A 72,089-nucleotide genomic window follows, 5' to 3' on the forward strand; every position below is an offset into this window, starting at 1 on the left:
CTGTGGTACATATACACAATGGAATATTATACAGCTGTCAGGAGAGATGAAGTCATGAAATTTTCCTATACATGGATGTACACGGAATCTATTATGCTGAGTGAAATAAGCCAGAGAGAGAGAGAAAAACACAGAATGGTCTCACTCATCTATGGGTTTTAAGAAAAATGAAAGACATTCTTGCAATAATAATTTTTAGACACAAAAGAGAAAAGAGCTGGAAGTTCCAGCTCACCACAGGAAGCTCACCACAAAGAGTGATGAGTTTAACTAGAGAAATAACTACATTCTGAACTTTCCTAATAATGAGAATGTATGAGGGAAATGGAGAGCCTGTTTAAAGTACAGGCAGGGGTTAGGTGGGGAGGAGGGAGACTTGGGACATTGGTGGTGGGAATGTTGCACTGGTGATGGGTGGCGTTCTTTATATGACTGAAACCCAAACACAATCATGTATGTAATCAAGGTGTTTAAATAAAATTAAAAAAAATATCTACTCTAATATCTGAAAATTTCATCCAACATTTTATTTTCTAGACAGAAATCTGGCAACCTAAAAAGTATATTATTCCCACTGTATACTGTTATTATATTCCACATCCATATTTTTTAAAGCAGAGTTTCTTAGAATGTCAAGGTGCCCTTCAGTAATTGTGGGACCACCTCTGAAAGCTATCATTATGAAGATTAATTATTTGCTTAATGCTGATGGATCTGGCACTGTACCAGGCATAAAGAATATGTGCACAGGACTCAAGAGGCACACAATCTAAATTAGAAAGATAAATAGATATTCTAAGAGCTCAGTGGGCGATTAAAACCTTGACGTGTAAGTCACCATGTTCACATTTATAATATAATACTACTCTCCCTTTTCAGTGCAGTAACATCTCATAAATACCACTGATGTGGAGAGGATGACAATAAGGACATTTGTAAAACTGTGTGAAATCACTCTAGAATATTATTTATTTCAATGACTTTATTACTGGACAGCTGTTTACAAATTTAGGAGCAGATTGGTCCATGGATGAATGAATTTTGGTTGAAGAAACAAAAGCATGAGGGACCTTTGAGGTCTCACTGATAAAATTCCTAGAAACCAATGTTCCATCATTTCTATAGGGAGTAGCTGAATTTTTTTACTCTAATTGATTAGTAGTAAATATTGTCTGTATTATACTGACAATGCATAAGATATAAAACATATCTTTAGGGACATTGAAAATCCAGAAGTTCATATAGAGCCAGGAAGGAAAAAAAGCTCTCAGATTTTAGTGTTGAAATACAGTGAGGTTTAAAATTTCTGCAACCTATTGTCTACTTGTCATCAAACAAATTATATTCTTCTGGCCTATGTGAGAGCCAAAAAATGTTCCCAGAAAATGTATTTATTAAAATGGTTAAAAATCTATATTTTTAATAATCAGAACTGATTTCAAAACCTAGCTGTGTCTCTTTTCTGTATAACTTGGACTAGTTGCTTAAATGTGATGTGGTTCAGTGGTCTATTATAGGAAGTAGGGATGATAATACTAGTATGTTTGAGTTATTTAAGGATGAGAGAAGATTCTTGTTGAAAAATAGCTATCTGTTTGATACAACATAAATACAATATTTTTATTACCATTATGTTTCTCATATATTTTAATCATTGCAGAGATGTTCTCAACCAATGGAGTTAAAACTACTGTTCTTTGTAATTTCTCACAAAGAAAAAATTAATTGCTCAGACAGACTTATGACTAAAAAAACATTGATTTTTCAAAAAGTTTAATTTATTAGGCTTCACATTTTCACTGTAAAGAAAAGACAAGCAATAAAATATAACTAAAATAGTAGTTGTAAAAATTATATGAATTTTATATGTGAATAAATATGGACTGTGATATACACCAAAAATTACTTTAAATGTACATATCTTTGTCTTAATAGAATAAGTTCTGTTGTAAGTGGTGATTTGGCAAATTCATGTATCTAAATACTTGGAGGCAACCAATAATATATATTTTCTGGTTTGGGGCCACACCTGGTGATGCTCATGAATTATTCCATGATCTGAGCTCTGGATTCACTCCTGAAAATCATATAGGATGCCTCAAATAAATCTGGGTAGGCTGTGTGTAAGACCAATATCCTACACACTGTACTATTTCTCCAGCCCCTATATTTTAATTTACATTATCTCTGAATAGCAAGTCATTATTAATTTTGTTAAGTGAATAATAGACATTCTTCCAAAATAATCACTAAAATTATTTTTAGAATAATAAGAACTGATAAATTATAAGATGTTTGCATTATAGTCCATAAAATAGCCTTTAGTTACATGTGATATCAAAAGAGATTTCCCAGAAAAAGAAAAAGTGGTGAATAGCAAAAATAGCCAAGAAGATGTAGATTTTATAAAGCCATTACTTCATCTAATACTTAATTATAAAAATTTACATGACATACAGCAGATAAAACCCTAGCAATATAATAGTGGATGAACATACATGTCCCTTATCATTATAAAAATGTATTTCAGTGGGCAAGATTGGTAGATGTAGGTCAAATAACTGGAAAAATAAATGTAAAATTATAACTTGGATTATTGCTATAAATAATGATATAACTGTCATGAAAATATATTTGAACGTATGTTGTAGGAACTTTTTTCCTTTGCCTCAAAGTTGTAGCTGAGCTACTTCCTTCAGTTGGGAATGAAGTTCAGCTGAGAATTATATTCCATTGGAAATGATACATTTCATACATACATTCTAAGCAGTAGAGCTAAGTTCCAAAGTCCTTAGTTATTTATCTCCAAAAATATAAAAGAAATTATAAAATAATTATAAAGAAATATTTAATTTATTTATTTATTTTTGCTTTTTGGGCCACACCTGTGACACTCAGGAGTTACTCCTGGCTATGTACTCAGAAATCGCTCCTGGCTCTGGGGATCATATGGAATGCCGGGGTCCATCCTGGATCGACCGCTTGCAAAGCAAACACCCTACCACTATGCTATCGCTCTTGTCCCATAAAGAAATTGTTTTTTTGTTTTAGGGTCACACCCTGTGATGCTCAGGAGTTACTCTTGGCTATGCACTTTATGCTCCTCCATAAAGAAATATTTATTGAACTAAGGTTCGGAGACTCCTCAACACATTTCAAATAGAACTTCCATATGATCTAGTAATTCTACTACCCCCAAGAACACAAAAGTAATCTCAAAACTTGTAAGCATACCTATGTTCATCATAGTACTGTTTATAATGGAAAAGATAATAACATAACCTACTTTTGGGTTAAATTAAAACTATTATGATATATAGGGAACTGAGCAATGGTGCAGCAGTAGGGCATTTGTCACAATATATGCATATATATATATATATATATATATGCAAAGAGGTAGCATTTGAAGTAAGCGTTAAGTCCTGCTTATTTAACAGCATCAGGACAAAAAATTATGGGGATTATATAGATATGTATAGTATATTCATCATAGAAAATCTCAGTGATGGTTAATTTCATGTGTCTTGATATTGAAGTGTCCAGATATTTGACCAATTATTTCTGGATATTTTTGTAAGGGCACTCCCAGAGGGCATTAATGTTTAACTCAATAATAAGTAATCATCCAATCTCTGAAAATAATACAAAAATGTAATCGTTTGCTTTTTTTATATATGGCAGCTGGAGTAGAACTATTGTCCCTGGTTCCCAGGTCTTCAGACTCCGATTGAATGATACCACCAACTTACTTGAGTTTAGCTAACAGCAGAGCATGGACTTACTAGCCTCCACAACAGTGTAAATATGTTCATTATATCAATCCATCACCAAGCTATCATCTATCATCTATCACCTATCTATCTCTATATATTTGCTTAATACCTACATATCATGTACCTCCCTATCATATATTCCTATCTTATATCATCTATAAGATACCCCCTATCTTATATTATCTGTATCTTTTATCAATCAACCTATCTTACTTGTTTTTATATAGACTCTTCTGAGTTGTCATGACTAATACAATCTCACTCTAAAGAATCACCTGTCAAGACAAAAGGATATTTAGTCTTAGGAATTTAAATATGACAAATTATGAAATTTTATATATGGCATATTATAAAAGGATCATGTGGAAATAAAATTGTTATTATATATCTTTTTGGAAACAAAAATCATAAACATATAGGAAGTTTGTTACACAGAGAAAGAAAGATGAATTTGAGGTCAGAATGAATGCACTAAACAAACTAAAATATTTATTAGTTGAGGCATCTAACTTATCATCTCTTCCATCATCAGTTACTCTCTGCTTTCCTGGGTTTAATATTTTTTGCTCAGTTTTGTTAATTATTAGATTTAAGTTACATTTTAAATAAAATAGATCTCCTATTGGAGTGGAATTAAAACAGCTGAGTAGTTAAAGGAAAATCTGGGAGCTGAATGAGAGAGGAAAATTATGTGTGTATACTTAAAAAGTAGTTGAAAACAAGTTCCAGATTAAAAAGAGTGGAGAGTTAAAATGAGAAAATCAATTTTAAATTAATATTTTATAGATAAAATTGTTCTAATTGCACAGATTGTTTATATAAAAGAGACAATTGTTGATAAAGTGAAAATATTCTTATTCCTAATGACTTAAATGTTATAAAAACTTTACATTTTAATATATAATTTAACTCACTCTGAGCTATAGGGCAGAGCTGGAGAACATCCATATGAGACTTATAATTAAACGGTAGCTGGCTCTGATACATGATGGGTGCAGACACAGATGTTTTCATAGGCTGCCTCGGCCAATCTACATGTATTGTATGGCCTTAAAATGATGCCATAAATATGCAAATGATCCTTATCTGAAGAAATGTCATCGTGATATATATAAGAATTAAGAAAAGTGGGCACAGAGAGATACCACAGCAGCGTTTGCCTTGCAAGCAGCCGATTCAGGACCAAAGGTGATTGGTTCGAATCCCGGTGTCCCACATGGTCCCCCGTGCTCTCCCAGGAGCTATTTCTGAGCAGACAGCCAGGAGTAACCCCTGAGCACTGCCGGGTGTAACCCAAAAACCAAAAAAAAAAAAAAAAAAAAAAAGAATTAAGAAAAGTGAGTGGAGAAATTCAAGGACAACCCTAATTGCCCAGGAAAGGGGAGACTAAAAATGCAAATATGTAGGTGGTAAAATATATCTTGAAAGAAAAAGGGCAAATAAAATTTCTCAGTATACAAAAAAAAAAACCAAAACAAAACAAACAAAAAGGGGCCGGAGAGAGAGCATGGACAGTAAGGCGTTTGCCTTTCATGCAGAAGGTCATCAGTTCAAATCCTGGCGTCCCATATGGTCCCCCAAACCTGCCAGGAGCGATTTCTGAGCATGAAGCCAGGAGTAACCCCTGAGCGCTGCTGGGTGTGACCCAAAAACCAAAAAAAAAAAAAAATTTCTCAGAATAGAGAATAGAGGGTCAAATGGAGTTTCTCTCTCCACTGACAGACCTTGCTATTCCCAGATTTACGCATGGAGGAAGGGGAAAGATCTCAAGAGGCAAGGGAACTCCTCCAATTGATTTAGCTAACTGGGCCACCAGTTCAGAGCAAAGACCAGAGGATGCAGGACTGTTTATACCCTCAGATAGTATGATGCTGGAGAATAGCAGGGTTACTTATGTGGTGCTCTGTGACCTACATAAATATTCTCTGCACTTTTCAGAAAAAAATGTAATACCAACTGCAAGGCATTAAAGCCTGTTCTGTCTTTCTGGATTATGTGAAAAATATTGGTAAGGACAGTTGTCTTATAAAATTTCCTAAGAGATTGCCATGTTCACACTGGAGCCAGCTTCATAGACTAATTTGTTTCTAGAAAGAGATGTAAGTCAAGCCATGAAAAATCATGCATAAACTGGACATGCAACAGAAAGTTGGCAACCTTAGGAGAGTACAGGTCAAGCCTCCATCCTGCCAAAATCACTGCTTTGCCAATGGCCCTACTTAATCACCCCTCTATGATTCTTTTAGGGATATCAATCTGACCAAACTTTAGGTAAGCAGGTATTCAGGCATTCAGCCTACTATTTTAGGAGTGAGTGTGAGCACCTCCTTCTTCCAGGAGACCTGGCAGCTGCAACCACACCCACATACACAATCACCATATTCATGCTAGTCCAGTTCCATAAACTCATTCTTTTCTCAAAAAAAAAGATGTAAAACAAGACAAGAAAAATCATGGGTACACTGACCACGCAGCATAAAGCTGGCAGTCTCTAATCTTGGTGGAGAGGGATGGCCAAGCCCATGGCCCTGCCCCTGTACCTGCTACATCCATCACCCAAAATCACCACCTTGACTGCAGACTTGCTTCACCACTCCTCTATAATTCTCTTTGGAGTCATCTATCTGACCGAACTTCAGGTATGCTGGTATCTGGGCTGATATCACCAGGGTTTTTTTGAGCTATTGTGGGCACTCTTTTTCATGCATCCTCCTTCATCTGTGAGACCTGGCAGTTGAGAGTATGCCCCTAAAAAACACAATATCAGTAATAGTGATTTGAATTTCTGGAGAGATTCATTGTTTGATGCTGTCATCCCTCTAGGCACACACCAATTTAACAGAATGGTCAGCTAACGAGTTACTAAACCTTATGCCATTGTATTGAGGACTTCATTGAAGATAAAATTTTCACACATACTTCTTTTTTTCTTTTTTTAAAGTTTCTTTCTTTTCTTTTTCTTTTTTCTTTATTTTTTAAATAACTTTGTTCTCACTTATCTGGAAATAAATGTATTATGGTCAACTATGTGATGCATTTTTTAAAAATAGAGTAAAAATAATAATTCCCTAGAAGGTCCAGGGAAATAACTGGAGTGGAAGAACACATGCTTAACATATGTGATACACCAAATTCAATTTCAGTTACTGCATGCAATACCCCTACACTATCAGTTGTGGGCCTGGGTCTTCTAGAGCACTACCTGAGGCAAAATATTTATAAAAATTAATTTAAAATAGGCCAGAGAGATAATACAGAAATATGGTGCTTGTCTTTTATGTGGCCAACCTGGCACCACATATGGTCCCCTAGAATCTCCAGAGTGAGCACAGAGCTAGAAGTAATCCCTGATCACTGCCATGTGTGGCTCCCAAATAACCTCCATAACAAAAAATTATTAAAAATAAACTTATAAAACCAGAATTATAGCACTGTGGGTAGGGCATTTACCTTATACACAGCCGACCCAGGTTTGATCACCAGTATCTCATGAGATTCTGCAAGCCTGCCAGGAGCAATTTCTGAGTGTAGAGAAAGAAATTTCTGGGCACCCTGTGCCTGGCCCCAAAATAAATAAAGTAATTGCCCAAGAGTCATGGTCTCTCTGGAACAACAATGTCTCTGGTAGTGACATCATAGGCTTCAGAATTTCTGTGTGACATATTTAATGTGTACAGTAGCTCCTTTTAATACAATAATGAGTGATTTTCCAAGAACTCAATAAATTTCTTGTACTAACAGTAGTCACTGATTAGTGTTTCCACAGGGAAAAATTGCAAAATTATAATCATATAAAAATCAACACTAACTCCTTAGAAAGTAGCATAGCAATCCAATCTGTTTTATTTTTACCATCTGTATGATTTATTTAAAAATACATTATTGTTGCCATGGAGGTAGCCCATAGGACTAATGAGCATGTTTTGCATGTGAGGTTCCTAATTTTGATCACTAATAATGCATGATCTCCCCCAGCACTATTATATATGGCCTCTTGAGCACTGTTGAACGTAATCCTAAATAAACAATCAGTAATTTTCTTAAGAAAGTAATAGAAACCTGTTTTAGCATATATGTAGTATATCTTAATGTCCTATTGTAACCTCCTCTATCAGGGAAGATACTTATATCCTCCTCACTTATAATAATTACTCCTATTCAGCTTGCAATCTGCATCTCCATGTTGTATCTTTAAGACAAAGTATCATTTTCTTTCCCCATGAACTGTGGCCTTGAGCTGTCTATATTCAAACATGTCCTCCTGCGTTGTTTCTACAACTAACTATCCCTTGCTTTTATTTGCCAAGAAGGGGTTCTGTTCTCATATTCTTCGCCATCAGCAGTGACGACTCCTTCTGGGGACTGCTCATTCCCTTGTAGCTTCCTCTTTAATCACTTTACCTCATTTCTGTGTCCTTGGGCAGCCCTATAGAGTCCTCCAACTATTTTTTTCTACCTAGAAGAAAATTTGAAAGCAAATAGTGACATACGATTAATCACATGCAAATCCATGCATGTCTTTTCTTTTCCCCAAAGTATTCTTTCATGGAGCAAACAGATTTTTAAATTGAAGGCACAGAGCAGTCTAAGCATTATTGTTCCATTATTTTAAAAATATATTAAAAATATTATATTGATTGAGCACAAATTATGCTCACTATAAAAATAGGAAGAGATAACCTGAAAATGACAAGAAATAATTACATGATACAGTAAATTTACCAAATGAGTACAGGTAAGAAAATAACACAATAAATATAAGTTAAATAGAATAAATCTTAGGGGAGTCTGAAACAGGTTGCTGGTATTTTTAGGAGAGTATATTCAATAAAATAGATAGGCCAGTTTTTAGAATGAGAATGTATTTGTGAAATGAGTACTGAAGGAAAGAGAGACAGAGGTTGGAAAAAGGCATTCTGGTGGAAGAGTAAGGACAAAGAAAACAAGACTATTGGGAACAACAGATAAACAATTTTTTTAAATATAAAACTGATACATTGCAACAAACATGATAAGTCTTTTAATTTGTCATGAGAGGCAAACTTTTGTCATGAGAGTCTATTGACTATTAAATCCATCATGAGAAAATAAACATGATGGTATAAATACTTTAACAGGATTCCACTAAAACTTATTTTATTATTAGATTCATTTGGAAATACCAGAATGGAATCTACCAAATGTCCTCCTTTATAACACCTGAAAATCACTTGAAATTCAAATTTCAATACCAATAAAGTTGTATTTATTGGGCATTTATATATTGTCAATGGTGTGGTTGAATGATGTGACAGAGTATAAGTGGCCATGAAACTCAATTACTTATTTTCTGACCCTGATCTTTGGTCTATCCAATTTAAACTGAGAGAGCAACTCCGCTTCCTGAGAAACCTCTGCAACTTGCTGGCAGCAACAACTTTAACAGAAAAATTACATTTTTTTTGGCCACCAGGCCTTCCAGCTAATGAAAAGGATACACATGACAGAAATCCTTACATCTAGTTGATTTTATTTTTTTAGTCCATATTTTTTGGTCCATTAAGATAAATATATTTATTTATTTGGTCCATTTTATTTTTATTTATTTATTTATTTTGGTTTTTCGGGCCACACCCATTTGATGCTCAGGGGTTACTCCTAAGTGCTCAGAAATTGCCCCTGGCTTGAGGGGACCATATGGGGCGCTGGGGGATCGAACTGCAGTCGTGATCTTTCCTTGGCTAGCACTTGCAAGGCAGACACCTTACCTCTAGTGCCACCTCACCAGCCCCTGGCCCATTTTAAATTAATTCAGCCAATACATAATAAAGCTAAATACTGACTTTATAGTGCATTCTGATTGAAATCAATCTTGAAATTTTTCCTCATGATAGTGAATATTTTTTATATATTTACTTCTTTTTACTTATTTTTGAGGCAGTGTTGGTTTAGCAAGAGAATAAATGCTTATATGTTTTGTCGGTACAATATTACCACAAAATACTCAATATATAAGAATCAGTATCTCTCCATCACAGTCAACTAGAACCCTTCAAACTCCCTAGTCACATCCTTGGTAAGCCCAATTTTGTAGCAGAATTGAGGATCAATACACTGAATGTTTATACTCACAGTGTTGAAATAAAAATAAAAAATATACTGGACTAGGAGATAGGGTTGAAATGCATACTTTACCTGAAGCAGGCCAAGTTTGATACCTAGTACCACATGTTCCCTTGAGCATGCTAGAAAGAATTCCTAAGCATTGATCCAGGAGTAACTCCTAACTCCTACCAGTATAGACAAAGACTCTCTGCAATAAGAGACACACACTTCAAAATAGAAAAAAGTTCATTTTAATTGCTTGTTTCCTTATATTGCTGCAACTTTACTTAAAACTATCACTATGCACTAAACTGAATATATATGTTATATCATTTAATTTAAGGCTTAATATATTTCTTAAAACTATATATTCTTTTTATGTTATAATTAACTTATAACCCAAATTTTTATAGTTCAAGACTTTTTTCCCTCCATTACTCCATGAACTCTTCAATATGTACTCACTCTGTAAAAAGACATACAAAGATTATAAAATAAAAACTATTGTAATGAGTTCATACCTTTATAGGATTATGTAAAATAAAAACTAGATTTCTTTTGCTTTATTCAATAACCAGAGCTGGCGTCTGGTTATACTGAACTGAAAGGATTAATCATTTTTTCTTGATAATTTTTATTAGTTATGATTTATTCAAATAAAGACACCGAATAAAACAACACTTCAGAGAACTGCATTTCCTTACTCCTATCTATACAAAACCAAAATAAATGAGACTTTGCCTACAATTAAATAAACTCTATAGCTATAATTAAGGTTAAATTGATAATATTAGTAATTTATATTACCTGAATTGTTAAAAAAAAAAAAAAGTAAGCCACTTCTACATGAACATACTTTTATCTACTTTGTGACTCCTCTTTCTGTTTTCTTACATAATAATATGGAATTAATATCCTCTAATGTGGGTAGGGAAGCAATTCACATGATAGGGGATGAAATGATAGTACAGTGGGTAAGGCATTTGCCTTATATGCAGTCAATCAAAGTTCAATCCCTTTCAATTATATGGTCCTCTGAACCTGCTAGGAGTGTTTCTAAATTCAGTGCAAGGAGTAAGATTTCTCAATATACACAAAACAAACAAACAAAAATTTATAAAATGCAGACCTTAGATGTACAAGGTCTTGAGATTGATCCATGACTCTGCGTAGTCCATATAAAGTGCATCCTACAGGTGAAAATCATCTTTGTCCACTTGTTTACAGATTGGCTATGCACTGGAATCATAATGTTACATTGTGACTAAAAAGATCATGATTTCACGATTGGCAAACATGAAATTATTCGCTACATAAACTTTTGCAGAAAATATTTGCAAATGGCTGATTTAGTTCAACTCATCTCATTGTGTATGGAAGAATACTGCGTTCAGAAGAGATTTAGATAACAAAGAAATAAATATACTCTGTAACTCTTGTCTCAGTATCTAGAGCTAAAAAAAAAAGTGACACACCTTTCCTACTCATTCAATAAAAGCTAAATTCTTACCTGTTCAGATCAATTATTAATTCCCTAAAAATATAAATTCACTTATACAATTATGTCACAACTCATGCTATTATATTTATTTAGACATTTGTTTTGCATTGTTTCTTTGGAAAACTTCTACTTATTCCACAATACCCAAATTCAATGTCATATCTTCTCAACAACTTTTCATGAACTCTTTCAGCAGAAATAATATTTTACCTATACAGTTATAGCAAGTTATATGTGCCCTTCCTTTAAAAAATCTGGTTAGTAAAACTGTTCAGTGGTATAAGTTATAAATTGCCTGTATGAATTTCTGGGCTCCATTTCTGGCAATGACAAGAACAAAAAATAAAATATTTGCTAGAATCTTTCTGAATCCCAATTACTCTGGATTATTAGTTATTAGCATCAGTCTAGATTTTATGACTGTGATTTTTATTTATTTAAGTACCATAGATACAAAATTCATCATGAGTGATTTTCAGTTATAGAATGTACATCACTCTTCAACAGTGCATATTTTCCACACAATGTCCCCAGTCTCCTCCCACCACAACTACCTCGACCTGATCTGGGGCAGGCATTTTAGTTCTCTCTCTCTCTCTCTCTCTCTCTCTCTCTCTCTCTCTCTCTCTCTCTCTCTCTCTCTCTCTCTCTCTCTCTCTCTCTCTCTCTCTCTCTCTCTCTCTCTCTCTCTCTCTCTCTCCTCTGCTTCTCTCTTTTCCTTTTTTTTTTGATTTTTTGGGCCACACCCTTTTGATGCTCAGGGGTTACTCCTGGCTAAGCGCTCAGAAATTGCCCCTGGCTTGGGGGGACCTTATGGGTCGTCGGGGGATCGAACCGCGATCCTTCCTTGGCTAGAGCTTGTAAGGCAAGGCACCTTACCTCTAGTGCCACCTCTCCGGCCCCGACTCTTTTCCTTTTTGACACTATGATTTACACTATTGTTAATAAATAGGTACCATGATGCATATCACTTTGTCCCATTTCAACAACTAGTTCTTGTAAAGAGTGATAGGTTCCAAAACTTGTCGTCAAAATGGACCCTAATTGCATTCACTATTCTCTGTGCTAAGCTTCCTACCATAGACTGGTCTTCCTTGGTATCATCTCTAGTGTCTGTGGAAATTATTACTGCAGGGGCTAAAAGATTTTTCAGGCACTGATTGACACCATCTAACACCACATTATAGTACCCTGAGCTCAAGCGTAATTCTTGAGCACAGTGGAGGCAGTACTTTACCAGTACCAGCAGTGTGACAATAGCTAAGATTTGAAATCAACCTAGATGTTCAAAAGCAGATGAATGGATTATAAAGATATGGCACACACACAATGTAATACTACTAATTGCATAAGGGAATGCCATAGTTTATATGGGAATTGCCTAGATCACCCTTGGTCCCAGAGTATAGTGAGGGAAGAAAAGAAATAGAGGGGGAGAAAGATAGATGAACAATATTGGGGCCAGGGTCAAGAGGACTCAAGTACATCTTTGGGGTTAAAGAAGGATAAAGCTAAATATCTTTTCCTTGAACCACAGAATCAGTAACATCGAAATCATGAGACCCACTTTAACAACCATACTTAAAAAGGTTTCTGTCAAGAGGACAGATTGCGAGGGAAAGGTATGGGAAGAAACAAATCAGTGAATAAATGTTGGCATTAGTGAAGGGATTGATGCTGGAACATTGGATTGATGGTGATCTGAAGCTCAACTATGAATAACTGTAAATTATGGCATGTTAATGATAAAAAATTCTTAAATTAATATCCTTTAATTTCCTTTGAAAATAAACCACAAAGTGGGATTTCTTAGAGCCTTACATAGTATCAGAGAATCCTGGTTGTGGTTCAGAGGAAAGATTTAGTTATTCAGTGTCTTGAAAAGTGAGGCGAGTTTTTGCCTTTCAGATTGAACAACCATCAAAGGTAGTGCTCTGCTCATTGTACTGTGTTGCATACAGTCTAGATGACACCATGGTAAAAGGAGGAAATAAAAATGATAAGTCATCAAAAGCATTTCGCTTGTTTTGTTGTAATTGTAACTATTAATATTTTTCAATTAAAACACCAAAATTTCTAGCACCACACAGGTTATATGTATTATATACATATATACATGTTAAATCAAGTGGCTTTAAACCAAGTTAAAAGTATGTGCAATCACCATATTTATGATTTATAACCATCTATGGTATAGTAGTGTCTATATTTGGGTATTCTATATTTATATATGTCATTGAGTCTATATTAAAATTCCTGCTATTGTTCTTCCTGAGCTGATTTCTGAAGTTATTTTCTCCCTCTTCTTTCAAAACTCCTGCTTTTCATTATTTCCTTGAATAGATTTGTAAGTGCTTTGCCAGCATCAAGGTTGTCTTGTTATTCAAACCTCATAGTAGTAAACAGAGAGTTCCATGTCCCAACCAACAAAGATGCATATATTGAGGGCTTTTTAATATTAATACTATAGAGTACCCCCTGGGGCTAGTAGACATACATATAAGAGACAGCTTCAGGTTCTTAAATAGAATTCAAATGTCCAAATTTATTTCATTAGCATGCGGCAACACTTTTAGAATTTTATATGTAGCTGGATGTTTATTTACAAAATATACTTTGAAGTGACTGAGATCAAAAAGATCATTTTTACCTTATATCTAAGGTTATCATCCATATGGATGCCTAAGTCTACAGGTTTCCTCAAGTCTCAGAAAAGGTGAATCAAGTACATTTCAAAACCCCATAGATGTACTGCTAGATCACAGCTATCTATACATTGTGTCTGATTTATTTCTTAATGCTAAAGAAAGGGCCAGACATTGTAAAAATGACTCTATAGGAGTCATTAATGAATTCTTCATGCTCCCATTCTAAATATCAATAATGCACATTTTTATTACTGTGGAAATACGGTGGAGATAAAAGTAATGAAAATCAACTCACGTTGATGAGATTCATTTAATCTCTGTTGATTTACCCTACTTTACTGTAACTGGGACAGCAGAGGAAGAGAAAGCTCTCCCAAGAAATTAACAGTTGTCACATATAACAATCTTACATGTGACAGCTTGAAATTTGCACTAATAAATTCATTCATATTTATAACCCTATATAGGTTTTAATAACAGTATGATTTCATCTAAAATTGTAAATTTTGGGAGGAATTTTAGAATGCTTTAGCATTTAATTTGTCTTTTCCCCCATTTTCTTCTTCATTTTCTTTTCTTTCCTCCTTTCTTCCCTATCCTCCTGTTTACTCTCCTTCCACCTTTTGTTTCATTATTACTGTCGTATAACTGCTAAGTTTTAGACACAGCAATTGATTTTTTTTCCTAATTCACAATTTTGTGGAGTCCAGGGCAGAAAGATAAAAACTAGGGCTTATGTCTAGAACCAGAAGACTTAGTAAATATTTTATTATTATTATCTTTGTTCAATATTAATTTGTAAAACCATAACTTTGCTACTTCTAGAACATGTATGCAGCCTATAAATACTAAAACCTTTTTACCTTTACTCAATATGATGAGAATTCTGATAAAGATCCTTTGAGAATAGAATACATTAAGGACATAAAGAAGTAAGTTTGAGAATATTTGGGTTAAAAACCTTTTTTTTTTAATTATGCTGGCTTCATTTTGTTCTTTAAGTAGTGTCTACAAATCCTGTATCACTTGTACCTACATTGTTCTGTACTGAGCACCTCTTCTAATGAAAATCATGTCTCAAAATCCTGAAAATTCCTGTCTCAAATAACTAAATAAAAAAATTGACTATATGAAAGGTTTCCAATAAATAAAACATATTGTCCAATTTAAAGAAATAGTGTAAGTATTGGATGTTTAAATATATTAAATGTCAAATGGGAAAATTAATGATCATATATCACAAGAAGAAATCCTGCTTTGGCAACTTAGCACTGTTTTAAATCTTAAATTTCCTGCAGAGTTACTCATGGGATTGACCTATAGGAAGTCTATGATAACGAACCTCACATTCAGTTGACATTTCTGTTATTTGAAAATCCTCACAGGGATTCTAGATACCCCCAGAAACAGTAGACTGTTTCAAATAACAGTGAGGGTGCTATTTTATCCTTATATTCCATCTCACTGCAATTCTTCAAGAGCAGGACAATAACTTCCATTTATTTGATATACTCCTTAATATATTTTAAAGAGAATTATAATTTTATTTTTAAATAAAAATAAATATAATATTTATACAAATGCCTTTATATTTAACTTATTGCTTCCTTTTTCTGTTTCCAGTGTTACTTCTTTCCCCAACTTCATGACTTTATTATTTAAACTTCAATTTCTTTCTCAACTCATATATTTAAAAAAATCTAAATTTTCAGCTTTAAATTTTGAAAATGTTTATAATAATAATAATATAAAAACCAACACTTTCACAACTAACAGGAATGTTAAAGTCACTGACAAAATATAGGGCTTGAAAGAGTTTCTACTTTTTGGCTAATTCTCTTGGTTTAAAAGTGGATTTCAATTTAGAATATTTAAAAGCCTTTTCAGTAAATGATATTTGATTTTCAAAATCTTATATAAAATATCATTTTAGACAGAAGTAATAAAATTCAGCTTAATGCTATAATTACTCAGGATGTTTTATTTTCATATTATTGACACAATATAATGTAAAGATTTCTCTTTATACATTTATTATATCTTTCCTTTTAAAATAAATTAAAGATTTCCATAAAATATAATGCAGCCATACAGAAAATATGGGGTAATCCATTTCTAATACATAACACCATGGCAATGAAATGAACTATAATTTAAATAAAATCATCTTCTCTTGTGAAGAGCCCATTTTATGAACATCCCATTTCTCTCACAGAAAGAGGATGCTGATGAAAGGAGTAGGAGGTTAATAACAATCCCATTTTGTTCTACCATTTATTTTCTCCAAGCAGAACACTATGATTTGACAATCTTCTTGACCTTTGCAAACACAATCCCAAAGTAACTTCTAGAAATGAAACCATTTTCCCTGACAAGTTAAATAGTAAAGTTTGAAGGAAAAAGGAATATTTTGAAGCTTGGGGTCCCTTGGTTTGATTTGTCCCTATAAGAGCAAATGTCACTCATTTATTTTTTTTCTTCTTCCAAATGCAGAAATGATTTATTTTAGTTAACCAAGCAAAAAGGGAAAACAAGTGGCCTAACTTGTTCCTATGCACTGGAATCATAATGTTACATTGTGACTAAAAAGATCATGATTTCACTATTGGCAAACATGAAATTATTCGCTACATAAATTTTTGCAGAAAATATTTGCAAATAACTAATTTAATTCAACTCATCTCATTGTGTATGGAAGAATACTGCGTTCAGAAAAGATTTAGATAACAAAGAAATAACATTAGGAACTGAGAGTGTACGTAGGTAAAGCAGTTCCCTTGTTGCAGCTGACCCAGGTTGAATCTTCAAGACTCTATTCATCCTCCAAACCTTCCAGAAGTGATCGCTGAAGAGCCCTGAGTAAATCCGGGTCACTCAGTGCTGAATCTTTTCAGACTTTGTTTCATAATCTAAATAAAATTGTTAAGTCAGGGCGACATAAGGCCATATTTGGGGGGGGGCAAGAATAAGAACTCATAATCTTTTAATAAACAGTTTGTGGCTTCGCTGGTATATTACCTATACTAACTATACCAAACTGAATTCTTGTTAAGTTATAATTGTATATTTCATCCTATTTTCATCCATTTTTCTAGGAAACATATTTTCCTTATACTTATGAGTATAAATTACTTGAGTAGAGAGCTTTCTTTTTAACTTATCTTAGTCTCAGCATATTTTAAATTTTATATAATTTAGTTTCTTTCTTGAAAAAATAAAAAAAAAAACACTGAAATCCAGAGGGATGGAGAAATATAGTACAGAGTTAAGATGTATTTTTTTGCATGTGTACCTCTCTGGTATCACTAGTCCCCAAAACATTTCAAGATTTAAGATTTGAAGCCCCAAATCTTCTCTGGTGGCCCAGGCAGCCTTTGGCACAGCAGATCCTAAATGCCTAGGTATCTGGGACCCTTGTAGGCCTGGGTAGCTAAAAAAAATTCCCAGGTGGAGTCCTTTGGCCTCCTGAGCACTGCTTAGGAGATTCCATACACCTAAAATATTAAAAAAAAAAAAAAACTATGACTCAGAGTAAGACTTCTCACTACAGTATAGGGTAGTGAGAAAAGAACAACCCCCTTCAACTAAACATGTTTGAAATAATGGTGCTTAAATAAAGATATTATTAAAAATAAAATTATAAGCATAAATACATCTACTTTAGCAGATTACTGAGAGATGCCTTATCTAAATGAAATAAAATGTCTAACCTCAAACTGCTACAAAATAAAGAAGGGCTCTTATGAAACTAAACATTTCCCTCCTTTAAAAAATTCAAGCTTTCACTATTTTTTCTTTCTTCTCTCACTTGAATCTTCCATTTTCTATTGCTCCAGGTTTCTTTCTCTTGGTACATTTCTTTCTCTTGGTACATCTCTTTACCCTCCAAACTTTTTTTTTCAACTGCTCTTGCTGATATGTTTAAAAGCCAGCATCCCATTTGTTGTCCTCTAGCAAAACAACAGGCATCATTTCTTTTGTTTTTAACTCTCAGTTTATTGACTTCCTCTGGCTGTGCTTAGAGATCACTTTTGCATTGCTAGAGGGTGGGCAATATTAACTGTTAGAGACTGAACTAGTGAAGCAGTGATTGGCTGCTTGTCTGAGATAAGCACAGGTTCAAAGAGGTTATATCTTTGTTAAGATTGATGATTACTTCTAGTATCAATCCCTATTTATTCACATACTTTATTCTCTTTTAAGTTCTTGAAATGTTTTCACTACACAGTACTTCTCAGAAACTGCATTTTCTTCTAACAACTGATTAAAAGTTGACCTTTAGTCTATCTTTTAAGACCTGGAAAGACTCTGCCTTCTAGAAATAGTCATCTATCTTAATAAAGGAGTAACTCCCCTTGAAATCTAAACATATCCCTGACAATGGAAAGTGTATATAAAGTTCTTTGTAAATACAACTTCTGTCCAAAAATGTTTTTCTGATCACAGGCAAATGTAATTTCTGATGGGCTATACACTGGAAGCACCATTTATTTTCTTTTCCTTTTTTTTTCTTTCTATCTATCTTTTTTGTTGTTGTTGTTGTTTAGGTTTTGGGGCTAGAAACAAAGATGCTCAGGGGTTACTTACTCTTGGATCTGAACTCAGGAATAACACTTGGAGTTCTCTGGAGCCATATAAGATGCCAGACATAAAACCCATGTTGGGTGGATGGACCTAAACATATTATGTTAAAGGAAGTAAGTCAGAAGACAAAAGATAAACACAGAATGATAGCACTATTCTGAAGCACCTAGAACATATACCTTATAGACAACTAATACTCAACAACCAAATAACAGGGTTTAACAGGGTAGAAACTCCAAACAGTAATAGTCAACATATACTCGGGATTAGGGTCTAAAATACAAGAAAAAGGAGCAACACAAACTCTTGACAACACATTATACCACAAAGAAACCAGCAACAGCAGAAACAGCAGCATTGAGAGAACAGGTATGTAATCAGCCTTCTAATACAAAGGCCCATAATAATCCCTTAGGGATCTTATACAGGATCACAGGTAAAGAACACCACGGGAAATCACTGACTCCAATGGAAACATCTCATAACACTATGTTTTAATGTCTTAATCTTACTATATTTAAAATAACCTCTCAGCTTTTCTATCCACAGGCGTTCTTGGATACAAAGGGTAGACAAACTAAGATGGCACCTTGGGGCCCAGTCACACGAGATACCATACCCATCTTGCACTACGAGAATATCCCAAGAAAACTCTTTAACATACACTTTATCTCTAGGTTATACCTTCTTTTAGGATTTGAAGCACTTGACCAGTCAGACCACCGAAGCAGCAACTGTGACATACAAACTTATACTACAGACCCTACTCATCGAACGCATTCAAGCAAACTAGCATTCCCTTGTTATTTTCTCCTCTCTTCTCACTACTTTCTTTTTTATTTTTTCTTTTCTGTACCTTTCTTCTTTTTTCCATTTTTCTTTCCTCTTCTCCCTTTCTTCCTAATGTATTTTCTCTTTTCTTCCTTCCTACTCCTTCCATATAATTTCCCCTTTCCCCCCTTTGGAAATTCAACTATCCCTTCACCCTTCAATCCCATCCAGACCTCCCACCATATTAAAACTCTTCACCTTCAGTTCTTAATCCATTAGGCATCAAGATTGACCTCCTACCCTAATGAACCAGTACCCAGCACCCAAGCGAAGGGACACCCAGCCAAACCCACACCTCATCCCCTACAAAAAAAAAAAAAAGGCAATCAACTCCCCTGCAGACTCAGGCTGCATGGCCCTCCCTACCAACTCCTCCTAACGTGGACTGTTACTTGAAACCGGACTTAGCTCTAAAAGTATCCCCAATGCAAGAGCTCTTCCAAGACCTCCCTGCTGCAAATCTTTACCAATCTCAAGAAGGTCAGGGGCTGTGATGGAAAGGTGCCTGGGAACTCACACACCACAAGAAAATCCAAAAAGACAATGGGGAAACCTAAACTTTCAACATAAGTATAAGACCTGTATTACACCACCTCCTTACCTGCTTATCCCCAAAAGTAAAGTAGTCTCTTGCATCACTTTGTTCCTTTAATTACTTTGTTAATTCATTTTTTAAAAATGTTTGTTCTACATATACATAGGTGAGCACATATATTTTTATTCCTATTTTTATCTTTTTTGAGTGTGTGACCTGTTTCTGTTTTCTTCTCTGTCCACTCCCAAATGCACCAACAATATAATGTAGCACCATTCCTCCCTGCAAAGGCACACTAATAAAAGGGGAAATCCTACATATAAAAACGAGCTCTTATTTACTAGGGATAAGAACTCATACTTGTTTACAATACAGGGATATCTCCCACCTTGAAATATGTCATGCGGACCCAACTTAGACCCCAGGTGATTAGACACCATATGTCCAGCCTTGAACCCTGGATCCCAGACATAGAAAGGACAAAGTTCTTCACAACAGCTACAGGACACAAATCCCAACTGGGACATCCTTAATACTGCTGGGTCACCAACAAGTGCCAGCTCTAATATAATATCCTGACAACGAGGAAAATGGGAACAACTTGACCTAAGAGCAGGTTATCCGACCTCACCACCAACAAGTGTCAGCTCTAATATAATATCCTGACAACGAGGAAAATGGGAACAACTTGACCTAAGAGCAGGTTATCCGACCTCACCAGCTAACGATAAGACAAAATCAGAAGACTTGTCTCCCTTTGGTCGGTCCAAAAGCCAAGATCATGATTTACAGACGACTGGCTACTAGAACCATGACTGGACTGTATATATCTTGGGAACAATAAAAAAGCCCCGGTCTAGGGTTTGAGCCACGACCTGCACAACAACCATGATCTCCAGTTCCAAAGGTCTGGCTGAGACAATTGCAACGAAATGGGGCTTCTGGAAACACAATGAGAGACGCTATCCTAGGTTCCATCCTAGGATCAGTGCAAACCACAGAAGATGGATTAAAATGACACTTAGGGAACAGAACTTGTAGAACCACAAAGAAAGATTTCATCACAAATCCTACTCCTGGACCTGTGCAGATACTGAGATCTCTAGACAGAGGTCTGATTTTATCACCCAAAAAGGAGCAGAAGCCTTCCAAACCAAGGGGAGAGTAAATGAACCTGAACGATGTCTATAGTTAATCCCATGACACTATACTCCAAGGGTGGAGAAACCCCATATCTCTAAGGCTAAGTGAATTCCTTTCGAATGACCCCAATATTTACTGTGCCATTGCAGAAGGGAAAAAAAGGCAAAAGGCATAAAACATTTTTATATATTATTTTTCTAAATACTCATTTTTTATTATTTTTTTATTTTTATTTGCCTATCTATTTCTTGTCGATTTTCTTGTTTTGGTGTAGTTTTTGAATTTGTTGTCCTCATTTACATTTATGTTTTTTCCTTCTTTTCTTTTCTTTCTTTATATGCCCTGCCATGTTTTTTATCTCAAGACCATGGCTACTTTTGTGGTGCTTATCATTGTTATTGTTGGAGTGCTCACTGGATATTTGACACTTCTTTTTGTACTGTTGGGGTGTTACACCTTATTTTTCTTTTTTTTTTAATGCATAATTTTTTTTTATTTAAACACCTTGATTACATACATGATTGTGTTTGGGTTTCAGTCATAAAAGGAACACCACCCATCACCAGTGCAACATTCCCATCACCCAAGTCCCAAATCTCCCTCCTCCCCACCCAACCCCCTCCTGTACCCTAAACAGGCTCTACATTTCCCTCATACATTCTCAATATTAGGACAGTTCAAAATGTAGTTATTTCTCTAACTAAACTCATCACTCTTTGTGGTGAGCTTCCTGAGGTGAGCTGGAACTTCCAGCTCTTTTCTCTTTTGTGTCTGAAAATTATTATTACCAGGGTGTCTTTCATTTTTCTTAAAACCCATAGATGAGTGAGACCATTCTGCGTTTTTCTCTCTCTCTCTGACTTATTTCACTCAGCATAATAGATTCCATGTACATCCATGTATAGGAAAAATTCATGACTTCATCTCTCCTGACAGCTGCATAATATTCCATTGTGTATATGTACCACAGTTTCTTTAGCCATTCGTCTGTTGAAGGGCATCTTAGTTGTTTCCAGAGTCTTGCTATGGTAAATAGAGCTGCAATGAATATAGGTGTAAGGAAGGGGTTTTTGTATTGTATTTTTGTGTTCCTAGGGTATATTCCTAGGAGTGGTATAGCTGGATCGTATGGGAGCTCGATTTCCAGTTTTTGGAGGAATCTCCATATCGCTTTCCATAAAGGTTGAACTAGACAGCATTCCCACCAGCAGTGGATAAGAGTTCCTTTCTCTCCACATCCCCGCCAACACTGTTTATTCTCATTCTTTGTGATGTGTGCCATTCTCTGGGGTGTGAGGTGGTATCTCATCGTTGTTTTGATTTGCATCTCCCTGATGATTAGTGATGTGGAACATTTTTTCATGTGTCTTTTGGCCATGCGTATTTCTTCTTTGTCAAAGTGTCTGTTCATTTCTTCTCCCCATTTTTTGATGGGGTTAGATGTTTTTTTCTTGTAAAGTTCTGTCAGTGCCTTGTATATTTTGGAGATTATCCCCTTATCTGATGGGTATTGGGTGAATAGTTTCTCCCACTCAGTGGGTGGCTCTTGTATCCTGGGCACTATTTCCTTTGAGGTGCAGAAGCTTCTCAGCTTAATATATTCCCATCTGTTAATCTCTGCTTTCACTTGCTTGGAGAGTGCAGTTTCCTCCTTGAAGATGCCTGTAATGTCCTGGAGTGTTTTGCCTATGTGCTGTTCTATATATCTTATGGTTTTGGGGCTGATATCGAGGTCTTTAATCCATTTGGATTTTACCTTTGTACATGATGTTAGCTGGGGGTCTAAGTTTAATTTTTTGCAAGTGGCTATCCAATTGTGCCAACACCACTTGTTGAAGAGGCTTTCCCTGCTCCATTTAGGATTTCCTGCTCCTTTATCAAAAATTAGATGGTTGTATCTCTGGGGAACATTTTCTGAGTATTCAAGCCTATTCCACTGATCTGAGGACCTATCCTTATTCCAATACCATGCTGTTTTGATAACTGTTGCTTTGTAGTACAGTTTAAAGTTGGGGAAAGTAATTCCTCCCATATTCTTTTTCCCAATGATTGCTTTAGCTATTCGAGGGTGTTTATTGTTCCAAATGAATTTCAAAAGTGTCTGATCCACTTCTTTGAAGAATGTCATGGGTATCTTTAGAGGGATGGCATTAAATCTGTATAATGCCTTGGGGAGTATTGACATTTTGATGATGTTAATCCTGCCAATCCATGAGCAGGGTATGTGTTTCCATTTCCGTGTGTCCTCTCTTATTTCTTGGAGCAGAGTTTTATAGTTTTCTTTGTATAGGTCCTTCACATATTTAGTCAAGTTGATTCCAAGATATTTGAGTTTGTGTGGTACTATTGTGAATGGGGTTGTTTTCTTAATGTCCATTTCATCCTTATTACTATTGGTATATAGAAAGGCCATTGATTTTTGTGTGTTAATTTTGTAGCCTGCCACCTTGCTATATGAGTCTATTGTTTCTAGAAGCTTTTTGATAGAGTCTTTAGGGTTTTCTAAGTAGAGTATCATGTCATCTGCAAACAGTGAGAGCTTGACTTCTTCCTTTCCTATCTGGATTCCCTTGATATCCTTTTCTTGCCTAATCGCTATAGCAAGTACTTCCAGTGCTATGTTGAATAGGAGTGGTGAGAGAGGACAGCCTTGTCTTGTGCCAGAATTTAGAGGGAAGGCTTTCAGTTTTTCTCCATTGAGGATAATATTTGCCACTGGCTTGTGGTAGATGGCCTTCACTATATTGAGAAAGGTTCCCTCCATTCCCATCTTGCTGAGAGTTTTGATCAAGAATGGGTGTTGGACCTTATCAAATGCTTTCTCTGCATCTATTGATATGATCATGTGGTTTTTATTTTTCTTGTTATTGATGTTGTGTATTATGTTGATAGATTTACGGATGTTAAACCAGCCTTGCATTCCTGGGATGAAACCTACTTGATCGTAGTGGATGATCTTCTTAATGAGGCATTGAATCCTATTTGCCAGGATTTTGTTGAGGATCTTTGCATCTGCATTCATCAGTGATATTGGTCTGTAATTTTCTTTTTTGGTAGCGTCTCTGTCTGGTTTAGGTATCAAGGTGATGTTGGCTTCATAAAAGCTATTTGGAAGTGTTTCTGTTTGTTCAATTTCATGAAAGAGTCTTGTCAAGATTGGCAGTAGTTCCTCTTGGAAAGTTTGATAGAATTCATTAGTGAATCCATCTGGACCTGGGCTTTTGTTTTTCGGCAGACATTTGATTACTGTTTTAATTTCATCAATGGTGATGGGGGTGTTTAGATATGCTACATCCTCTTCCTTCAACCGTGGAAGATTATAAGAGTCCAAGAATTTATCCATTTCTTCCAGGTTCTCATTTTTAGTGGCGTAGAGTTTTTCAAAGTAGTTTCTGATTACCCTTTGAATCTCTGTCATATCAGTAGTGATCTCTCCTTTTTCATTCCTGATACGAGTTATCAAGTTTCTCTCTCTCTCTTTCTTTGTTAGGTTTGCCAGTGGTCTATCAATCTTGTTTATTTTTTCAAAGAACCAACTTCTGCTTTCGTTGATCTTTCGGATTGTTTTTTGAGTTTCCACTTCGTTGATTTCTGCTCTCAGCTTTGTTATTTCCTTCTGTCTTCCTATTCTTGGGTCCTTTTGTTGAGCATTTTCTAGTTCTATTAGCTGTGTCATTAAGCTACTCAGGTAAGCTCCTTCTTCCTTCCTGATGTGTGCTTGCAAAGCTATAAATTTTCCTCTCAGTACTGCTTTTGCTGTGTCCCATAAGTTCTGAGAGTTTGTGTCTTTATTGTCATTTGTTTCCAGGAACCTTTTTATTTCCTCCTTGATTTTATCTTGGACCCACTGGTTATTGAGCATGAGGCTGTTTAACTTCCAGGTGTTAAAGTGTTTCTTCTGAGTCCCTTTGGAGTTCACAAATAATTTCAGAGCCTTGTGGTCAGCGAAGGTAGTCTGCAAAATTTCTATCCTCTTGATCTTATGGAGGTATGTTTTATGTGCCAGCATGTAGTCTATCCTGGAGAATGTCCCATGTACATTGGAGAAGAATGTGTATCCAGGTTTCTGGGGATGGAGTGTCCTATATATATCCACTAGGCCTCTTTCTTCCATTTCTCTCCTCAGGTCTAGTATATTCTTGTTGGGTTTCAGTCTGGTTGACCTGTCCAGTGTTGACAAAGCCGTGTTAAGGTCCCCCACAATTATTGTGTTGTTGTTGATATTATTTTTCAGATTTGTCAACAGTTGTATTAAATATTTTGCTGGCCCCTCATTCGGTGCATATATGTTTAGGAGAGTGAATTCTTCCTGCTCTACGTACCCCTTGATTAATATAAAATGTCCGTCTTTGTCCCTTACAACCTTCCTGAGTATAAAGTTTGCATTATCTGATATTAGTATGGCCACTCCAGCTTTTTTATGGGTGTTGTTTGCTTGGATAACTTTTCTCCAGCCTTTTATTTTGAGTCTATGTTTGTTCTGACTATTCAGGTGCGTTTCTTGTAGGCAGCAGAAGGTTGGATTGAGTTTTTTGATCCATTTAGCCACTCTGTGTCTCTTAACTGGTGCATTTAGTCCATTGACGTTGAGAGAAAGAATTGTCCTGGGATTTAACGCCATCTTTATTTCAAAATTTGGTGTGTCTTTTGGGTAGTCTTGTCTTAGATTAGGTCTTTCAGTTTTTCTCTTAAGACTGGTTTTGTGTCTGTGAAGTTTCTGAGCTGTTTTTTGTCTGTGAAACCATGTATTCTTCCATCAAACCGGAAAGTGAGTTTTGCTGGGTATAGTATTCTGAGTGAAGCATTCATTTCATTCAGTCTTGTCACAATATCCCACCACTGCTTTCTGGCATTGAGCGTTTCTGGTGACAGGTCTGCTGTAAATCTCAGGGAAGCTTGCTTGAACATGATTTCCCCTTTTGATCTTGCTGTTTTCAGAATTCTGTCTCTATCTGTGGGATTTGTCATTGTGACTAGGATGTGTCTTGGGGTGGTTTTTCTGGGGTCTCTTTTGGTTGGTACTCTTCGGGCATGCAGGATTTGATCACATATATTCTTTAGCTCTGGAAGTTTCTCTTTAATGATGTTCTTGACCATTGATTCTTCCTGGAAATTTTCTTCCTGGGTCTCTGGGACTCCAATGATTCTTAAGTTGTTTCTGTTGATCTTATCATAGACTTCTATTTTCGTCTGTTCCCATTCTTTGACTAATTTTTCCATTGTCTGCTCATTTGCTTTAAGTTTTTTGTCCAATCTCTCCTGCTGTATGGAATTGTTATGTATCTCATCTTCCACAGCACCAAGTCTATTCTCAGCTTCTGATACCCTGTCCCAGAGCTTATCCATTTTGTCATTCACTTCGTTTACTGACTTTTTCAGTCCTGTTAGTTGACATGTTATTTCAGTTTGGAGTTTTGTCATTTCTGCCTTCATATTTTCTTGGTTCTTATTAGTGTTCTGTTCAACTCGATCCATGGTTTCTTGGAGTCTGTTGAGCACCTTCCATATTGCTAGTCTGAAGTCCTTATCTGAGAGGTTGATTAGTTGTTCAGTCATTATCTGGTCCTCAGAATTGTCATCTTCATTCTCTATGTCTGATGCTGGCCTGCGTTGTTTCCCCATTGTCACACTTGTATTGTGGGTTTTTCTACGTGTTGTGGTGGTATTCATTGTCTATATGATGTAGGCAGCACACTCCTCTGGCTCCTCCCTTTCTGGATGGGCTGACTTGCCTCTAAGGGAGGGGAGTCCTCCGTGGATGAAGCCTCACACTGGGACAAATCTTAGGCCCGAGCATGCAACAGAGAAGACAGTCCAGATAGAAATGTTTGCTTCTGTGATATAGCGCCGTTCTTAGTGTGATTTTTCCTTCTTGTTGCAATGGAGTTCTTTCCTTAGAAAGAGTGCATGGCCGCGTAGCGAAGCGGAGCAGCCGTGCTCCTCTGAGCCTCTTTTTGCCCCACTCGCAAGAGTTTCACGCAAGAGGACAGTAGACAGACATAGACAGGTCACACTCACAGTCTTTCACAGCTGAGCCCCACTGGGCCGGTGTACTTTTGCGGATTTTCCCCGCCTGGTGTCACACACAGGGAGCCACACACCTTATTTTTCTTCTTTGTCTCTCAAACCAATGATGAGAGCCTCTAGAAGGATCCCGCCCATTTTCAGCGCATTAGACTTTTACCCCAGTTTATTACTTTTCTCTTCTTCAAACAAAACCACATAACTTGAACTATCTAGTCCTACCTCCCAGTTAGAGGGGGAAATAAGAGAGGCACCAAGACCAAACAGGTGCAAGACTTCTAAGTAGTAAAGTAGGTACAGAGGGGACCACATTTTCTAGCAGCCCCAGGGGTGAGGGAGGAGGATTTGGGAGGTAGGACAAAAACGGAGGTGTAGGGAGGACAAATCGGTGATGGGAATCCCCTGATTTTATGTAAATATGTACCTAAAATATTATTGTCAACAATATGTAAGCCACTATGTTCAAAATAAAAATTATGTTAAAAGAAACCCATGTTGGCTGCAAATAAGGCAAAGACCCTAACTTTGTACAATTACCCCAACCCCCAATATAGTACCATTTCTATTTGACTTAACTCCCATACTAATAAGATAATAAGTCTGTTTTTTATTTTAATTTACAAGTGCCATAATGTATAGCTGTTGGCTGTTTTTTTAACTTTAGCTCTTATAGTCTTACTATATTGTCTTGATTCATAAACTAGAATGGTCAGGTCAAGAAATGTGAAACTCTGATCTTAGTTTGATAATAAAACCTCCCTTCTCCCTAAGGCAGCTCTGTCTCAAACAGGAAGTAAGCTCCGAGGAAAGGGCATAGAGTTAGTCTTGTCTACATTTCATCACCTGGACTTTTACTTCCTTTCCCCAATTCCATCACTAGAGCTTCACTGGTGTCACACAGTAACAAGAATGACATTTTTTATGTAGTTTATTTTTCTGTTGAGGGAGATGAATATGTAAGAGCATTCCAGGTATATCTGTGTTAGATACACGTAAATCTAGATAAGAAGGCAGTAAGTGGTTGCAATGGTTAAGAAGGTGCTCAGTGACAGTTTGGGCATGTAGCCTGGGGAAGAGCAGGAGTCAGTCATGAAAAATATCTAGAGAAGACCTATATATCAAGGGTATTGGGACAACAGCAGACCAACACATATTTTTCTGTGACAGTTAGATCCCTGGACTGGAGCCACAGTGGCATGACTTTGCTTTAGCTGCCATCTGTGAGGCTGATACTCCCTGGCAATAATCATCAGGTGTCCTTTCTTCCATACATTCCAGCAAGGGCACACAGTGTGTGTGGGTGGGTGGAGGGGTGGAAGAGGCTGTGCGTATTAGTCTGTCCCTTCCAACCACTTTACTTTAATGCCTAGAGAGTAATGCTCCAGCTTCTCTGTTATCTCATTTTATCATTTCACAACATCTTCACAACATCTTTCAGCTTTCCAGGCAGACATTGTTATTTCCATGTTTCAAATGGAAATTGGAATGACAGTTTATCTCTGATTGGGTTTCCTGTCTCAGTATTGTTTCAGAGCTTTACTAGAGAAAAGATCTTTACATATTTGGGAGTGTAGCACACTCAGAAATGGTTGGCTCCTGGTATGAATGTGTTTTACTGATATTAAATCAATTGCTGATCTCAGTTCTGCTTTCAATGAAGTCGGCAGATGTAAAGGAAGTTCAAAACAATTGATCATAACAAGGAAAGATGGTCTGGGTGGTTCTAAATTAATCTCACAAACCCTTTCAATAAGAAAAGAATATCTTTGGTTATAGAAAGGCAATCAGATAAATGCACCGCAGATGGCTCAGGGTAGAGTATACAACTTATATATGTTAGACCTTCGTTTACTTCCCCGACACTGCAAAATAAAAAGCAAACAATAAGACAAAATGAAACAGAACAAACAGAAAACTTATATTATTCATTTAGTCTAGAAGAAAGTGTTCATACTGGGAGCTAACTACGGGGTTGATCATGTGAGAAGAAACTTGGCTAGAAGAAACTTGGCTGTGGGGGTTGCCAGGTGGAGTGCTGATTGCTCTACCTGTGGAGTCTCCACCCCACTGTGCTTCTTCTGAGGAAACTGAGGACCTGAAGGGAGCCCTGTCCTGTGCTTCTCTGTCTTTCCTGAATTCTTGAAGCTCTCCTCAGAGCCCTGGGAAGCGAACGCCCAAAAACTGTCACCTAGAGGCCCCAGAAGAGCACGGCCATGAAGCAAAGTGGATTCTAACCAATAAACCCCACCACAACACGCAGGAAAAACCTCACTACTAGCATGGCAATGGGGAAAACTCACAGGCAAACACCATGCACAAAGAATAAAGATGATAGCTTGGATGACCTAAAAAATTCCATCCATCTGATTAACCTCTCAGATAAGGAACTTAAAATAGAAATATGGAAGATGTTTGTAGAACTCAAAAAAGCATAGATCAATCTGAACAGAACACAAAGACAGAAATCAGAAAACTTCAAACTGAAATAACAGATCTGAAAAACACGGTAGCTCAACTGAAAATCTCAGTGGATGGCCTCGATAGCAGGTTAATAGCAGCTAAGGAGAGAATCAGAACACTGAAAGATGAGATGCAGAAAAACTCAACACAGCAGAAGAAACTGAAAAAGAAACTTAGGACAAATGATCAGGCAATGGAAAAAGTACTCAAGGAATGCGAACAGATGAAAATATAGGTGTTTGATAAACTGAACAGAAACAATATAAGAATCATCAGAGTCTCAGAGGCCCAGGTAGGAGATCTCCAGGAAGAATCAACTGTCAAAGACATCATCAAAGAGATATTTCCAGAGTTAAAAACAACAGCTCAGAAACTTTACAGACAAAAATCCAGCCTTAAAGGAAAAACTGAAAGGTCTACTTTAAGACAAGAGAGACCAACAAACACAGCAAACTTATCTACAAAGATGACATTAAATCCTATGACAATCATCTCCCTCAATGTCAATGGACTAAATTCACCAATTAAAAGATACAGAGTGGCAAAATGCGTCAAAAAGATGAATCCAACCTTCTGCTGCCTACAAGAAACACACCTGAATAGTCAGAACAAACATAGACTCAAAATCAAAGGCTGGAAGAAAATCATCCAATCAAACACTTAAAAAAGCTGGGGTGGCTATATTAATATCTGATGACACCAACTTTATACTCAGAAAAGTTGTAAGGGACAAAGATGGATACTATGAACTAATCAAGGGATATGTGCAACAGGAAGAAATCAGACTATTAAACATATATGCACCAATGAGAGACCAGCAAATTATCTAATACAATTACTGATAATTCTGAAAGAAGACATCAATAATAACACAATAATTGTGGGAGACCTCAACACGACCATGTCAACACTTGATAGGTCAACTAGACTGAAACCCAACAAAAACATACTAACTCTGAAAAGAGTAATGGAAGAAAGAGGACTAATGGAAGAAAGTATATATATATATATACTAGTCCAAAACTATATATCCAGCCCAAAAATCCTACATACACATTCTTCTCCAATGTACATGGGTCATTTTCTAGCATAGACCACATGGTGACAAATAAAACATACCTTCATAAAATCCAGAGGATAGAAATCTTGCAGGCTACCTTTGCTGACCACAGGCTCTGAAATTAGATATGAACTACAAAGCCACACAGAAGATAAACTTTAACAATTGGAAAATAAACACCCTGCTACTGAACAACCAGTGGGTCCGAGATGAAATCAAAGAGGTAATCAAAACTTTCCTGGAAACAAATGATAATAAAGACACACTGCCAGAATCTATAGGACACAGCAAAAGCGGTCCTGAGAGGAAAATTTATAGTTTTGCAAGCACACATCAGGAAGGAAGAAGGGGCATACCTGAATAACTTAATGACGCAGCTCATAAAATTAGAAAATGACCAATGAAAGGAACCAAAATAGGGAGACTAAAGGAAGTAACAAAACTGAAAACAGAAATCAATGAAGTGGAAAACCAGAAAACAATCCAAAAGATCAACGAAAGCAGAAGTTGGTTCTTTGAAAAAAATAAACAAGATTGATAGACCATCACCAAAACTCACAAAGAAAGAGAGAGAGAAACCTGATAACCCGTATTAGAAATGAGAAGAGGGAGATCAAAACAGATACTGCAGAGATCCTAAGGATAATCAGAGACTACTTTGAGAAACTTTATGGTACTAAACATGAGAACCTAGAAGAAATGAATAAATTCTTGGACACTTATAACCTTCCACAATTAAGTAAGGAGGATATACCATATCTAAACACCCCCATCACTATTGAGAAAATTGAAACTGTAATCAAATATCTGCCTAAAAAGAAAAGCCCAGGCCCAGATGGATTCACTAATGAATTCTTTCAAACATTTTAAGAGGAGATACTACCAATCCTAGCCAGGCTCTTCCATGAAATTGAAAAAAATGGGAACACTCCCAAATAGCTTTTATGAAGCCAACATCACCTTGATACCAAAACCAGACAGAGATGCTGCCAAAAAATAAAATTACAGACCAATATCCCTGATGAATGCAGATGCAAAGATCTTCAACAAAATCCTGGCAAATAGGATCCAATGTATCATCAAGAAGATCATACACTACGACCAAGTAGGTTTCATCCCAGAAATGCAAGGATGGTTTACCATCTATAAATCTATCAATATCATACACAACATAAACAAGAAAAATAAAAATCACATGATCATATCAATAGATGCAGAGAAAGCATTTGATAAGGTCCAACACCCATTCTTTTTTTATACTTTTTTTTTAAATTTTTTATTTTTAGTTATGAGAACAAAGATGCAAAGAAAGAGGACAAGGTAAAGTTACAGTGGAAGGACAATCACCCATAACATAATTCTCAGAAGAAGTCCCCTTGCTGATATCTTAACTTTGAACTTTCAGCCAAAGAATATTAAGATAAATAAAACAGAATTCATGTACAATTACTTTGTCCCTCAAGTCCCCAGATTGTAACACATTATAATATTTCTTAACAGCACACAAGGCAATCTAAAGCCATAAAACTTATGTAACTCCTTAAACATTAGAGGCATAGTATTTTTTACATTTCATGTACATACATATTAGCTTAAGTTAACCTCAAAATTTAAGTGGGTTTTTTAAGGATTAGAGTCAAAGGAGCACAGTAAAAATGGTGTTAGAGTGGCAATTGTTGTTTGCAGAGGCCCACCAAAATATGAGGGGCATGGAAAGGAATAACCTTGGCGTAAATACAAAGAGACCCTACCCCTGAAGTTTCCTGGCATAAGACCAACTCTAGGCTCCAGGTAAACTAGATCGCCCAATCCAAGACATTGTCTGTAGTGCCAACACACTTTTATTTTTCTCACAGTCTCTGTTGTTCGTGTCATGTTTCTGTATTAAAGATCCTGGAATCTGCATATCCTACATTGAAGTCAGGGCATGGAGCATCCTCTCCTTTCACCTCACAATTAAAGGGTAATGCAGGAAGCCCTGTCCTGTAAGCAGATCATTGCAACACCCATTCTTGATCAAAACTGTCAGCAAGATGGGAAAGGAAGGAACCTTTCTCAGTCTATTCGAAGCCATCTACCACAAGCCAATGGCAAATCTTATCCTCAAAGAAGAAAAACTAAAAGCCTTTCTTCTAAATTCTGGTAAAATACAAGGCTGTCTGCTCTCACCACTCCTCTTCAACATAGTGCTGGAAGTGCTTCCTATAACGATCAGGCAAGTAAAAGATATCAAGGGAATCCAGATAGGAAAGGAAGAAGTCAAGCTCTCACTGTTTGCAGATGACATGATACTCTACTTAGAAAACCCTAAAGACTCTACCAAAAAGGTTCTAGAAACAATAGACTCATATAGCAAGGTGGAAGGCTACAAAATTAACACACAAAAATCAATAGCGTTTATATACACCAATAATGATAGGGAAGAGATGGACGTCAAGAAGGCAATTTCATTCACATTAGTGCCACACAAACTCAAATATCTTGGAGTCAACTTGACCAAAGATGTGAAGGATCTATGCAAAGAAAACTATAAAGCCCTGCTCCAAGAAATAAGAGAGAACACATGGAAATGGAAACACATACTGTGCTCATGGATTGGCAGGATTAACATCATTAAAATGGCAATAATCCCCAAAGCATTGTACAGATTTAATGTGATCCCTCTAAAGATTCCCATGACATTCTTCAAAAAAGTGGATCAAACACTTATGAAGTTCATCTGGAACAATAAACACCCTCGATTAGCTAAAGCACTCCTAGGGAAAAGGAGTATGGGAGGCATTACTTTTCCCAACTTTAAGCTGTACTACAAAGCAATAGTTATAAAAACAGCATGGTGCTGGCATAAAGACAGACCCTTGGATCAGTGGAATAGGCTTGAGTTCCCAGAAAATGTTCCCCAGACATACAATCGCCTAATTTTTGACAAGAAATCCTAAGTGGAGCAGGGAAAAACCTCTTCAACAAGTGGTGCTGGCAGAACTGGTTAGCCACTTGCAAAAAAGCGAACATAGACCCCCAGTTAACATGTACAAAGGTAAAATCCAAATGGATTAAAGACCTTGATATCAGACCTGATACCATAAGGTATATAGAACAACACGTAAGTAAAACACTCCATGACATTGAGACTAAAGGCATCTTCAAGGAGGAAACTGCACTTTCCAAACAAGTGGAAGCAGAGATCAACAGATGGGAATACATTAAGCTGAGAAGCTTCTTTTATTTATTTATTTATTTATTTATTTTTTTGGTTTTTGGGTCACACCCGGCGGTGCTCAGGAGTTACTCCTGGCTGTCTGCTCAGAAATAGCTCCTGGCAGGCACAGGAGACCATATGGGACACCGGGATTCGAACCAACCACCTTTGGTCCTGGATCAGCTGCTTGCAAGGCAAATGCCGCTGTGCTATCTCTCCAGGAACAAGCTGAGAAGCTTCTGCACCTCAAAATAAACAGTGCCCAGGATAGAAGAGCCACCCACCATGCGGGAGAAACTATTCACTCAATACCCATCAGATAAAGGGCTAATATCCAAAATATACAGTGCACTGACAGAACTTTACAAGAAAAAAAACACCTAATCTCATCAAAAAATGGGGAGAAGAAATTAACAGACACTTTAATAAAAAAGAAATACAAATGGCCAAAAGGCACATGAAAAAATGCTCTGCATCACTGATCTTCACAGAGATGCAAATCAAAACAACAATGAGATACCAACTCACACCTCAGAAACTGGCACACTTCGCAAAGAATGAAAACAATCAGTGCTGGTGGGAATGTGGAGAGAAAGAAACTCTTATCCACTGCTGGTGGGAATGCTGTCTAGTCCAACCTCTATGGAAAGTGATAAGGAGTTTCCTCCAAAAACTAGAAATTGAGCTCCCATATGATCCAGCTATACCACTCCTAGGAATATACCTTAGGAACACAAGAATACAATACAAAAACCCCTTCCTCACACCTATGTTTATTGCAGCACTATTCACAATAGCCAGGCTCTGGAAACAACCAAGATGCCCTTCAACAGACGAATGGCTAAAGAAAATGTGCACAATGGAATATTAAGCAGCCGTCAGGAGAGATGAAGTCATGAAATTTTCCTATACATGGATGTACATGGAGTCTATTATGCTGAGTGAAATAAGTCAGAGTGAGACAGAGAGAGATGTAGAATAGTCTCACTCATCTATGGGTTTTAAGAAAAATAAAAGTAATCTTTGCAACAATCCTCTGAGACAATGAGAGGAGGGCTGGAACTTCCAGCTCACTTCATGAAGCTCAACACAAAGAGTGGTGAGTGCAGTTATAGAAATAACTACACTGAGAACTAACATAATCATGTGAATGAATGAGGGAACTGGAAAGCCTGTCTAGAGTACAGGTGGGGGTGTGGTGGGAAGGAGGGAGATTTGGGACATTGGTGGTTGGAATGTTGCACTGGTGAAGGGGGTGTTCTTTACATGACTGAAACCTAATCACAATCATATTTGTAATCAAGATGTTTAAATAAATATAAAATATACTAAAAAAAGAAGAAACTTGGCAAGGCAAACTTTTTTCTTTTTTTTTTTTTTTTTTTTTTTTTTTTTGGTTTTTGGGTCACACCCGGCGGTGCTCAGGGGTTACTCCTGGCTGTCTGGTCAGAAATAGCTCCTGGCAGGCACGGGGGACCATATGGGACACCGGGATTCGAACCAACCACCTTTGGTCCTGGATTGGCTGCTTGCAAGGCAAACGCCGCTGTGCTATCTCTTCGGGCCCGGCAAACTTTATTCTTAAGAGCTGTGTCTAGGGGCTGGAACTGTAGCATGTCCAGAGAAGCATATACCTTGCCATTAGACCTGGGGGTTTGATCTCCAGCATCCCATGCCATCCCAGATGGCACCCCTGGGATACACCAAGAATGATCCCTGAGCACAGAGTAAAAAGTAATCAATGAACACAACTGGGTGTAGTCCAAAAGACAAAGTGAGATAAAAGAAAAAGCTGTTCTTTGTTGAAAGCCAGTAGCCAATAAGTTTGCCTCATAATTGTAAAGATATGGATTGTCTCCCCAGTGGGTTTGAAAGAGGATCCAAGAAACAGGGAAACATGTTGCTTTGACCAACACCATGATATCATCCATATGAAAACTTGTGCACACTGGTCAGGATATGGAGAGATAGTACAAGGCTTTCAGCACTAGCCTAGCATGCTGCCAAAACCAATTTGATACCCCACATCCCCGATAGTCCCCCAGCTTCACTAGGAGTGATCCTTGAGCACAGAATAGAGATAAGCCTCAAGAACTTCTGGGTGTGGTTCAGAAACCAAAACCAAAATCAAAAAATAGCGTAGAACATTCAGGGACACTGTTCCCTGGGTAATCTGTAGAAAGAACAATAGAAAACAAGAAGGAATATAGTTCCATTACTTGAAACCACTCACACTTGTGTCATTTTTTAAAATACAAGAAATGAACGTTATATATATATACATATATATATTAAACTTATATTTCAGAGACTAAGATACTATATGCATCAGGGGAAACTGTAGCAATTCTGAATGGGTGGGAAGAGGTTTGCAACCAAGTTGGACTCTAATCAGAGGGCCAAAGAGACTTAGACATTATGCGTAAAATCAGGGCTATGATTAGAGTACAGAGCACCTGTAAGCTGTCAAATTCATTTTTCATCTTTGGTTTTGGCCACACATGGACGTTCTTAGAGCTTACTCCTAGTATTTTGCTCAGGGATCACTCTTTGTATGGTTTAGGGATTTTGTTTGTTTGGTTTTGGTTTTGGTTTTATTTATTTATTTATTTTGCAGTGCCAGGTATTGAATACAGGTTGGCTGCATTCAAAGCAAGCTTCTTATTCCTGTACTGTCTCTCTGGTTCCCTCATTCTTCAACTTCTAATCTTTTCTTTATTAACACACATGTTTTAGTGTGGGGATTTTTGTTTGTTTTAAATTATTTAAAAATTTATAGTTCAAAAATACTATAGTAATTAAGCTGCTTGACTTGCAAATGGCAGACCAGGGTTTGGTCTCTGACACCAAAGGCATAGCCAGGAGTTATCCCTAATATAACTTTGATTGTACCCTCCAAAATTCACTGGTTTTTCACTACCCAATTACCAAGATCCCTCATTGACAGTCTATTGGGCTCTCTCTCTTCTTTTGATCATTTTCTGCCTGCTCACTTCATTTTGTTCCTCTTATGACACTATTGAAATAAAAAATAGTGTATTTCAGACACTATACTCATTCATAATTCTTTTTCTTGTAACAATTGCCCTTCTATAAATAATGTATTTATTATTATTATTATTATTATTATTTTGGTTTTGGGGCCACACCCAGTCATGCTCAGGGGTTACTCCTGGCTATGCGCTCAGAAATCGCTCCTGGCTTGGGGGACCATATGGGACAGTGGGGATCAAATCAAGGTCAGCCCTGGTTCAGCCATGTACAAGGCAAGCTCTACCACTGCAATATTGCTCCGGCTCCAAGAGTGTATTTATTATTAGGTATCTATTTGTGTGTTGTCAATTTTATGACTTTTTAAATCATGAACAAGTCAACATTCATGGCATTCACTAGAAGGGTGTTTATTTTAACCATATAAGAAATAATCTAACAAAACACAAAGATCTATTGCTAACCTAAAGAATCAAAGAGCAGGTAAAAATATTTTAAAAAAATTGTCAATGACTGAGAACTATTACAAACTTTTTCTATTTTTTCACATTTATTACTGATTCTATACAGATATAACACAGTCTGGCAGAGATGCAGTTCATTTGATCAGTGGAAGATACTTGTCTCTGATAGAAAAACTATGGGTTTCAATGATCACTCAAATGTTTTCAGGGCATCTGCAAAGTGCTGAAACATGAAAGCTGTGCCTGACACCAATTTCATTTTCGAGCATCTATCAGAAACTTATCAATATTTCTGTGGAATGGTAAAAATAAGCTGAGTTTCACTGTTAAAAAATTGTTTTTTGAAGCAAAGCTGATTGGCTTCTATAGCTGAGAGAGAAAGAAATTTGTCATCCATATGCCACTGCTAATTAATTAGGAGCTATGAAGACAGAAAGAATATCCAGGTCATGTCTATACATGGAAGGAAGCATGTTGTTTGCCATTACCTAGTCAAGATGACTGAGGAAGTGAGCATGGCAGGTAACAGATCAAAATCAATCATTTTATATTTAATCTAAACAGCATGTTAAACAACATTTGGATAGAATAGATAATAACTATTAAAATTATGGCTTATGCAGCCAGAGCAATAGCACAGAAAAAAAGGCATTGGCTTGCAAGTGGTTGACCCTGATTTGATCTCCAACAAACCATATAGTCCCCCAAAACTACCAGGAGTAATTTCTGAGCATGGAGCTAGAAGTAATTACTGAGGGCTACCAAGCATGCCCTCCAAAAAGGAGACATTGGCTTAAAATATAGATAATAAAATATCTGGAGGATATGCCTGTGATTATTTCATACAATGTTTTCAGTGATAAATGTTAGATATTTCCAGAACCTGATGATATAATTTCTCCTGTTTTTTTTTTATTGAGATTTAACTTTAAATGTTAAATTTAAAGCCTATTTAAGTCTTAAACTTAATTCTATATATTTGAAGAGGTTCATTTTCTCTGGCAGTACACTGCACATTTTAGTTTTTTTCTTTGCTAGAAAGTGCCTTGGGATGTGTTTGCATCAAAGATGCTATAGAAGTTTATTTGTATTATACTCAAAGTGAATGCATTCTCTCCAGATTGTAAGCACAATCAATAAGATGAATGAGTTTCTTGAACTCATTTAGTGCCTTGTCTATAATAGTCCCATTACCAAGTCACCGTCTAACTTGGCAACTTTTTATCAGGGGTGGCCTCAGGTCTGAATAAGCAAGGAAAAATATAACTACTTCCTGTGGCACTGCATGTTAGACCTGATACAATAAGTCTTACTGTGTACTCTTTTTACATAGATGTGTCTTTTCACAAAAAATTTGTCCTTTTAAAAATACTTTTGCTCTATCGCTAGTCAATTTTAAAGTTAGAAAAAATGAAGTTGGATTTAAAAGAAAATTCAGTTAAAGTCTAACTTTTAGAATTATTTATGTGTTTCCAAACCACTTAACTATTTTCTCTTTTATACCTAGAAATGTTATTCAGTGGTTAAGTTGTAAAAAAAGGGGGGGGATTAATTTAGGAACATTTCCCAAAAATTTTAAAATTTTCATATATAAAAATTGAAACCCAAAGATTTTTTTTTCTAAAATATTTTTTTAAATTATGCATATTGGGGGCTGGAGAGATAGCATGGAGGTAAGGCGTTTGCCTTTCATGCAGGAGGTCATCGGTTCAAATCCCGGTGACCCAAATGGTCCCCTGTGCCTGCCAGGAGCAATTTCTGAGCCTGAATCCAGGAATAACCCCTGAGCACTGCCGGGTGTGACCCAAAAACCACAAAAAAAAAATGATGTATATTACTGTACAATTGTGAGGGATATAGAGATATACAAATATCTATTTTTATAGACACAAAGATATGACATATACATGTTATTTAAAAGCAATATATGTTAATCAAAGGGTGCTTGCTGAACCAATTAATCTGTTTCTATACAGGCAACATTTAAGAGTAAATGTTATTCTAGTATTATAATTTAGAACAAAACAATGCCATTTATTATTTTTAGATCTTGAATATAGAATAAATTTGACCGGGCCATGGAATCTTGTTGGTATATCTACAAAGTGATTAAGAAACTCAAATTAGGTATCACAAAATCTTTGAGTGGCCCATAGTTGGAAGGATGTCTGCAATATTAAAACATAGGCAAACTTTTGTGTTTGTGTGGAAAATGTGAATTTATTTTAAAGAATGGAATACTTTGCTTTCATCAAATTCTCATAGAAATTTATTGAACTTAAATGATTACATTGCAATTCTTTTTTTGTTTTGTTTTGTTTTTGTTTTTGGGCCACACCCGGTGGTGCTCATGGGTTACTCCTGGCTGTCTGCTCAGAAATAGCTCCTGGCAGGCACAGGGGACCATATGGGACACCAGGATTCAAACCAACCACCTTTGGTTCTGGATCAGCTGCTTGCAAGGCAAACACCACTGTGCTATCTCTCCGGGCCCACATTGCAATTCTTTTTGTTCTTTTTGTTTGCTTGCTTGCTTTTGTTTTGGAGCCACACTTGGTAGTGTTCAGGCTTATTCCTGGCTCTCAGCTCAAGGATCCTACATGGCAGAATTCTGGGGAACCACATAAGGTGCTGGAAATTAAATCTGGATCAGTTGGGTACAAATCAAGCACCCTACCAACTATACTAATCTATGGCCCCATTAATTGTAATTTTCTCTAAGTATAAACCTAGGCATAAATATATTACCTTTAGAAATGAGTTGTTGATGCTAGAAATTTTTTCTCTATGTCTCTTTCTGCAATCTTTCTGCCTCTAACTTCATCATCCTCCCACTGCTCTTATAATCTCCTGAAAAACACAGTTACACCTTGATGTTTATCTAAAACTGTTCTAACAAGTATGTAATCACATTTGAGATTTGCATACATGCATATATGAATCTATAAACATATATTTATATTTCTGGAATTTAATTGTTCAAAATGTGTCACATATATACACTATTTGCTTAGTCAATAATTTGTAGTATGAATTATTCTAAATTAAGTGGGCCTAGAAATAATGTATTTCTTTAACTGCCTTCATGCTACATAAGGGTAGTGCAGGACATTATTTACACAATTATCCCCCTTGTTGGGTCATGTCTATTTTTCTTGTTTTCATTGTATTGTTACAGACAACTCTTTAAGTAATATTCCTGCATATTTAATTTTATAAGTTCTCTTTCTCATTATTATTATTATAGAGATTTCTAGAAACAGTATTGTTAGGAGAGAGTGCAACTTTACATTTTAATAGATACAATCATATAGAAAAATTTTCATTAGTATTATTTATGGGCCAGAGAGACAGCACAGTGGTAGGACATTTGCCTTGTATGCAGACCATCCAGGACAGATGGTGGTTGGAACCCCAGCACCACATATGGTCCCCTAAGCCTGCCAGTGCGATTTCTGAGCACAGAGCCAAAAATAACTCCTGAGCCCACCGGGTGTGACCCAAAAACCAATGTAAACATATATATATATATATATATATATATATATATACATATATATATATTATTTAAGAACATTCTTTTACCTTTCTAGAGTACATTTTATGTCTTTTTAATTTTTCAAGTACACAGGGTTATAAGGTACCTTTTTCTTTTTATCCAGTTTGATTTTGTTTGCATGCACAGACTATAAATGGGTTTAGATTCTAATAACTATTAAAAATACCCATGAAGAATTTAAAAAATATACTTGGGGAGTTACAGGGAATGTTGGACTTTATTCATAGGTCCCCAGATGCACCAATAATATCTTGTAGCATTGTTTCTATTTTGCATAGGCACATTAAGATGGGAAAATAATACATAATAGAAGACTACTCTGGCATTGACTTACTCCAAAGAGTGCTCTCAGCACCCAGACGACTCAGCAACAGCCTACTGGCAGGGCAGATCACTCCACATCTATGGTGTGCTGAAACTAGAGGATGCTCCACATTAGCCTGACTTCGATAAAAGAAATGCATAGAATCCAGAATCTTTAAATATAGGAACCTGATACCAAGAACAGCTAAAGTGTAAAAAAGTTTCACTGGGACCACAGAGAATGATTCGGGTTGGACAGACTGGTTTGCCCGAAGTCCAGAGTCGGTCTTATGCCAATAAACCTCGGGGGGTGAGGTCTTTTTGTAATCAGGTCAAGGATATTTCTGTTTTCCCCATATTTTTCTGGGCCTACACAAACAAGGGCGATTGCCACTGTCACACTTTTACTATTTTTTTCTTTAACCCTGATCCTTTAAGAAAAAAAAATGCAATTTACTGAATTTAAAAACAAATAACTGTAGTAGAATGCCTGTCTCAAATACAGGCAGGGATTGAGAGGGGGATGTTACACTGGTGAAGGGGGGTGATCTGTTTGTGACTGTAACCCAACTATAATCATGTTACTGTATTTTCCAGCGTATAAGACGACTTTGAAACAAAAAAAGTCAACTGAAAATCGGGGGTCGTCTTATACACCGAGTATATCCCGAAAAATGTTTCAATATACTCCTAAACAAAAATTGTCTGAATATTGCCACAAAACGAATTTTCCAACTCGATCCTGCACCAATCACTGCCAGGATGCTCGGACCGCCTCTCTAACTCAGCCAATCAAAGCAGGCTTTTTATGCATGCAAATTGTACAGTGTTCTGTACCTGAATCTACACTGTAAAAAGCCTGCTCAGATTGGCCAGAGTCAGAGAGGACGTTTATTACAGTATAACATTTGGACCTTTGCTTGTTGTGATTGGCTCACTGTGGAAGATACAGTTGCAGCACAGGAACATTCTGTCTTATACAACAAATATAGGCCTAAACCTATGTTTTAACTGTAAAATTAGGGGATCGTCTTATACACCCGGTCGTCTTATATGCCAGAAAATACGGGACTTAAATAAAATATTAATTTAAAATAAAAATACTATATATATATGTATAGATATATACATATATATACACACATACTTGGGGGAAGCTTGAGTGATAGTATAGTAGGCAAGGCATGTCACTGACTGGGATTCTCAGTATCCCATATGATTCCCCAAGCATCATCAGGAGTAATTCTGCTTTATTTTTTCCTTTATTTAAGCACCATGGTTACAAACATATTCATAATTGGGGTTCTCTCTCTATCATTGTCACAGTAGTTGTTAGTGTAGTTATTTCTTTAACTGTACTTACCACAAAGAGTGGTAAGTACATGTCATGTCATGTCATGTCATGGGCTAGTCCTTCCGGCTTTTATCTCTATTATTACTACACTGTCTTTTATATTTTTCTTAAATCTCACAGATGAGCAAAACTATTGTGTGTTTAATCCTAAGGGTTGCTTTAGCTTTTTATGGGTGTTTATTGTTCCAAATGATTTTCAGGAGTATTTGATCCACTTCTTTGAATAATGCCATGGGTATACTTAGAGAGATTGTATTAAGTTTGTATAATGCTTTTGGAGTATTGCCATTTTAATTATGTTAATTCTCTCAATTCATGAACAGGGTGTATGTATCCATTTCCTTCTGTCCCTTTTTATTTCTTGAAGCAATGTCTTATTTTATTTGTCTGGGTTCTTCACTTCTTTAGTTAAATTGACTTCAATATACTTGAATGTCTGTGGTGTTATTGTGAATGGGACTTTTTTTTTCATGTCTATTTCTTCTCTATCATTATGTTTTATAAGAAGGCCATTGATTTTTATGCATTAATTTTGTAGGCTGCCACTTTGCTATCTGACTTATTTCTAGGAGCGTTTTGGTAGTCTTTAGGATGTTCTAAGTATAATATCATGTCATCTTCAAACAGTAAAAGCTTGACTTCTTCCTTTCCTATCTGAATGCCCTTGATATTCTTTACTTGCCTGATTGCTATGGCAAGTACCTCCAGTACTATGTTGAATTGGAGTGGTGAGAGGGAGCAACCTTGGCTTGTGACAGATATTAGGGGAAAGGCTTTCAATTTTTCTCCATTTAGTATAATATTTGCCATGGGCTTGTGGTAAATGGCCTTGAATATATTGAGAAACGTTCCTTCTGTCAAGAGTAATTCTTAATTGCATAGCCAGAAATAAACCCTGAGCACCATTATGTAGAGATAAATATTTGATTCAAGGGCCACACCTGGCAATACTCAATGGTTACTCTTGGCTCCATGCTCAGGAATTACTTCTGGCAGTGCCCATATAAAGGTGATGAGGATAAAGATTGGCTGTGTGCAAGGCAAATGCTCTATCCACTATATTTACACTGTGGGCCCTGAAATATTCTTTATTTTTATTTTTATGCTTTAGAGGGACCAAACCTAGAAGTGCTCAGAGGCCACTGTCAGAAGTATTTATGTGAACATGTAGTGGCAGAGATCAAAATTGGGATTCAGACGTAAAAGATTTAAAAACCATTTTATTTATTCTTAAAGTTCTTTTTAAAAGATGGTTCTTATTCTTTGCCCTTTCTCTGTTGCTATTTTTTGTCTTTACATGTTTGTTTTAAATTTTTATCAACTATAGATTATTAACTATTCAGCCATCATTTATAAAAATAATATCAAATTTATTCTCCAAATATTTTGATATATGATGCCATATTTTGCTAAACTGAATTTTTAATGAAACTTAATGTGTCTATCACTTACATGAATAACATAGCTCAGAAAAATCCTCCAGCCTCTACATTGGTTTTATGGCTAAATATTTAGAATGGAATCTCTGCAATCTTTAAAGAAAATATTCAGAGAGTAAAAGTTTGGATAAGTATGCTTTCTACTAACTTATCTAAGGTTAAAGGTATCATCTCTACAAAAATTATGCCAAATTGATTACTTTAGTCAAAATTTTCCTAGAAAAATATTACTTATGTGTGAATAAATACAAATAAATTATGCCACCTTCCTGATGAGGGACTGGGATGCTGTGGTATCTGTGTTGGGATTGTTTTCTCAAATCAGTCTTTTAGAAACCTACTGAACATTAAGGTTTATCATCATTTCTCTTCTCTTCCTGTGTTTATGCCTCCAAGGATGTCAGTGTCTGTATCTGTCAGATTTCTGGGCTATAATTTAGCAAGTGAAGCTAGCATGTTTTCTCTGGTATTTACTTAGCAATGTATGCTTGCTGTGATGTAGAAGGAAACATTTCTAATGTTTAAATACAAACATCCATGTATTATCTTTCTCAAATGTATTGCTTCTTAGCTTAATTCATTCATTTAATGGCTTAAAATTGCACTATTTATCTGCAAACATTTGGTGCTGTTTTTATAGTTCTTTAGATCTCCTGGGAATTTTACGCAAGCATGTATCTTTCATTAATAATAGAGATTTTTCTGCTAACAAGTGACAATGTATGGAAGGCATTGTGAAATCTTGTTAAATATAGGCTTTGTTAAATTAAAATTTCTTTGAACAGTTAAGCAGAACAAGCGCCACTAAATATCATTATTATTTTTTTTATTATTGTTTGTTCTAGGAGTCATACTCAGCAGTATTCAGGATAAACTCTTGATTCTATGCTCACAAGGCAAATTCTATACTACTGGACCACTGCCCTGTCACTATAATGGTATTTTATCTTCTCTTCTTGAATTTAATAATATTTTTTCTTGGTGTCACAGATATCAGATGTTTTGCATTGTAATGACATAACTCCTTCACGTATTTTTCTATAACAAAGAAAAAGGATATTCTAAATATTTATTTTAAATCAAGTTAACAATTTTTTTCTAACATTACTCAAATTTCTAGGAAGCATATATAGTACCATGGCCTTCTCTTTTCTCTGTTTTCAAATTTTATCAAGGTGGATAGTCTCACAGGCCAGGGATTATTCCATGAAGATGGCAGCAGTAGATCAATGTATCACTTTATGTGTGTAGTACATAAAAAGAAATTAACAGAAGGTCCATTTAGTTGGTGTTCACCTAACATTATGTGTTTCTTCTTCTCTTATCCAACCTGTTCTAATTTTTTTTTTTGGTTTTGTGGTCACACCCAGTGATGCTCAGGGGTTACTCCTTGCTATGCGCTCAGAAATCATTCAAGCTTGGGGGACAATATGGGATGCCGAGGGTGGAACCGTGGTTCATCCTAGGCTACCACGTGTAAGGCAAACGCCTTACCACTTAGGCAACCACTCAGTCCCAATTCGTTCTAATTTTACAGTGTTGTCACTCCATATCACACTTTATTTTCTCTATTAGTTTACAGTTTTTTGGTCAAGAAATGGGATCTAATACTTAGACCTATGCAACAAGGCAAGCTAGACTCAGTTTCCAGTGTTACTATAGTCCTCACCTAATTACAGAGACTTTTTAAAGATAGTCACTAGGGAGTGAAGAAGTTAGCACAAAGTTTAGACTCTAGGGTCTGCCTGCCAGAACATATATGTATAGGGCCAACATATTGAGTTAAGAAATGGATGAGGACAAGTAATGCATATATGTATGTACATATATATGCATATATATCATATATACATATATATCATATATATATGAATGAAGATTTAGGAAGAGCTTTGAATCACATTTTAGCAATAAGGATAGAGTGAAGACTAAGTCTTTTGCCCTAAATAAGTCTTACATCAACATACAATAAAGCAGAATTTAGAAATATCTAAACTTTTTAGAAGGACAGCCTGCCTCTTTTTTGATACACAGTATTGTAAACTTAGTTTCTGTTTTGTTAAAGAAGTCCACATTCAAAGTTTTTCCTGTAGATTATGTATATGTTACAGTTGTAAAATATTTTGAAAAATTCCTAAAAATTTATATTAGCACATATAAACTTGTATACTATCATAAGATCTTAGTATAAGCTGTACACAGGGTGAAATGACTACGAGCTATGTCCATAGAGATCAAATCCTGCATGAAAAAGGAAACTAGGGAATTCGAATTACTGCAGTAACTTGTAATTGAGGACAGTGGATTCCTGTCTCCAAATAGACCCAGTTTAATAGTGGGAACCCAGTTGAATGTTCCATTTTCTTAAAAATAAATAAATAAAGTATAATATGTATCAGGATTCTCCAAGGAAAAATCTGTATAATCTAGATATGAGATTTGTATTATATAGAGTATTCACTATAGCAATAGTCTTCTATAGTTCTAAAATTCAATAATTATCAAGATTGTATCATCATCAATTGAAGAAGATGTGAAACACATTAGGGTAAATTCAATCCAAGCAGTAACAATACTGAGAGGTAGAAGGCCTAAATCTTAATCTGAAGCCAAAAATCAAGAGGTAGGATAACTGATATATAAGGGCTGGAGAAGATAGCTGCCTCTCAAAAGTTAATGAAGAGTGAATTTCTTTGCCTTTTGTTCTATTTGAATGTACAGAAGATTGGATGTTGCCTGCCCTTAATGGGAAGGGCCATCTGCTTAACACAGCACATCAATTCAAATGCTGATATCTTCCAGAAATACTCTGACAAGCATACCCAGGAGTGTTTTTCCATTCATCTAAAAATCTTCTGGCTTAATTGGGTTTACACAAAATTAACCAATGCAAGTGTTTACTTCAAGGCTTTGCAACATGAATCAAGATCTTTTACAGAACTATCCTTGCCTCATCTGAAATTCTCATCAGTCCTGTATCCTTCCTTCTACAGTACCTTTCTTAGTCCCTAGTTCTTTGCTCTTTGTTCCTTTAGGTTCTGGTCATTAACCTACCATCTATTTTACTTCTCTTATATGTTTATATTCTTCATATAAACTTCCTCAGAATACATTTTTTATGTTTAGTTCATTATTTTGTCACTGTAACCCAGCAACTACACTGGTTTCCCTCATGACCTGAGATTAGAATTTCTATAAAACTTTTTTTAAGTTGCAATGGTGTAAAGTGAAGAAGCAATTGGCATGATCTTCTATGAGAAAAGGAAGTCTTTCATACTTTGAACTAACATACAAAACTATATTAAATTAATTATATATTAAGTATATATTATTATATAAATTATATATTAAATAAGATATGTTTAAATTATATTATGTAGTATATAAAAACAAAAATATATAACATAGCACATGTTACTAACAGTAAGTAACACTAAAAATAAAACACGACTTCCACAAAGAATTTACCATAAGAAGAAATTCCTTCCCAACCATAGAACCAACACAGTTCCCTGAAACAGCACTAGGAATCAAACACCCTCTGGGGAGCATCTAATACCACCCTGGCGCCAACTTGCACCAGGTTGATACAACATCATGACGACGAGGAAACAGAAACAACTAGATCTAACAGCAATTGCCCTACGTTATCACCTAATGGTAAGATGAAATCGAAAGACACTAAGTCCTTGATATGCACAAAAATCAAGACCACTAATCACATAAGACTAACTTTGACAACCGCAACTGAGCAGAACTTTTCCTGGGTCCAATAAGAAAGATTCTAGCCTAGTCTTCAGCCTAAGATTTGAACAAAACCCAGTATCTCTAATTCCAGAGGTCTGTCTTTGACAACCATGACTGAGCAGAACTTCTGGAACTGTAAGGAAAGACTATATCCTAGACTTTGTCCTAAAATCTGTGCAAAAACCAAGATCACTAATTACAAAAGACTGACTATAATAGCAGTGACAGAACAGAACTTCTAGAACTATAAAGACAGACTAGACTTTGTCCAATGACCTGTGCAAATAGCAAGATCTCTAATTACAGAGGACTGATTTTGTCAGACACAACTAAGCAAAACAATTCCTGGTGCCATAAAAAGACCTTGGGGTTCAATAATGAGCATGTCTGGATCCTGTAGTATTTCCCATGACAGTATGCTTCAAGGGTGGAGAAACCCTGTATCTTTTAGGTCAAGGGAATTCCCTTTCAAATCTCCCCAACACTTACTGGGCCTATCCTCCCCCCAAAAAAAAAAGCACAAAACCTCACCACACCAGCCCTCCTTCCTTCCGTGTGTGTGTCTGTGTGTGTATGTTGTTTTTTAGTAGTTGTTTATTGTGGCTGTTGTGTATTTTGGTGTTGCTTATTCATTTTTTCATTGTTCTTCATTTTTTCTCCCCCTTTTTTTTTTAAGTTGATATTGATGGGGCCCGAGCGAAGTGGCAAGTGGTAAGGCTTTTCTGCCTTGCCTGCACTAGCCTAAGACGGACCAGATTCCATCCCCCGGCATCCCATATGGTCCCCCAAGCCAGGGGCATTTTCTGAGCACATAGCCAGGTGTAACCCCTGAGCATCACCCGGTATGTCCCAAAAACCAAAAAAAAAAAAAAAATTATAATGTTAGCTTCTAGATGGATTCTTCCCAGCTTTTCTTTTTTTCTTCTCCAACAGAACCAGAACTTGAATTATCTTGTTCTGCCTCATATATTAAGGGGAAAGAAAAGGAAGTGGATGGTACCAGGAGCAAACAGTCACATGAACATTGAGTGGAAATAAATAATGATCAGGCCTAAATACCAAACCCAAACAACAACAGAATCAAGATCTACAGCAAGTTACATACAAAGGGGACCAGTTACACTAGCAGTTCAGGTGGGCTAAAGGGGTAGGTTTGAGATGCATAGTGGGAACAGGGGCGAAGGGAGGTCAACCCTGGTGGTGGAAATTTGAACTAATTCACTGTCACGATGTACCTTAATGAGTCTCAATAAAAATTATTAAAAAAAAAAAAGAAGGAATTCCTGAGAAAGAAACATGGCACTGACACTCACTGCTCAGGAGTTCTCTGTCCATACAGCAAATCTCTAAAAAACAAACAAACTACTAAACACTTTTTCTTTTTCCTTTTGTTGTAAAAGTGAAAATACTTTTTGGACTTATTTTGGTTAGCAAAAATATTAATTATATAGGTCTTTTGCAAAAACAAACTGGTACAATACAAATTTTCAAAGAGCAGGGAATACCCACAATAAACTCTGGCACATTGTTAAGGCTCAGAATAAATTTTATTGAATTAATTGAATTAATGAATAAATGAATTATTCGTCCTGTGGAATCCCAGATATGGACCTATAGAATGGATGAAGAAAAGAAAGGTAAGTAAATTTCTCTGTCGGGTGGAGGTAACATGTCAATTGAAGATATAAAGTTTTTGCCTATTATACCGTTTTTCTTTTTTATTTTCTGAACTGAAAGTTAAACTAGATAGTCCTCATGACCAATCAAGTTTTTGAGTGTTATCAATTCAATCACAAGTATGATGTCTATAGATTATTGAAACTAAAATATTAAGGTTTCAGATGTAAACTTTAAAAATCATGGGGTGAGTATATCCCAGAAATATTTATTCTACAAAAAATCGATATGTAGGAAAAAGAGTCAGCTTAAAACCTAGGCATATAAATGCATATTTTGTCAAAAATGTACATATTTTTTCTTCTATTTATTAACTATGAGTGCAAGAAAAAATTTCCAAGTGTGACCCAAAATAACTAAAATGATGGTGGTATTGTGAAGAAACAAAACTAATCTTTTGTAGAAGTCTATCAGTACTAAAATTACAGATCAATAACCAGAAAGAAGACTTAATTTCTAGCCAAGTAACAAATTGCTTTAGTTCTGTAATCTCTTCAAATCTTAATAAATATGTATGTGGTTTAAATGAGCCATAAAATTATAGCTTGTAATTTAAAATGGAAAACATCACTTACTTTGTCCTTTAAGTGAATCAAAAGGTAAGCGACCTGAACCATTCAAAATGATTGTATTCAATAAATAGCATTTTATAGAATTTATGAAACAATTTATATTTAAAGTAGTAGCATTTTATTCTTACCTGTAGCATGAAAATGCAATGTTGTAAACTTTGCTAAGTGGAAAATGTTACTTAGTGAGAAAAAAATAGACCATCTCTACTAGAAACAAATTTCTAAGATGATATGATCAGTAAAACTGGGAATTGAGGAGGCTAAGAGTGATCAGGGGAAGAGACCCTGGACAATGGTAGAGGAACTGATGGTGCACACAGCAAATATAAAGTAATAATTTCAGCACTTTAGTAAGCTATGATACCTCAATAAAAATGATTTGGGGAAAAATAACTAAAATTAGAGCATATAATTACATGCTATGTAATTAAATTTGCATGATAATAAAATAAGATGCTTGGGGAAAGGCAATCTATTGTAGGCCAAATGGCATATACAAATACTTATCATTTATACCAAAGAAATGCAAAACAAAAATATAATGTAACCTCACACCTGTGAGAAAGACCTATATAAAAAATGAACAGGAATAACATTTGTTGGTGAGGTTTGTAGAGAAAAAGAAAGTTCTTTATTATGATGGGAATGTAAACTGGTCCAATTTCTTTGGAAATTAATATAGAAATCTCTCAAAAAGGTAAAAATAAGACTACCATATAATCCAGTTATTTCATTCCTAGATAGTTCTCAAAACAGACTAATTTAAAAAGATACGCATATTCAAAAGAAATTATTTCTTATATGCCCTATTCAATGCAGGGCAATTTATAATGGTCAATATCTAGAAATAATTCAAGTGCCCAGTGAAAGGTGAGTGGATAAAAAAGATACACAGTGAAATATTAAATACTAAAAACAATGAAAATTTGCCATACGTAACATGATGTAGTTGGAGTATATTATGTTAAATTATATGTCAGCAAGATTATATGGAGCAAGATGATTACACAAAAAATATAAAGAAATAAAACAAGAAAACAGCTGAATATATATATATATATATATATATATATATATATATATATATATATATATATATATATATATATATATATAAAATAACCCCTCAAGTTTGTACCTTAGAGCCAAAAGGGACACAAAGAGTGAAGAGATCTATCAGTTGGTGGTGGTGTACTCTGGCACATTGAGAGTGTGTATGTTATGGCGATTTACTTTTGAAGAAATATTAATAATATTAAAAAGAACTTCTGGAAAATGTCCAATGCTGTAAACCAATGTTAATCTCAATAAATAAAAAACAAACAAATTTTTAAAAAAGAAATTTTGAGTAGTCTATTGTATTTAATTTTATTTTAACTATGTTTATTTCTCTAATATTAGTGAAATTACACAGGTTTAGTTTAGCTTTGTTGTTGCTGTTGTTGTTGAAGCAATTGTGATCTACAGACCTACACAGTTGAATCACAGACACACAGTGAGTCAGGGCCATTTCCAACACCAATGTCAATTTCTCTCTACCAATGGACCCAGATTTTTGCATCCTATACCACCACTCTTTGCCCCCTGGCCTGCCAGTGTAACAGTATATAACAATATAATAGGCCCCTTTAAGTTCAGATTTGTTTAGCATTTTTTTTAATTGTGAATTTTTTGATTTTCAGGTTATCACTATCTTCTATTTTTATGGGTTTCATAAAACTTTTTATTTTGAAACTTTTTGTATAACTCATTTTATTTTGTTGTGTCATAATTAAAGGTCAAACATTTTATAGAATACACCTATTCCAGAAAAATATAATAATTGTAGCACCTTTCTGCCATTTCTTTTTACTGTATGCTTCTCTCCTTTGGCTTGTGCTCTTTCAAAAATATTAAAAATCTAACCTGTTATTTGGGACATGTCATATCTGAATTTCTGAAGGACCATTTTGTTCTTTTTGAGTTTCTGGGGGATAAGCTTGAGATGGTTCATGCTTGATGATTCTTGACTTGTAGCTGGATCACCCCAGTTCCAGTAGTCATAGAGAGAACCATAGTCCCTGTGGGTCTCTCTATTCTCAGAGTGACCCTAGTCAATTTGAATTAAGGATCCATTCTCCAATTGTCAATTATTTCAAAGTCAATTATTTTCTGAGATACTGGGATTTAGAATTTCAACATATATCTATATATTTTTGAAGACAGGAATCAGTTTTTATTAAGAGGTCCCATTAGCTTAAGACACTTTATTTTCTTTTAAATTATTTTTTCTTTGTTTGGGGGCCACACTTGTTCTTACTTGGTGCTCAGGGATTACTCCTAAATATATACTCAGGAATCACTCCTAGTGAGTTCAAATGGTCATATAAGATACCTGGGATTTAACCCTGGTTGGCCATGTGTAAGACAATTGACCTAACCACTATACTATATATATCTCAGGCACTCAGATGAAAACACGTTAACAGGATATGTAACAAAATAAGGGCATTTTTCTATAAAGTAGCAAATGAGCATTATGCAATACCAATGTCCCTTTGGGCTAGGGAGACATAGCTTAAAGAACATAACATTCCTTGCATGTGCTAGGCTCCAGGTTTGATCTCTAGCACTTAAGACTGCTGGATTTGGAATCTATGGTCCCAAGCACAGCTGGCCCTGAGCACTGAACTTTCAGGACCACACAGCTGAGCTCCATAACATGGTAAGTGGTCTCTGAATTTTTTAACACTATTAGGAGACCATATGCTCAAAACAAATGATGGACCCCCAAAATGCCATTTTAAGTAGAAGCATATTTTTTGACTGTGTCTTTTCTCTGTTATTTTTTTTTTTGTTTTTTATTTTTTGTTTTTTGCGCCACACCCGGCGGTGCTCAGGGGTTACTCCTGGCTGTCTGCTCAGAAATAGCTCCTGGCAGGCATGGGGGACCATATGGGACACCGGGATTTGAACCAACCACCTTTGGTCCTGGATTGGCTGCTTGCAAGGCAAATGCCACTGTGTTATCTCTCTCAGCCCTTCTCTGCTATTTCTTTTCTCTCTTTTCTTTTAAATGAAGGGTAGAGTGTGTGATCATGCATATTAAAGACAACCAAGAAAAAGTAGTTTAGAGTTATAGGATGTTTTAGATTTTCTACTAACCCCTGTGTAATATAGGGGTGATTTTGAAGTGTCATTTTGGAGCATTTAAGGGTGCCTTAAAAATACTAAGATGGTGATGGTGATGATGATGATGGTAGATACATACATACACACTTTATTTTCCAGCTTATAAGACGACTTTTTAACCCATGAAAAACTTCTTAAAAGTCTGGGGTCATCTAATATGCTGAAACTTACTCCAGCTTCAGGGACGAATGATCCACTCCCCACTCCCCTCTTATGGCCACATCCCATACAGCTGCCAGGCATCATCACTCAGTCCTCTGCTTGTCCTAATTCATCTTTCAGGGCACACAGCTGAGTTACCAAGCGCTGCATTCCATCCAGCTGCTGGTGTCATTGCTGGTATGAGCCTTTCAGGTGCTCATTCCTCTGTTCAGTTTTTATGGGACACAGAGGAGGTGCTCTGTCTTCCTCTAGCTGTCCTATTAATCACTGCACCCCAGCCAGCTATTCTTAAAGAAGCCCCTTCTCCCTGCTCTTAAAGTAGATAACAATTAAAAAATCAGTTACTCGGTACAAATGACAAATGTAAAATGATTGCTGGAACTCTGAAGTCTAGCTCAGGGGTCTCAAACTCAATTTACCTGGGGGCCACAGGAGGCAAAGTCAGAGTGAGGCAGGGCCCCATAAGGGATTTCACAAAAAAAAGTCCTCAAATGTCATTATTAACAGTTTTAATTATTTCTTCTCAACATGAATAGAACATTGAGTGAAGATCATGAACAGTTCTTCTGAATATGGCATCTTTTGCCTATTCCTTGCTGCCAGAGACTTGACAGTGCTTCTTCCCACAAATCTGAACCACATTTGTTTTTAGAGAGGAAGCAGTTGAGACCCTCAGTATGGCTTGAAGATGATCATCATTAAGTCAAGACCTGTACTTTGACTTATTGAAGTTCAATGTAGATAATAACTTTTCACACAAATATGTGCTCCCAAAAGGGTACATGGTACGCTTGAACATTTGGGAATTCTCAGGGAAGCTGGGGGGAATTCTCTCAAAAATTGCCCATGCATGTCTGCTTTTCCACTTGGCTTTGAGATTAGAGTTGCATTGCAGGTCAATGAGCTCCATTTGAAGCACAGGAGGGGCTACTTGCACATCAAAGAAAAAGGGGACCACAAAAATTTGGAAAGTGGCTCTGTGCTTTTTGAAGTCTGCAAATCTGTGATCAAATTCCTTCTCTAGCTTAAAAATAGCATCAACATATTTCTCACCACTGAAATGGTATGCCTGCATCCACAAGTTCCTTGATGCTGGGAAATGGCAAAGGTTTGTCTGAGAGAGCTGGGATTTCCATAACACAAGTTTTATAAAGAATGCTCTCACATTGTCATAGGCTGCCCTGGGCCTTGTAACATCTTGTTTAGTACATTCAGCTTATGTGTGATGTCAACAAGAAAAGCTAAGTCCATGAGTCATTTGTGATCACTCAACTCAGAAACAGCATTCCCATCCTTCTCCATGAAGGCTTTCAATTCTTCGCTCAACTCAAAAAATCTTTTCAGGACATTTCCCCTGCTGAGCCAATGTACCTCAGTGAAATAGAGCACATATCCATATTCTGACTCCATTTCCTTTAAAAAAGCACAGAACCTCCTGTGCTTTAAGCCCCTGGATCTGATTTGGTTGCTGCATTTCACAATAATGCTTTAAAACATCACATTGTCACCCGGCAGGCATCCTGCTGGTAAATAATGCAGTGAAGAGCAATGGCCTTCTCTGCACCCTCCTCTTCAAGTTTTTTTTTGAACATGTGCCACCAGTCCATTTTTTCTCCCTGTCATCAATGGCATCCTATCAGTTATTATTCCAACAAACCTCTTCCACGGCAAACCTGCATTCTCAATGGCACCACACAGATGCCAAAATATCTCATTAGCGGTGGTCTGGCCATGCATTGGAATTATTGTGAGCAGATCCTCTGTAAATTCAAAATTGCAATCAACACCATGGATATAAATTGTGAGCTGCGCAGTGTCTGTTTATATCTGTGCTCTCATCAAGAGCAACTGAGTATGCATCAAAACATTTGGCTTTCTCACACAGTTGATGATAAATGCCACTTGACATGTCAGAAATGCACTCTGCCACAGTGTTGGAAGAAAGGCTGATTTTGCTAAACTGACCGTTCTTTTCCAGACAATAATACTTGTAGCCTGTAACATGCATTTTTTTTAACAAACTCTCCTTCTGTGAATGGTTTCCCTGCCTTAACAATCATCTCACTAATCATGTAACTAGCTTCGACTGATGCAACATTCTCTTTGGTTGCTTTCTTGAAAAAATCTTGTTGCCTCATTAGATATGTTTTAAGATAGCAACCCACGTGGCTCTCTCATTTCCTTAATAGTTTGCACACTCCTCAGCATATTTAGTTGAATAATGGTGTTTCAAGTTGTTTTCCTTGTGCACTGCAACTTTCTCTGAGCAAATAAGATATGTGGGGATGCCCTGTGCCCAACAAAGAAATACTACATCTCCCACTTTTCCTGAAATTGTCTGTGCTCATCATTAATCTTTCTCTTCACTGCAGGCTTTGATGAAGTCATGATGAAGGTATGACAAAATCTAATTCTGTAATTAAACTTCTCTCCCTTCTCTCCCTTAGGCCTCAGATAATGCAAGGGATAGCGGGCAGGAGCAGCGGAAATGGCATCTGCACTAGGCACAAAGTATTTGCGATTATTCACTTACCGAATATTCGCAATAAAAAAAATCACATTAGTAAGAAAAAAATCGCAGAAAATCGCATTAAACATTTGCATACCCCAAAGGGAACTGCTCAGTGTATGCAAATGTTTAATGCGAGTTTTTCTTACTAATGCGATTTTTATTGTGATTATTTGGTAAGTGAATAATCACGGATACTGTGATATTTGAAGGCTAGCCGCAGGCCACAAAATGTTGTATGGAGAGCCATGAGTTTGAGACCCCTGTCTAGTTTTATTAAACATGTAATGTTAACCTTTGAGGGTTCTCCTCTATTTCTCTTATATTTTTTAATTTTCATTTGATGTGTGTTAAAAGAGAGGTAGTTTTATATGGTGAATATAGCCTAAACCCTATATTTTAACAGGAAAAGTAGGGGGTCATCTTATACACCCAGACATCTTATATGCCAGAAAAAAACGGTACATATTTATAAACTCATATGTGCATCATATGAGTCATATTTATACATGGCTTCTATTTATACTCAGGAAAATCTAGAGAGCACCCTAACATTATTACTAGGAATCTCTTTATGAGAGATCAGAATTGCAGGCTACAACCAGTCCAGAATATTAACTTGTCTAGAAGAGAAATAGTTATTATCAATATATGCCTCATATACTATAGGTCCCAATTCCACAGCTTAATTAGGAAATACAATCCAATTGGTGGTTACCTCCTTATTATACAATATATAAGCAACTTCTTCAGCTGGGGTGATCACAGGAGAAAATTGTAATTTTTTACATTGAAGAGAAACTTTCTTTACATTGATTTTTAGACACATATGTGTATTGATTAAATGATTGACACTAATGGATAATACAAAGAAGTCAAAAAGAAACTGTTATTGTTATTTTAACAAACCATCCATGTGGAACTAAACTATTCAGATTTACAGTAAATTGGCTATATATCTTTTATACGAGGTCATTCTGTGTAGGTAGTGTCAAAAAGATTCACTTAAATCTCATTCCTTCTCAAGGTACAATTATTTCTTTTACCTGGACAGTGTTTAGTAGTCATGAGCTATTTGTTCACTGGGCCTTTGTGTTAAATTTATGGGAACTACTATAAGATTCCTCAGCTAAGCAAAATATACATATGTAAAACCTATTCTATCTTTCTCTTTTTTTTACTACATGCTTTTAATTCTTCATGTTTCCCCTGAAAAATATTCATAGTATTCATATTTAGCTATTTTAAGAGAATAGCAAAATTCCCTTTGAGACTTTCGATCAATATTTTTTAGTTATAAAGTTTCCAAGAACAAAACCCTTCACTTAATAGAAAAATGTTTTCAGGATATTATACCTTGTTACATGAACATAAATTTTATGGTTGAATTCTAGTTGTGAAAGGGACCTTAGTCAGTATCCATTTGAACTCCCTCATGTTTTAGAGAAAGAAATTAAACCACAGTAATACAAAATATATTTCCTTAGGTCATGTTGCCAGCTTAAAAGCTAATACATTTAAAATGAAAATCTAGATTCTATTTTATTTTGCTTATCTATTACCGTTACTTTATAAACAATTTCCTGCTTCATTTTTAGCTTGTCTACACTAGTATTTTATTTCAGGAATACAGAAGACAAACTGTGAGATCACAGGAGTTGAACAAAAGGAAACTTTAAAAATAGAAGGCCAAAATCTAGAAAAAGAATACAAAACATAAAATATAGAAGTTTACATATTGTGAATCTTACCACAAAAGGTGGTGAGCACAGTTAGGGAAATAATTGCACTAACAACTATCATAAAAATAGTAGTAAGAGAGAAAAATAGAAATATAAGAAATATAATAAGAAATATAATAGAAATATAATATAACTATCATAAAAATAGTAGTAAGAGAGAAAAATAGAAAAATAGCCTGTTTCTAAGACAGGTGGAGGATGGTAAAGGAGGAAAATGGGGACTATTGGTGGTTGTAAGAGTTGCACTTGTGAAGGGTGGTGCACATTTGATGACAGAAACCCAAATGTAAAATTTTGTTGTAATTACGGTGCTTAAATAAAAAAATTGTTAAAAAATCAGAAGTTTGATTAAAAAACAAACAAAAAAACAGATGTTTACATATTAGCTATTATCTGGGTCTAACATTTACTTATTAAATCATTATGTATGTATGTTTAGGGACCACACCTAGTGATGGCTAGTAGTTACTCCTGCCTCAGTGCTTAGAGGTGGATCCCAGTTGTGCTCTGGGGTATGTGGTCTTGGGAATTGTTCCAGGGCCACATATATGCAAAGCAAGTGTTTAACATTGAGTTACATTTCTGGTTAGTGCTTATTCTTTTTTAATTTAATTTATTTTTCAGGAGGTTGCCTCCCAAGTAGTGCTGAGGGGGCTTAGCATCACATGGTGATATTCAATATACAATAAAAATGACTGGCTAAATACTAAGGCCAAATAATGCAAACCTGGGGCCAAAGTAGTGGGCATACTAGAACGCCCTAAAATGCTTGCATGGGGGAAAATTGTAAAGCAGGGATAGAACTCAGATATATTTTTTATTTAAAGAAAATATATCATATAGTTGACATATATAGTTCATCACAATACATTTGTTTCAGCTTCTTGCTGCGGAGCCAGCACAGAGACACCAAGGAACAGAATCTCTCCAGGACCCAACCCGGTAACATGTCCCCACCCATTGAATGTGGGGCCGATTCCTGCCGTGTGATAGGGCATCCAGAGACTTAAAAAGGATGGCTGCCCTGCTCTCTGCCTTCTTCCTGCGGAGCCACCACACAGACACCAAGGATGAGAATCTCTCCAGGACCCAAGCCGATAAGATGTCCCTACCCAACAAAGGTGGGGCCGATTCCTGCCATGTGATTGGGCACCCAGAGACTTAAAAAGGATGGCTGCCCTGCTCTCTGCCTTTTTCCTGCAGAGCCAGCACAGAGACACCAAGGAGCATAGTCCCTCCAGGACCCACTCCTGAAAAGCACAGCCGCTGTTCTCCAGGGGGAGGTGCATGGGGAGGAAGGTGGGCAGATATCTGGCTTTCTGTTTCCACTTTGATTCTGGGGGCCAGCTCTTGCCAGGTGTGGGGTTTGGGGAGGCCCAATGTTGGAGGCCTTCTCCCTAGCCTGTGGAGTGCTGGGAGACTTGGCAGGCCCCCAGCCGTCCCCCTCTTCTCCCCTGGACTCCAGGCCCTCCCTGGGTGCCAGCCCAGATGGCCAGAAGTGGGTTCAGGTGGACTCTTAGCGGTCCTCAGGTTTCCCCCCTCCCTCTGTATTCCAGGGGGGAGGTGCATGGGGAGGAGGGTGGGCAAATATCTGGCTTCCAGTTTCCAATTTGATTCTGGAGGTCAGCTCTTGCCAGGTATGGGGTTTGGGGAGGCCCCATGCCGGAGGCCTTCTCCCTTGCCTGGGGAGTGCTGGGAGTCTTGGCAGGCTCCCAGCCGTCCCTCTCTTTCTCCTCTGAATTCCATGACTTCCCTGGGCACAGATCCAGATGGACCCTATAGGGGTCATTAGGCTTTCCCAATACCTGTTCCTACACTAATGGGAATGCGTTTTGGGAGGAAGGCAGACTGTTGCAGCCCTGGTTTATGTTGGGACAGTCACTGGAAGTTTTTTTCCTTGGTCTCCATTTCCAAAACCATTCGGGGACTAGTGCTCCCATGTGTACAATATATATTGATGGTATTATATGCATATAGTTTATATATGCATAATACCCATCTTGTATTGTGACCTTGATACTGCCCTACAAAGCTCATTTCTAATCATTTACTGCCTCAGTCCCAACCATTATTTCCCCCATTTACCCATGTAAGTGCAGCTCATGACATGAAGCTCACCACATAGAGTGATGAGTGCAGTTAGGGCAACAACTACACTGAAAACTATCATAATAATGTGAATGAATGAGGTAAATAGAAAGCCTGTCTCAAGTACAGGTGTGGATGGGGTGGGGAGGAGGGATATCTGGGAAATTGGTGATGGTGAAAAGGGTTGTTCTTTATATGACTGTCATCATTCAACTACAATCATATTTGTAATCATGGTGTTTAAATAAAGATAAAAAATGTGGAAAAATACATTTGTTTCAGCATGACAGAAAACAGTTATTAAGAAATAGAGAATAGAGAATTAAAAAATGGAAAAAGAAGGGGAGAGAGTTCATTAGCAATTATATTTGTGAAAATTATTGCATCACCAATAAAGTCATTAATACAATAGCTGAATGTTTAATATGTTCCCTTTATTTTCTTTAGAGATGGGAAATACACTAAAAAAGATGTGTATATGGGAGTTGTCATTTTCGTAGGCACAGTAAAATATGGAAGAAATGGAAAAGAAAACCTTTGGAATAAAAGTCAGAGAGATCTGACCCCTGAAGTATTTTGGCATAAGACCAACTCAAGGCTCCAGCACACTAGGTTTTCCAACCCCCTAGTCATTCTCAGTGGTCAGCTATTCAGCTTCACAGTTGTTGCTGTCAGGTTGCTGTAGTTATAAATCCTGGTTTGTGTACAAGTCCTATGTTGAAGACCGGGTGGTGTGTTGTGTCTTCTGGATCCATCTCTCCATCAGTTAACATTGCAGAGAATCCCACTCTAAAAGCAGACTATTGCTGTTGCTTGGTTGCCAGTGTTATATAAGAACTGTCTTTGGAGGAAGTCAGTGTCATCGTGGTAGTGGGGCCTTCTTTGGTAGAATTTATGTTCATGGAACTGGTGTAAAAACCATGTTTGTTTCTATAGGTGGTATCCATGAGGCAGGGGTGAATGGCCAATGTCCAATCCACTGGAGACTAAGCCAAGTCATTATGCCAAGTGTTTAGGGTATAAGGTTCCACTGCAATATAAAAAATTTTGTAAAAAAAAAATTTGTGTTCCCATCTCTATAAGATAAGAACTTGTTTGCATCTGTTAACCTTTTCCATTTTAATGTGTCTATGCAAAAAGGGACAATACCCCAGGGAATTACTAGTGCATGTGAGGGGCCAAGGAGTCAAAATCAACAGTCCCAGAGCCTTTTGCTTACATGAGCTCTGAAAAGAGATTTGTCTACTAGTATTCTGTATTGAATGGATCCCAAGGATAGAAGAAATTGCCACTACATGAGAAAATATTCAATAACGGTTAAGCCTATTAAAGGGGTGTATGTAAAAGAAATATTCAAAGGAAATTTCTATATCCTTTTTGAATCTTTTGAAATAGGCAGGGAAGGAGTAAGATCTAGGGTGCAGCTTCAACCTGTGATTTGGTTTTGCGGAGTCTTGGGAATATGGCTCCCAATATTCTCATATCAGGAAGTGTCTTCAAGCTGAGGGTTTCTCAGAAACCAAATCTGGCAGCAAGCAAAAGTCCACAGTGAAGGGAAGTGAAGGAAGAGGGGCCATCGAGAGTGAATCAATAGCTGTCTGTTTCTTCTCATGCTGAGAATCTATCTTTTCACTTTGGGAGCTGGTTGGCATCTGGCTGTGCTGAGGAGAATGTTCTGATTCATGAGAAGTTAAGGACTGAGAGTAAAAAGAAGGTTAAATGTGGAGAAATAACATAAAGGTTTAAAAAAGGGTTTGTAAGGAGTTAAGAAAAGGAAAGGGAGATAAGAGTTATCTATGATAGAAGGGACACACTATACTATGTAGACATTACATCTATGGAGATTAGACTGACATTGGTATAGCGTACACAGACACTCAGACATTCATGTGCATCAGCAGCCAGAGGATCGAATCATAGATACATTTGAAAAGCTTTTCCAGGTGAAATGGAACAGAACACTTAAAGAGAAGAAAAATAAATAAATAAATAATAAATAAATAAATAAAGTAAAGCTGGCAAGTCTGCTGTAAAAGGTTACCCCTCCTTTTTTTTTCCTTTTAGGCTGATTATGTTTGGTAAGGGTAAACTAGATTGAGAAAAGGCTTTATAGCTTAAGTTATGTGTGGACATGTTGGGAAATCCCTTTAAACAAGCATAAAATTAGAATGCTCTTAGGGCAACTTCCCTATTCTGGGACTTGAGCATAAGCAGAAACCCCAAACAGATAGCATAAGGCAAAATTTAGGGGAGGAATCGATCCCTTGGGTGACAGTTTGAACCACAAACTCTCCATTCACAGTCTGAGTTAGAGTCCAAGTATAGTGATGTGTGGCAGTTGGACTTGGACACATGCCTTGGATAACCCCATTACAATGGCAGTTGAACCTGGACATGCCCCTGGACACACTTCTGGGTACACCCCTTATCACAACAGGTATAAAAGGAAAAACTTGGACAGTTCCAAGAGGGCTTAAGATAGTGACCAGAGCAGGGCCTGTTGCTCTGCAGGGAATCAGAGATAAAGCATTGGAGAGATGCTGCCTGCTTTATATCTACTCTTTTCTCTTTCTTTTTTTGAACCCAGGCCTCCCCTGCCACTTCTGATTGGTGAAGTTCCATCTCTCTTCTCCCTCTCTCTCAGAAACTCCAGGAAGAATAAAAAGTATACTTGGTTTCTATTCACTTGTCTCTCAGTCCCAGGCAAGCAGTAGCTACAGTTCACAAGCAAATCAGGTGTTCATTCTTACAGGTCTTCCCATAGTCACTGCTTTCAGAAGGAGCATCAGCATTATTTGCATATTGTTCTGGTCCTGGGAACTCAGTCAGCCAAATATGCAGGGGTGCTTCTCATTCAGGCTGTGACTCTTTCCTGTGAGGAAAAAGAAGTTCCCTGTGTCTTCTTTAATCCTGCAATATTTTTTATGTTTTAATTTTTTTTCTTGTAAGAATTTATTCAAAAGACAAAATTGATTAACATAATGAGGTAAACTAACATAACATAATATAGTGACATAACATATAATATAATTGATATAATAATAATACATGTAAGTCAAAGAAAGTTTCTGATTAAAAACACATTTTTTCCATAATGGCTTAACATATCTTTCACAGTAGTATTTTAGGTACATATTAACAATGAGTCAAGGGAATACCCACCACCAACTATGTCCTCCCCCCATTCCAGTTCCCTTTCTACAACCCATATACCCCACCATCACCCCCTGGGCTGCTAGAGTAGATGGACCCCTCTTTGTCTGGCTTACTATTAGTGATCACATATCTGTTTGGTCCTGGAACCCTCCCTTGTTTCCCCCTCTATTTAAGAGGCAGAACCAGAAAAATCGAGGTATGTGGTTTTGTTTGAAGGCAAGAAAAGCAATAGAATGGGGTACAAAATAAGAGGGAAAAAAAAGAAGTCAAAAGTCAAATATGCTGAAAATGGGCAGAGTCCCTCTAGAGGCTTCCAACCTCAGTTTGAGAGAGGATGTGAAAAAGGTAATTGAAATACCACAACAATACAGAAAAAAATATCGAATTAAATAACCAGTGAGCACTACAGCAATAAAGACAGGCACCACACAATAGTCTTGGTTCTGAAATCAAATCATGCTCGAGTGCAAAAAGAAAGAGAAAGGCAAGACAAAATAAAATAAAATAATATTGGAGACATCAACCATAATGTCCACACCAAAATAAAGACGTCAAAAAAATCGATCAATCAATAAATAAACATGTGGAAAAATGATTGTTTTGTGCTTTTTTTCCCTCCTTTTCTTTATCCCCCTGCATAGGCACAGTAACTATTGGGGAGGTAATTCCCTTGACCTAGAAGATACAGAGTTTCTCCACCCCTGAAGTATAATGTCATGGGATTAACTCTAGACTCCTTGCATGATCATTTACTCTCCCCTTGCTGCTTTTGTGGTGTGTGGAAGACTTCTGCTTTGTCTTGGATGGTAAAATCAGACCTCTGTTTCTAGAGATCTTGGTGGCTGTGCAGCTCATGGAATGGAGTTTATGAAGTCTTTCTTTGTGGTTCTACCAGTTATGTTTCTTCAGTGTCATTTTAATACATCTTCTATAGTTGGAGTTCTTGGTCGTTATGTTGCTCCTAGACTGGAGCCTGGGATAAAGTCTTTCGTTATGTTTCCGGAAGACCCATTTGGTTGTGGTTGTCTCAGTCAAACTTCTGGAATTGGAGCTCTTGTTTGTTGAACAGATCGTATACCGAGAGAACAACATAGGGCCCTAGTATTCAGTTGTCTAGAGAGACAACTAAGGATTGTTGCCTTTCTTGCACTGGGTCAAACAGAACTGCCTCCCACACCTGGTGCTAATTCTTTAACCTTTAACATTTACTGGAGGAAACCACAATCTTTGCTCCTTCAATAATGTTGTTTTGCCAATGTTTAATTTTGCTTTATGTTCTTAAGGTTGTGCCTCAAATAAATATAAATAAAGTAAGTATATTATTAAAAAAAAAGTTATGTGTGAAGATTCTTAAGAAAAATCATGGTTTCAAGTCTAAATAACTAAATGACATGGTAATGAGCACTGTCTGGGCATACTATACCATGAAATTGATACTATATCTATTACAGACGAACATTAGTTACAAGTATTACAGTTATTAGTATGGTGAACATATATATTCATACGATCGATCTATGGGTTACAGTTAAAAAGCAGACCCAGGGGCCGGAGAGATAGGATGGAGGAAAGGCATTTGCCTTGCATGCAGAAGGTCGGTGGTTGGAATCCTGGCATCCCATGTGGTTCCCCAAGCCTGCCAGGAGCGATTTCTGAGCGTTTAGCGGGGAGTAACTCCTGAGCACTGCCGGGTGTGACCAAAAACCAAAAAAAAGTAAAAATAAAAAAGGCAGACCCAGGTGAGATGGGACATAAAATTAAAAAAGGAAGAGAGTGAGAAAGACAAAATGGTTAAAGTCAGCAAAGGTTTTCCATTTTCTGGTCCAAACCCTTTTAGTAAGGGTTTAGTTTACTGGGAAAAAGCTACCTAGAATAGATTGTATAGAAAGAGCATTCTAGAAAATACATGATATGATAATGAACACTGTATAGGGAGAATATACCATGTATTATCATCCAGTGGGTCTTGCAAATCCCATTTTCTTTTCTAGAGGCAACCTCTAATTATGAGCACTATGGTGTCATGGTAGACTAACAAAAGTTGTCGCAAGGTTTGGGGAAAAAAGGACTGATGAGAAAGAGGGAAAAGCTCTTTCTTAAGGACTGTGAAGGCCCAGGGACTGGGGTCCTGTTGCCAGGTCTCCTGGTTCGGCAGAGGCCACGTGGTTCCCAGATGACAATAGATTCACAAGGTAGTGACACTGGGAACTGGGGACCTGCCGGGCTGAGACCACTTGAGTTGCCCTGATCCACCCGATGGGTGAGGCCACTGATTAATGTTCCCTTTCCCAACTCCCTCTCAGACCCACCTTTCTGCTCCTGGGCTGGGTGAGATCTGAGTGAGAATTCAGATCTTAATGCATTCAAGTCCTGTGTTCGCGACCCCTAAGTAATCTCTTAGTTCAATTATCTAATGCTTAAATTTACTACAATTTCAGTATTAGGTCTTATCCATTTGTGATTAAAAAAAAACTAGCCCATATTTACTATTATATTTATTTATGATACTATGAGGGCTCATTAGCCTAAATTGTGGAATTCTCTCCTCCAAATTTCACTCTTAAACTATGTCCAAGTTTCCTCCAGTTCTTCATTCATCTCATCAAAACTTCAGATGGATGTTTAGTTGTTTGTGAGCTGTTATTATGGGTACATGGGCTCACTGTTTGTTTGTCCTTGCCTTTCCTCTGTCATGGGTTCTTTGTGTATGGTATTGTTATTCCACATAGAAAATGCAATGTGATTTAACAAATTGCCTACAGACTAGCTTAAAACCTTTACTAAATTTTCACAAAATTTGTGACTGAAAGGAATTAAACATAAAAAAAATAGTATACAGCACTTTATTTTAAAATTATTTGACTAAAGAAGCATGATTCAAAACATACTGATAAGGAGCCAGAGAGATAGCACGAGTTAGAGTGTTTGCCTTGCATGCAGAAGGAGGTGGTTCAAATCCTGGCATCCGATATGGTCCCTCCAAGCCTGCCAGAAGTGATTTCTGGGCATAAAGCCAGAAGTAACCCCTGAGCGCTGCCGCGTGTGGCCCAAAAGCCAAAAAAAAAAAAAAAAAAAAAACCTGATAGACTGATAGTTGGATTTTAGGCATATATTATTCTAGCACCAATAATCTCAATGAGCAAAGCAATAATACAAAAGGTTCAATTATCTCCAACCAGCTCAGAAACATCTCTCAAAATGACTTTAGTTGCACATTGTGAGATATAACAATTCTCACAAATTTTCTTGTTTTTTGTTATCATTTTTGTTTTTAGTTATTGTTATTGTTTTGTGACTGCTTTTCAGCCAGAATACACTCTCGTTGCTCTGGGATTCTTCCTGGTTCTATACTCAGATATCATTCTTAGTGAAATTCAGGGGGACTGTAAGATGTTGGAGTTAAACTTGGGTTGGCCAAATACAAACCAAAAACTACCAATTGTGCTATTGCACTGGCCTCCACAAATTCTCTTGAATTGACCTATATTTTGAGAATCCCATTTATCATTTTACTGGCATAAGCAACATGAATTAAATTAACATGAATTAAATTGTTTGTCTATACTAAGTGGAGAAGCTGGAAAAATTAGGATGGGAAGTAGGGAACATTGGTGTAAGGAAGATCACACACTTGGTAGGATTGATGTTGAAATATTGAAAACCTAAAGCAGTGGTTTTATTAAAAACCTTGTAAATCAAAAGGTTTCAAAATAACTTGTATTAAAAAATAATAACAATTAAAAAATGTAAAGTGGAAGAACAGAGTGAAAAAATGCATTCCAATAAAATCCTAGGTAAATTTCTTTTGTTTCTTGTGGGCAAAAAATATTGTATTTATATAATTCTAAAGGAATTATATAAAGGAAAATACTGTAGTGTTGTTACATAAATGAATATACACACCTTAGTAGGTACTACGTACAATTTTTATTTATAATAAGTAAAAATTGTTTCCAAAATCATTACTACAGAGACTAATAAAAGTAATAAATATCACAGTGAAATCTGTAATCAGTTAAGAAAAATTAAGTGAAATCTTTATGTAGTCAGTTTAGAAAAGTTATTTTGAGATTGAGCCTTTACTAATTTAATATATTACTGTTATTACAAATAAGTTATTTACTGCTAAATATATCTTTCCCATTTAAACTTAATTTAATCAAAAAAATAAAAAAACTTAATCACAGATTTAGTAAGTTGTTTATATTACAGTTATTTCACGTATTCAGTATTCCAATGCCAATTCCAGTGTGAACTTCCCTCTATCAATGTACCAAGTTTCCCTCTCTAAGCCCTCAGAATGCTCCCTTAGAAGGCACAAAGTAATTTACTTTATGTTATTTGTTACAACATAAATCTCATAATGGCTGTACTAAAGTTATTGTCAGAGGATTTGCTGAGCTGTTAGGTGCTAATTGAGCCCTCTATGCTATTGTTTTCACTGATTGAGTTTAGTGGGTTTGTACACAACTTTCCCACCAATTTTTTGAGTTTCAACTGGGCTGTCAGTAATATGAACTTCGGAGATGACATTTGGCCACATATGTAGCTGTTCATATCCACAGTTGTATAACTAAGATGATTAAATACCATGGTGTCTTAGGCCTACCAGATTCAATGAAAGGATGGCTTTTCTCTGAAATTGATTTGAGAGTCAGGCCATTTATATGAGAGTGAAATGGTGGGCAAAAAAACAGGGATTGGGCCTGTTCCATCTAAAAATCTTCAGTAATTTGGACCCAAAGAGCAGGTCTACTGGTTAGTTAGGTGTGGCAGCAGCTTCTCAGATTAAATACATAAAATAGGTTGTTACTATGTCAGGAAGATTGAGTTAACATTCACTGGTAATTATTATTCACTGGTATTATAGATTGGATCAGATGCATAGTAAGAATCCTTCTGTCATTCATAGTAAATATTTTGGAGGGGAGATTATTAATCTATTCAAACATCTGATAATATCATCCAAAATTATGGGCTAGGAGCTTATGTTTCATAAACAAATACCAGCCAGTTATCAGACCTGAAATATGATATTCAAGAATACTATGTATTTTTTACTTTGCCATTAATATCCCTACTTAAAAAATTATCTATAGGTCACTTTTTTTCTCAACTGCAAGCTCAGAAAAAGTTATCAATACAATGCTATTACTTGGCATGTATAATCAAGCACATTAATTTGACATTGTGATATTTTTGTTTAGTTTTCAGGATGATGCTTTATACTGACTTATGGGAGCAGATTGATTTGCTTTGTAGTGTTGACAGTCATAAATAAAGCTGAACTGACAAGTGAGAAAGTTAGGGTATGTGCCACGACAAGGTCGGGTTTTGCTTGTCATATTTTTCCATTTTTGTAAAAATAGTATCACACAATTTTTACATAACTGTGGATTTATATTTTTAATAAGCATATACTCCTGCCAAACATTTGTTTTATTTTGTACCAATCCATACATATGTATAGTCAAATAAAGCACTATCATTCTTATTTAGATTTTATATTTAATATCTGTAAAAAATTTTTTTCACATCTACTGCTGTGGAATTTCCACCATGAAACTACTCAATCTAATATAAAAGAACCTGGGGCTGGAGATATAGCACAGCGGTGTTTGCCCTGCAAGCAGCCGATGCAGGGCCTAAGGTGGTTGGTTCAAATCCCAGTGTCCCATATGGTCCCCCGTGCCTGCCAGGAGCTATTTCTGAGCAGACAGCCAGGAGCAACCCCTGAGCACAGCCAGGCATGGCCCAAAAACCAAAAAAATACATATATATATATATATATATATATATATATATATATATATATACACACACACACACACACAAACACACACACACACATATATATATAAAAGAACCTTTAGCAAGTTTCTATATCATTCAAATGTAACTCAAACATCAGAGGATTTTGACTTCAATTATAGTTTATATAGTTAGAACTCATTGACCATGTAATCATTTTTGTTTGTGTTTGAGTATACACTTTCATTATTTTTCTTTCATATTATATTGAGAGGCATTTGGTGCAAGTATTCAATAAATGTTTTGGTGAGCTTTTTTTACTAATCTGTATAATATGTAATATAAGAGAAAACTTCCTAAATTATTCAATGCGCTGATTACAAATGCTTACAGGGTCAATCGCCAACCAGATCAAGAAGTAGAACAACCGGGGCCGGGAAGGTGGCGCTTAAGTTAAGGTGTCTGCCTTGCAAGCACTAGCGTAGGACAGACCGCGGTTCGATGCCCCAGTGTCCCATATAGTCCCCCAAGCCAGGGGCGATTTCTGAGTGCATAGCCTGGAGTAACCCCTCAGCGTAAAACGGGTGTGGCCCAAAAAACAAAAAAATATATTAAAAAAAGTAGAACAGTCTCTGAAGTCTCCCTGGACCGTTTGCCCTGTCTCCATCTCAGTCCTTCCCACTTAGTCACTCTCCTGATTTGTAACACCATTGATTAATTTTGGCTTAGTTAGAGAATGTTAGCCTAGTGGAACATAATAGTATGATCTCTTTATAGATTGCCTGTTTTTGTTTAATATTATGTTTTTTTAGATTCATCTTTGGCAGTTGTTCATCATTAAATAATATAATGTATAAAATTTACTTAATAATACTGTTGTTGATACATGCAGGGCTTTCTCCCAATTTTTATTAGTAAGAATGAATAATGTTACTAGGATTATTATTTTTACTTGTCTTTTGGTTTGCACTAGCACACAATTTTGCCAGACAAATCCCTAGGAGTAGAACCAGTGAATCAGAAAAAAAAAACTCATTTAATTTTGGTAAATAATGTCAAGCCATATTTTTATTTATTTGTTTATTTTGTTTTATTTTGAGGCCACACTTAGCAGTGCTCAGGGTTTACTACTGGTTCTGCGCTCAGAAATTGCTACTGGCTCCAGGGGACCTTATGGGATGAGGGGACCAAACCTGGGCTCATTCTGGGTCAAGCCACATGCAAGGCAAACACCCTACAGATGTGCAAGCACTCTGGCCCAATCTTTTAAAATATTATAAACAATTAGCTCTTCTTTGCCAGGGCACGGAATCTAAAGATTCAACATACTTAGCATAATTTTTAAACAATTATTTTTATTTAAATAATGGTATTCAATTCTAGTGCTGGATGACAGTCAATTGGTATTTATTGGCTTCTCTATTCCAGAAGTCAAATTAATCAGACACAGAAATGTAATAGGATTTTTTTTTATAAGAATTGGCTTCCATTATTATGGAGACTAAAAAAACTCCAGTCTTTGGTCTTAAAGTCATAGAATCAAGGACCAAAGCAGTGGCACAAGCAGTAGGGAGTTTGCCTTGCACACGCTAACCTAGGATAGACTTCAGTTCAATCCCTGGAATCCCTTATGGTCCCCCAACCCAGGAGAGATTTCTGAGCGCATAGCGACCCCTGAGCGTCACCGGGTGTGGCCCCAAAACAAAAACAAACAAAGAAAAAAAAGTCAGAGAATCAAGAAAGTTCGTTTTATACTTCAGTCCCACTCTGGCAGCCTGAAAACCAGGAGTTGAAAACAAAGGGAAAATGAGATGGATGCCCCACCGTAAGCAGAAAGAGGTATTCACTGCATTGACTTATGACTGATCTCTACCATGTTGGTGAGATGAAGCCTTATTTATTCAGTCTAATGATTCTATTTCTCTTTTGGAAACACTCTCACAAACACCCTCAATGAGGAAAATAATGCTTTATTAGCTGCCTTATATAACACTGATTGGGTATACCCACTCAGACTGACACATAAAATTGACCACATACTGATTGTTAATTAAATTGAGTCTTTGTCTATTTATTTAAAAGAAACAAATTTATACTTGTTATCTAGACTACCATAAAAGTACCCTTGATTTGCTATTAAAATATTCTTTTGGGGCCGGAGAGATAGCATGGAGGTAAGGTGTTTGCCTTTCATGCAGAAGGTCATCTCAAATCCAGCATCCCATGTGGCCCCCTGTGCCTGCCAGGAGCAGTTTCTGAGCATGGAGCCAGGAGTAACCCCTGAGCACTGCTGGGTGTTACCCAAAAACCACAAAAAAAAAAATTCTTTTGTGTGTAACAAAATTAATCAGTTTATATTTTTCCCATATTTATATGAAATTATTTTATTTATGAACATGATTTATGTATTTTAGAAATAATTTCTTTTGGTTTTATTGAACTTATAAATCTGCTCCCAATGCCTTGGGTTTTTTTTGTTAGTTTGTTTGTTTTTTGTTTTTTTTAATGCCTTGTTTTTATCACTAAGTTTCTTTTGGTAAGAAGAAAAAGTATCTTAATTCAAATGTAATTGAAATTCTTCTTGAAGGTTGTTGGACCCCAACTTGCTAATGCTCAGGGAGTCATCCCTTGGCTCTGTGCTCAAGGATCACCCTGTTAGTGCTCCACAGGGACAATATGTGGTGCCAGAGATTAATGCAGGATCAGCTACACACAAAGCAAGTGTCTTACAACTTACACTATCTCGCCTTAATTCAAATTTCTATAACCAGTGATTTTTATTAGTTTAGCTTTTTTCCCCCACATCTCACAGTTCTCAGGGCTCATGGATCTTCACTCAGAATTCACTCCTAACAGTGCTCAGGAGAGCATTTGTGATTCTGAGAATAGAACCTGGACCTACTGTGCACTAAAGAAGTGTCCGACTTATCCTGACTAGTGATGCTTATATTGATTTCTGTCAAGTCTAGGGATGCAAATACATTTTCTGCTTAATTTTTCTCCATTTTTTTTTTTTTGGTTTTTGGGCCACACCCGGTCACGCCAGGGAGTTACTCCTGGCTATACACCCAGAAATCGCTCCTAGTTTGGGAGAACATATGGGAAGCCTGGGGATAGAACCCCAGGCAAGGCAGACACCCTACTGCTTGTACCACCACTCCAGCCCGTTTCTCCTTCTTTGAAGAGAAGAATTGGACCTGGCTGTGTTCAAGGTTTACTCTTGATTCTGTGCTCAGGTTTTATTCCAGATGTGGTACTAAATAAACATATGTTGTGGGGCCGGAAAGGTGATGCTAGAGGTAAGGTGTCTGCCTTGCAAGCACTATCCTAGGACGAACCGCAGTTCAATCCCCTGACATTGCATGTGGCACCCCCAAGCCAGGGGAGATTTTTGAGTAACCCCTGAGAGTCAAACAGATGTGGCCCCCAAAAATTTTTTTAAAAAAACATATGTTGTGTTGAGGATCAAGTCCCAGTATGTTCTTGAAAGGTAAGCATAAAACACAATATAGTATCTATACAATTATTTTTCTTTATATTAATAGTTTTTGGTTTATGT

Source organism: Suncus etruscus, chromosome 4, assembly GCF_024139225.1.
Source record: "Suncus etruscus isolate mSunEtr1 chromosome 4, mSunEtr1.pri.cur, whole genome shotgun sequence".
Classification (NCBI taxonomy): Eukaryota; Metazoa; Chordata; class Mammalia; order Eulipotyphla; family Soricidae; genus Suncus; species Suncus etruscus.